A 72089-nucleotide genomic window follows, 5' to 3' on the forward strand; every position below is an offset into this window, starting at 1 on the left:
TTCCTCGCATGATGGCACCAAATGGGATGCCACCAGCACCGCCCTCCTCTCCCCTCCTTCATACAAAGCGGATCGCTTACACCCCCCTTACCCACTGTCCTCCTAGATATCTGAGGGAACCCTTATACCCGCTACACTCACCCCACCCATCCAATCACAGAACACAGTGACCTTTCCCCAACTTCACAAGGAAGCCTCAATCCGGCTGCCTAGCCTTTATACCACTCCACTCATAGACGTGGATCTCACATTAAACCTCCTGGTTCAAGCTTCCTGCATTGACCTCTATTGAAGTTATCCCCAAGCAAATGGAGAACATTTTTGTGCATACAGAACAAATTGGCGGATCACCCTCCATATTGGATCATACACCCATACCTACTGTAGATATCCCCAAGCAATTGGAGACCATGCACAATGACTCTACGGACGGATCGCCCTCCATAACTGATCATACGCGCACACCTACTACCTACTACCCAATTCAGTCTGGGCCACTCAACTGAATGAGTAAGCCACTGGTCCATCCCATCTCAAGGACGAAATGCATAACCTATAACTAAAGAACTTGTTATCTTACACAGAGCCACCAACGACACCGTGAATCAAAGCAGTCTCCAAATGAGAAACTCCATCCCCACGAAGGCTCACACCGAGAACACTAGTCAGTATAACCAAATCAACGTCCAACCTTGCAGTGTGTTATCTAGGAAACCTGAATCGATATTCCTATGTTATGCCCTTGTCCGGCTATAATCAATAATATCCATACAACGGCATAATAATCATATCCCTAATTCAGTCGTAGCGCATGCTGTCACATTAAGCAAGGCTACTTCTCCGGCCCCCTAGTAAGCACACCGAGTTCTCTAAACAAAACCAAGCCTCCAGCAACCTGGGAAATCCCCCTTGCTATTGTTTTGATTTTGTTCTAGAACTCCTGTAAAGCACTGTTAGAACGGCCAGTTCTTAGTGACATCTTTATTGACGTCTTATGTCCAACCTTACGTCAAACCCAGGCACCTTTCAGGTATAAATATACCAACGTTGCCTTAAGCAAACACACGGTGGTGAATCTGGAGCAGAGCAGCTATCTACTTCCGAAAGCCCAGCTGATGCGAGAGCCCACGGACGCTGCCCCTCCTCCTTGACGCGCTGAGAAAGACGCTGTCTTTTCTCCTGCCGAGAAATCCAGCTCCGGCGTTTCCAGCCTACCCTTGGGGGTTGCTGGGATATCGAGTCCTGAGAGAGAAATACCAGATCTCCTGCTTTCTATTACCCAGGTACGGAACTGACTAAACCCTTACAGAGAATTCTTGAGTCATATTCTTGGCAAAACAAACTTAACTTAAACTGCTACTTACTTACTCCCTCCCACGTATTAGGCTTAGGTCAGGTACACCGGGGTAGGCGTATTTAGAAGCACCAGTTGAGTACGATTAGTCAATGTATATATGTATGTATATATTTTATCTATTTTAAAGTATCATATGGCTAAGAAACCATATCAATGCTTTTACAGTATTATTTTATAATCCTCCTTTTACTGTACGCACTTTACTTTACCATGAGCATTACAATCGTGGCAATTCATTTCTCTTGTATGAGGAAGAAGACTGCTCAATAAATAACACCTTTTATTGAAAACACCCGTCTCTCTTTTCTCTGCATTCTGGTGAAACTAAGTACGCACATTTGGCTGAGTGAAATAGCTGTCTTTTGTTTTCACACGACTCTAGAGATACACTCTTATTCAGGGAGAGCAAAGTTGTCATGTTGTACAGTTGTCAGAAGCTAATCCCTTCTTGTCTATTCAGGGAGGTTAAATCTCCTCCTCGTTTATTCGAGAAAGTTTCTAGTGACCTCTGAGCTAGCTGGCAAACCTTAAGTCTAATATAGTCAGTAGAGACCTAGATAACCTCAGTCCTACGTCTACACTGCTGAATATATTATTCCAATGCGCAGAGCCTATTGGGAATATAGGAACTACACTACAAGGCGCCCAACGTTTGGCAAGGCGATAAATCTAACGCAAGACTTTAGAGTAACTCAGTCGTGCTTTTTCACACAGACCCTTTTTCCCGTAAATACTCCAAAAGACGTCTGGAGTGGGTAAAAAGTTAAAAATCCGCCGGAACTTAGTAGGAAGAGATTTCTATGTATAGTTTTTGGTTTAGTCAACGTTGAAGGATACTGTGTTCCAAAAATATTGTGCATCTCATCTTTGTTTCCTTGAAACTTGATCTGCAACAAAAACCTTTCTGTCAGTAAAAATGTCAGAAACTGAAGAAGAGAGGGAGACAGCTAGAATAGCAGCTCGTCTCCTAGAGGATGACAATAGTCTCCTGCAGTCCGACCCGGATGCTATACTCATTCCGGTCAACATAAGAAAAACCATAACTCTTAAACTTATAGAGAATGGACTAACATCGAGAGGTGGTATAGTCGTATTCGTAATTGAGGCACATGAATATAGGCAGACAGAGGTATTCTATTCATGGATAAACTTTCCAGCAGCAAACCCTGTCACACACGAATTCCACTATTACAAAATAGAGGAACCTTCGGAAGAATACACTCCTTTCAAGGAGGTAGAAATCCCATTAAAACACCAACACAATAATCACATCACCAGGCTCGGTCCACTAGGTAGACCAGGAGCAACATAGCCGGTTCTAGCCAGCTACACATCACATCCAGACATTGAAAAAATGTCAATACCAAAACTTTTAGCACAGCTAAAACAACTGATTAAAATTCATAGACAATTAGTCCAATATGTAATGCGGACTTCAACAGTCCAACCAGCTATTAACATTCCACAGCTGACCCCTCATCAGGGGAACACAAACAAAATTACACCACAGAACATACAATCATGTCTGGGTAAAGTACCAATAAAACGGGAACAAATTCCATTCTGGTTAGCACAAAAAATCACTCAAATAGAGGCAGTATTTCCGGATACTACCCCTACTGAGAAACACAGAATTCTGACTATCTGCCTTCCAATGGGGATCGCACCACATGTGGAGGACTTTGACACTTGGGGAACAGTCTTTGCTTCCATTTACACAAAAACACATGGTGTTCCGTCCATGGCGGTAATACCCGATGTGCTAAGACAGATTCAAAATGAATACAGTCCAGAACCTGCTCTAACTCTGGGTATGAAATTACTAAAAGACTTCAAGCAGGTCTCGGCTATATTATTAGCCAACATAAAAGGGGAAGCAGCATCTGTGGCGATCCGCCAGAAATTGAAAGAAACAGATATAGCAGAACAGCCATTTGAACTTGCCAGAATCATAGAAAAATCCTATGAAGAACTAGGAAGAGATAGTTTGGGTGGGAAACCCGTAAAACCCCAACTAACTGAAAATCCTGAAAAGATATTTATTAAAAATAATCTAAACACTCCAAAAAAGAGTTGGGATGGAAATAAACAATCCACTCCCATAGAAAAAAGATTCCAGTCCAGAGGAAGGTCTCCTCGGCGGAGAGATAGATCTCCGGACCAAGGACACAAGTCTCCCCAGAGGGAGCCCTCTGAGAAAAGATACAACCTTAGAAATAGGGATAATCTAAAGAAACCTGATAGATATCAAGATATTGATACACGTCCCTCTCGATCTTTTCAGACTTCCTCGCAGAAATCGGAAAGAAGAGGACGGTCAGAACAAAGGGAAGAGCACGTCAAGTCCAAAGACAAGGAACCTGCTCATCAAAGTAAAAAATTACAATTTCCAAAAAAGAAGGTAGCCAGCATTAAAATAGTCAAACATGCCGAGGATACTGAGGACACAGCTGAAAAACGGAGAGTGGGTCCAGACAGTTCTAGACAGCGCAGCAGAAGTGACCATAGCTCGCAAGATCCTGATGAATCATCTGGAGACAGTGGACACGAATGAATACATTCAAGTGGAAACTGCAGACAGCAGAGTTAGCAAACCTCATAAACTATACGAGATGACATTACGTATAGAGGGAGACAAGACTAGGAAAATAAGGGGTCTATTTTGGGATAACCTTTCCAAAGGCTATGACATCCTTTTAGCTGAAAAAGACTGGCCACCAGAGTTTGTCAGGGAGTGCCCTCATGGCGAAGAAATGATTATGCCTGCCTTCTCAAATCACATTCCAATTCATAAAAAATATACACTTGCAAGAAAGTGGGCAGTAGCCCAAGCTCCTGCCTTATATAAAAATCATGTAGGATGGGATGAGGACTCTCCTCCTCACAAAATCCAATTAAAATGTCAACCAACTGCACAAAGGCAGTACCCAATTAAACAAGAAGCTAAAAAACAGGTCAGGGAGATCTTAGATCAACTTGAATACCAGGGGGTGATTGAAACATGCACCTCACAAATGAACACTCCTTTGTTTCCTGTCTCCAAGCCAGATGATTCATATTGTCTAGTTTTGGACTACAGACACCTTAATTCATGTTGCAAGACATTTGCAGTACAAAACTCACACAGTGCAGCACTAATGAATAACATCGTGCGCAAAAAAATACAAAACAACATTAGACATCTCTAATGGATTCTTTTGTCAAAACATTGCACCGGAAAGCAGATATTTGACCGCTTTCTCAATAATGGGGTCGCAGGAAAATTTTTGTCAACTCCCACCGGGGTTCAAGAATAGCCCAGGATTATTCTCAGCAAGAGTAACAGAGTTACTACAAATGTATGATGATGAGGCATTATCTTATGTCGATGACATCTATCTAACAGATGATGACTTGGATACTCACTTGAAAAGAGTGAACACCATATACTTGGGTTTGCTGCAGAGGGTTACAAATTCAACTTTAAGAAGTCACGAATTGCCCATCTGACTGTCCTGTTTTTAGGATATGAATTATCAAGTGAAGGCAAAAGCCTAGCAGACAACTTCTTAGAAAAGTGTGCTGTACTCCAGGCACCAAAAACGCTGAGGAACTTACAATCAATACTAGGATTCCTGAATTTTGGAAGAACATACATTCTAAATTATGCAGAGAGGGTTAAACCTCTCTATGAATTAATAAAACCTGATTTTAAACCAATCAATTGGACTCAAAAACACACAGAAATTTTGAGATCATTGCAAACAGACATGTTAGCAAAAACAAAATTGCAAACTCGCGATAATACACGCAACCTTGTAATCCGAGTCATCCCAGGAAGATGCGGATTCACGTACCTGACCTCTTAATGAGGGAGAAAAGGTACCAATAGCATAAAAATCACACTTGTACTCACAAGCTGAAAAAACATTCAGTCTTGCGAAAAATGTTGTAAACGCGGTTCAAACAGCTGTAGCAAAAGAAAGAGCCCAGGCCCAAGGCAGACGGATTACTGTTTTAACAGAAGAATCAGCCTTCGAGGAACTAACAAGCCCATGTAATTTAACTACCGTGGCATTAGATCCAAAATGGATACAATGGGAAAATTCTCTTGCTACAGAAAAAGTGAAATACTATTTTGACCCGGAAATGAAAAAATTTAAATATCTAACATATGAAAAAGAATATCCTCTGCCTGACGACATTCTGCCCATACAACTTTACGTCTGCGTAATATACACAAACAGTTATGCAGAACCCTCAGTTTGGGGAAAACAAGCTTATAACGCTAGGTGCGAGGTTGTCAAATGCCGGTGGCGCGGACGTAAATTGATGCCACTAGTCACAATGTCACAATCTGTAAAAGACAATTCAGATCAACAAACTGAATTAATAGCTTTAAATATGGCGCTCGACATTGCAGATCGCGAATTCCCGACACTGATAGTGTGCGATTCGCATTCCTGCGTCAAATCATACAATGAAGACTTGCAGAAATGGGTTGAAAACGGTTACAAAGATGACACAGGTGCCACAATTAAGCAAAAATGGCTTTGGGAACAAGTAGTTCTTGTAAAGAAAGAACTACAAAAGACTCACGTGATACATACACTGAGTCATCAGTGTGATGGCGTTCAGGCTGCAGGGAACTCATTGGCTGAGACAGCCACAGTGGAAGCAACTAAACCGGCTTCCGTAGCCACAAAAAAGCGTTCAGAAAAATACATAGACGGGGAAACCATGCTGGCGGTAAAAACGTCTTTAAAAAGCGACTGTGCAGCATTACCCGTGAACTATCCACTCAAGTATACATACATAATCGATGCAAACTCCGTTCCTTTTGCTCGAATCCCTGGAGTGGGGGATAGAGTGATTCCAAACACAAACAGGAGAGTCTTGCTAATAGCAGACGCACACATGGGTGAAGGTCTAGGGCACCGAAGGATCAAGGAATCTGACAGAATTACAATCAGAATACTGGTGGCCGGGAATGAGCGTGGATAATCACAAATTTGCAAAAAATTGTGAAAACTGCAACAGAGATCGCTGTGGCGAACCGGCCGATGTAGTGCCAGAACACCTAATAGAAAGCATAAGGCTATCAATACGCATGATTAAACAGGAAACTTGCGTCCCTATGTATATTATTTAAGACTAGATTCACTTAAAATGTGGCCCCTGCGGTCGGCTGATGCCAGAACTGTTATAAAAGATTTGCGAGTCTATATCGGCACATACGCAATTGGCATGCTACATTCTGATCATGGTCCTGCTTTTAGCTCTCGAGCTTATAAGGAGGCCATGACCAGCATGGGCATTGCATTGCGGTATTCTTGTCACCTCCATCCTGAGGGAAACGGGATTGTGGAAAGAAAAAAAACGAGACATAAAGCAATCTATAACGGCAAGGGTATTAGGTACGGGTACTGGGGGGGTCCAACATTTAACAAGTGTCCATCGTAGTCTTAACAATCTGCCAAGAAATTCTCTAAAAGGTTTCAGTCCGTATGAACTATTGTTCGGGACTAGAATGCATATTCAGGACTTCGATAGTCAGACTTCAGTGGTAGAAGAAAAATGCTTTGATATCAAAGATCGTTTGGCTATTTTACAGGACTTAAATGAAACAAGAAAAGACCTGAGCAACGTAAAGCTAAAACAGCAGCCAACAGCCACTGAAGAGAAACCACCTGTCCCAGCAAGGCCTGTCTGTATTCCAAAGATTGGGTATCTGGTCAGAGAGAAGATCGCGGTGAAGAAGGAATTTGGGCCTTCTTACAGAAAAGCAGTACCTGTCTTAGCTGTCAACGGAACAAGATCAGTTGTACTAACGCCCCTTGCTGGTCAAAAGGAGAACCGAGTTGTATCCATCGACCTGGTAAAACCACAATCATGTGGCCAATAATAAGTAGTAGGCCCAGTGGACTCCCAAGATGTAGCAGAAGACCAAATCTTGCTACAATCCAAGAGGTTCAAACTGAGAGACTAATCACATTTGATAAAGCTGCAGTGATTAAAAAAGGACTATGCAATAATGCCATGGAACTTGTGCCTCTTGAAGCCCAAATTGAAACAGTTCATCAAGAAACACCTGTCTACAACGATGTAGCCACAGACTATGCTAATGAAACAAAGAAAATTCCAAAAGCAAATAATAATCCGGAAGCAATTCCAACAATTGATAGAACTGCATCTGGCTACTTCATCAACTTCGATGACTTTTCTGAGGATCCAAGCGAGCCTGAAGAACAGCCAACAATAAAATCTTTTAAAGACAAAGCAAAAGAACTATTACATGAACTCAAAGAAACCTATCTGATTTCTCCATGGATTGAATTTTGGATTGTGTTAGGTGTACTTTTCCTCCTGCTTTGGCTCATCATGGTTCTTTGTTTGGGAAAATTCATTGAGGGAAAATATAGTACAATGGACACAGCAAGTCAGAACATCAACTTGGTCCTAAAGCCACACAAGTCATCTCACATCGAGAAAAGAGAACTATCATCCGTGAATGTCACAGCCAATCCAATACCCGGTGGGGTAGCTTGGGACAAAACAGATTACGATATTTATGGCCCGGTCGAACTCTTGAAGTATCCACACCAGTTCAAAATTTCATTGAGTGACTTTGTAAAACCGAGCACATTCTCTGATGATTGGGACTTTGAAAGTATTAATGATATGATGTCAGGTTTAGTATTGTCAGCAAAATTTACAGAACATGATTACTTGCAGGGTTCATCTAATTATGACGAATTGTACTGCTACAACCACTTTGCGCATCACTATTTGCATAAAACTGCTCAACCTAGAAATGTTTTAAATTATAATCAATGGGAACATTGTGCAACTCCACCAAAAGGTAGTTCTAAAACATTTTATGAGAAATTCCCATACTTCTCAGGGTTTAACACAAGTGAAGCAGAAACCTTTTATTTCAAAATGTTAAATAAGACAGGAATGAAAACAATGCTGACAAACACTAAATTAATCTATTCAGAAGCATTTTATGAAAAAATGACTACATTTGGTTTTGATTTTTGGAAAAACAGTATTGAAACAAAAACCATCTGGGGTACCAAAGATTGGCAGGTCCAAGGTATAGAATCATTATTTAGAGCCTGCATGATCCCAGAACAAATTATATTCTTGAATGAAACCATTCAACAGACAACCTGTCTTGGCCTAGCCAAAATTACAGACTTGAACAAACCGTCTATTCCAAAGCCAACACCTGACAGTAATAACACTACAGATGTTGAGATAGACGCATCCCATATTTTTAACCAAAACAGAACACATCCTGATTGGAAGAAATGGTTGATCTGGCCCACAGACACAAATAACTGTCAAGATAGATTCCTGAACAAAAAACAGGGGTTCAAATTGACCAGGCCAGACCCTAGATACTCCCAGAGACAACATCCAGGGATAGTAACAACATACAGTGTAGGAAAACTCTGCCTTGAATGGCTACAGAAATCCACACTGGCAGAAATTAAGCAACACTTGACTTTACTTAAAGACGGTGCTGACTTGCGTGATTTCATAATTGGACCACGCAAACAGCGTCAAAAACGTTTCATAGCGCCAAGTATATATGCAGCTTACAATGAAGCTTGGAAAATATTGCAAATTGAAACAGCAGAAAAAATACGAGAAATTGACCGTATTAATTTGGAAAAATCACTTTCTGTTGTGGACAATGGGTTAATGACTCTGTCTTCCAGAATATATTTACTGGACAGCATTGTATCATCTGCTATAGATATAATAGAACAGGACTTGTTAATGTTACAACATGGTCAGTCCCAATTACGTTCTATTGTACAGCTTGGCTGGACGTTTCAAAATCTGCGTTCAGGCTACGTGCCTTGGCGTTTAATCAACACAACGTCATTATTCTCTATCTTTCACCTTACTGATACACAAATCAGCTTGGCACAGAAAGGAGCAGAGTATACAATTCTGAGCATTGAAAAACTTGAGAGATTACCATTGACAATGTCAGAACGACCTGTCATTGAATGGATAATACACAGAATAATAACTATTCCGATAACAACTTTCAAATTTAAATTCTGTCAAGAATATATACCAGCAGGCCAGTATGAAAGGTTGGGTAAAGGGTACATTAAGTCATCATGGAAATTACCTTACACACACATGTTATAGTGAAAAGGAACAGAATGTATTTCTTAGTGGTAATAATTGTAAAAGATCACTAAGCGGTATACTTCTGTGTCAAGGTATTAACCTGCATGGGGCCTGTGAGGGGACTTCAAATAACCTTTCATGTCACCAGCATGGCACACCTGCAACTCGTATAGAGCCATTCTTTAGACGGCTTTCTAACGGGAGCTATATTCTAATAGTGGACCACAGATGTTGTGGCATGGTGCCAGGAAAAGCTTATCTCGTGAGCGTTAGTTCCATGGTCACTTTCTGTATGCAAGTATTGTTTCCAAACAGCACTCCAGACAGGGAGGAAAACATTTGGCCATTTTTGAATATCCCTTCTATTCGAATTGATACTTTAAGCAGAATAAAGTCTGTCCTTTTGCAGACAACTGTGCCCTTGACGTCATCAAAAGAAACGTATGATCTGCAAGTTGCAAGGACAACGGCAGAGATACATAGCCTTTTATCAGCAAATTGCCCCCTATATTTCGCAGAAATGTTGAGCCAAATCCTAAATATGTCCGATATTGGAGGTATCCCGCATGTATTTAAGACAATTGTTTCGGGACTGTTAACACCCTTCACAACAGTTCTGGGCATTTTTCCTAATTTTGTCCATTCTGTCTTTGGTGGCCTACCACTCCTGTTGGGACTCGTAGCAGGCATTTTATTTTTGATTCTCCTGCTTCGTTATGGCAAGCCAAAACGCAGACAAGACTCCAGCAACAATGGAAGAAACGATCCTAGCTATACGCTATCAGGACCGCATAACTAAAGTCCTTGGATTAGCCCGGCTAAGAGATCTGAATATGACCTGGTTTCTTTCATTCAGACCCATCTGGCAGAATTGTATCTTACCTGTGCTTCGATGTATGCTATGCGGAGAAGAATGCGTGTTGGACGTCTGTCTTACACTACAATCAGAAGTACCATTGGATACAGATACTTTGCTAAGTCCTGTAACGGCTCATGCATCGTGTTGTCCCCAGCGGTTACCCATCCTGATGACGGCATTCGTTGAGACTTCACCACTGCGATTAAAGGGTAGTGAAGTGCGAGATGAGAGCAACATCACCCAGGTACGAACTTCATGCTCATGACTGCACAGTTGCGGCATTTTCCAACTTGGTCGAACTTTCACCTGAAGCGGTAAACTGCTTTTTTGAAAGTCTGTCTGAAATGATGTTTTCCCCCCGAACAAAAAGAATAACTTTTACGCAAACTAGTACACAGCATTCCCTGAACTCTGAATTCGGCCTTCGGCTTTGATAAACAAAAGCTACTGAACATATTTGGAACTATATTTTTTTTTCTCTCTCTTGAAAGCAATTTTTTTTTTTCCCCGATTCCGAAATATTTACCTTTTTCTTGGCACATGTACTCTGCTTGAAGTAGAACTATTCTTAGAGAACAGAGCTTCTATTTTAGGAACTCTAAAAGACAATATATCACGTCAACCTATGCACATTTACAGCGACTGTATTATATGTGATGGAATGGTCTCGACCCTTTTTTCTGTATTAAGAGCCATTTCATGTGTAAATTTCGCAAATCATTCATGCTGATATATATATATGCATCCTTTTTTAATGAATGATTACACTGCTTGAAACACGTACAGTACCTATAATCATTTTCATGTATTTCGCATACACCATTTCAAATGCAAAAATGTATTTTGGGGTGGGTTGGTATACACGTGCACCTTTTATGTTTACTATTGCTTAAGTTTTAGTAATGATGGACATTAATTCGTGGAGTGGGTGTAGTGTGTTATCTAGGAAACCTGAATCGATATTCCTATTTTATGCCCTTGTCCGGCTATAATCAATAATATCCATACAACGGCATAATAATCATATCCCTAATTCAGTCGTAGCACATGCTGTCACATTAAGCAAGGCTACTTCTCCGGCCCCCTAGTAAGCACACCGAGTTCTCTAAACAAAACCAAGCCTCCAGCAACCTGGGAAATCCCCCTTGCTATTGTTTTGATTTCGTCCTAGAACTTCTGTAAAGCACTGTAAGAACGGCCAGTTCTTAGTGACATCTTTATTGACGTCTTATGTCCAACCTTACGTCAAACCCAGGCACCTTTCAGGTATAAATATACCAACGTTGCCTTAAGCAAACACACGGTGGTGAATCTGGAGCAGAGCACCTATCTACTTCTGAAAGCCCAGCTGATGCGAGAGCCCACGGATGCTGCCCCTCCTTCTTGACGCGTTGAGAAAGACGCTGTCTTTTCTCCTGCCGAGAAATCCAGCTGTGGCGTTTCCAGCCTACCCTTGCGGGTTGCTGGGATATCGAGTCCTGAGAGAGAGATACCAGACCTCCTGCTTTCTATTACCCAGGTACGGAACTGACTAAACCCTTAAAGAGAATTCTTGAGTCAGATTCTTGGCAAAACAAACTTAACTTAAACTGCTACTTACTTACTCCCTCCGGCGTATTAGGCTTAGGTCAGGTACACCGGGGTAGGCGTATTTAGAAGCACCAGTTGAGTGCGATTAGTCAATGTATATATGTATGTATATATTTTATCTATTTTAAAGTATCATATGGCTAAGAAACCATATCAATGCTTTTACAGTATTATTTTATAATCCTCCTTTTACTGTACGCACTTTACTTTACCATGAGCATTACAATCGTGGCAATTCATTTCTCTTGTATGAGGAAGAAGACTGCTCAATAAATAACACCTTTTATTGAAAACGCCCGTCTCTCTTTTCTCTGCATTCTGGTGAAACTAAGTACGCACATTTGGCTGAGTGAAATAGCTGTCTTTTGTTTTCACACAACTCTAGAGATACACTCTTATTCAGGGAGAGCAAAGTTGTCATGTTGTGCGGTTGTCAGAAGCTAATCCCTTCTTGTCTATCCAGGGAGGTTAAACTCCTCCTCGTTTATTCGAGAAAATTTCTAGTGACCCTTGAGCTAGCTGGCAAACCTTAAGTCTAATATAGTCAGTAGAGACCTAGATAACCTCAGTCCTATGTCTACACTGCTGAATATATTATTCCAATGCGCAGAGCCTATTGGGAATATAGGAACTACACTACAACCTATTAGACACATATCCAAGTTCACATTCCCCAAAAACACTAATCCGGGTTATTTACCCTCCCCTTCGTGGCCTAGGAGGTCAAGCGATGAACTATCAGATAGAGACATAGACGACCTCCTCACATCCTATGCCCGGAATACTGACAACAGTAAGTCCCAATGTGACACTATTCAAACCATTGTAACCAATCCCCTCAGAGAACCGACTCTCAACAACAGATATGTAAATAGAGATAACCTCACAAATATCAACTTAGAACAGATTACCTTAAACCACTCTATTAACAAGTTGAAGTGGGGGCTCATTAATTTCAAATCTGCTAGCAAACAGGCTACTGATATATTCAATCTCATTTTAGAGAATGATTTAGACATTATGGTCCTCACATAAACTTGGTTAAATATCTCCTCCTCACCCATCCTCAACATACTGGTTCCTCCTTCCCATGACCTAATCCGACTAGATAGAATCGGGAAACTAGGGGGAGGGGTAGCCTGCATTTATCGTAACTCAATATCAGTCAAGCAAGCGGACTCCATCGGGCTATCCTCCTGTGATTACCTATGCATTATTATCTCTGATGTTAAGCGCATCGCCAACAAGCTACACATAATCTACCACCCCTCAGGTGATAACTTGACCTGTATTGATGAGATAATGGAGATCATGGCATCCAATGCCAACTCACAAGTTCCTCATATTTTCTTGGGTGACTTTAACCTCCGTTGGAATAACGCAAACGATCATATTCTAGGCTGTCTTAAAGAGTTTCTGTCAGAACAGGAGCTATCTCAATTCTGTGACAGCCCAACTCATAACAAGGAAGAGACATTGGACCTCATCATTGCAAAATCAAACATCGTCCTACTAGAATCCATCACCCCATGCGATTGGTCTGATCATTATTGCATCATCTTCTCCATCAATATCGAAGTTACTCCAAAAAGGGGCCAAACCTCAAAAACAAGGCAATGGAAAACCAACTTACAAAATATCAACCCCATCACCTTGGTAAACCGTTGCAACTCCGCTCTGACCCTTAAGACGGGCATAACTGATGTACATGACTTCACAACCTTCTAAAATGCCTCGTTACTCGAAATCCTGGACTTTACAGTGCCCCTCCATGAAAAAAAAGTCACCTCTAAGATTTCCAAACCTTGGTTCAATGAGGGCCTGAACTCAGAGCGTAGACATCTAAGAGTTGTAGAGCGTCTATGGAAATCGGCTCCTACCACTGAAAACCTTGAGCACCTGAGAAGGTAAAGGAATTCTCACAATAGGAAGATTCTTAAGGCAAAGGCAGACTTTTTCAGAACTCAGCTGAACCAAGCTATCAACCGGCCAAAAAAACTCTTTGAAATCGTCAAGCATCAATCATGCAATACAACTAACTCTAAGGAATTAAATGACCTGGCCACACCTTCCTGTGATGTGCTTGCCATTTTTTTCCACGAAAAGACTCAGACCATCGAGCTAGACATACAATCCAAGATGGCGCTCCCGCAAACTATGGTCCAAGATTCTAAAAGTGGCGCTCTATTCAAAGTACATTTTAATAATCCAGGCGAAGTCACAAAAAACAATGACTCATGGCACACCTTCTTGCCAATCTGTCAACAAATTATCAACAACACTCTTCAAACAATCAACCCCTCCAATCATTTATCTGACCCCCCTGCCTCCTGCCCTGTTCAAAATTCTAAAAACATCTATCCTACCACTATGGGCTAAAATTGTAAAGGCCTCCCTGTGTCAAGGTGTCAATCCGGACTACCTTAAAATAGGGCAGGTCACACCTATACTAAAGAAAGCTGACGCTACTCCATCTGATCTAAACAACTACCGTCCTATAACCAACATCCCCACTTTGGCGAAACTATTGGAGAAATGTGTACAAATTCAATTATGCAACTTCATTGAGAATTACAACCTCTTAGACAGTCATTAATCGGTCTCCTGCCAAGGACACAGCACAGAATCTGCACTCACACACATTATGGATGACATACTAAAAATGCTTGACTGCAATGAATCATGCCTACTGATACTTCTTGATCTGTCCTCCGCCTTTGATACGGTCAAGCATGACAACCTTCTGTCCCTATTGGAACGAAGGATAGGCCTTTCGGGCACAGTGTTGCAATGGTTCTCCTCCTTCCTAAATAACAGAACTCAAAGAATCAAGATGAAAAATTCACTCTTGCAACCCTCTATGGTAACCCTTGGTGTTCCTCAGGGATCTGCCCTATCACCCATACTTTTTAACCTCCTAATGGAGCCTTTGGCGAACGCACTGAACTCAGCGAACAATCTATATCACCTGTACGTGACACCCAGCTGAATCTGAAAATCACCTCGCCAGAAGACTTCATTGCCCTCAACACTATTCTACTGAACACGCACGATATTCCAGCAGAACCGGTTACCCATGGGCACGCAAAAGGAGGGATTGCTATCCTCCTATCTGAAGACTATCATTGGGATCAGGAGATTTTTCCAACACATTCTAAGAACTTTCAATGTTTAAAAATCAAAATAGGGACTGATAAGACCAGAAGCTTGACCAAAATGCTTATCTGTAACATTTATATTTCCCCGGGAGCAAAAATGGGCGCATTATTGATAACTATATTCGAGGATATTGAAAAGGTGGTGGAAGAACAGAATTTCCCACTGATGTGCCTTACAGGAGACCCATAATGGGCAAATCTCTAATGATTTATTAGAAACATGGGATCCAGGTGAAAAAGATGAGGCCCAGGCAATACCCATTCCTCAATTTCCCTCAGGATTTAAATCAAATAAGAGAGGAGAAATCATTTTAGCATCACTCGCTACTCTCAACGGAGTACTTCTAAATGGCAATATAGAAGGTGACATCCCAGCTTCCTTTACAAGAAAGGGAGGATTCAGTGCATCAATCCTTGATTACATGATCTGCTGTCCAGGCCTCTTTGGATTAGCCCTTCAACTTAATATAAAGTTCGAGAAAGGAAGTGACCACGCTATTCTTCAATTAACAACAGGTATAACACTGAAACGAACAACTTCAGTACATATAATGGAACTGCATAAAACAGCTCTGATAAATCCAGTCCAAGGTCGGTTAGCGTGGAACCCTAAAACCTTTGAAAAAATCACCCAAACAAGTGAGAACTCATATTTACTTTCAATTAACCACAACATAAACCCAATATTATATTTTGAGGCAGTGGCCAAGAATCTTGTTCAACTACTACAGAAAAGTGGAAAAAGAAGAATGATAAAAACACAAGGCAACAAAAGATCGACGTCAGATCCCAAGGCAAGGGAATTAAACAAATTAATTAGGGCACAATTCCTGTATTTCTCTGACACCAGAAAACAGGAAATCAATAAACTAAAAAACTATCGCAGAAGACAAAAATTAAAAGAAAAACAAATCTTACAGGATAAAAAATGGATAGACCTACAGATAGCAGCAAAAAGACAGGATAAACGCACATATTGGACTATAATAGCACAAGAAACAGGAACAAAAAAATGTTAAAATCAAACCCTGTCCCACCTTCAGACTGAGAAACATATATAACTAATTTATACAAAGTAAACCAAGCCTTCAACTGCGACACAGTAATGCAAGTCGATATATGACAGAACAAAGTCACAAACATTGAGCCACTAACACCATCCTTAGTAGAATACTACATAAAAAAGGCAAGAAGCTCGGCTACAATGGGTCCAGATCAAATTCCGATAATGGTCCTAAAGAACAACTCAAAAGAGTGGAGTACGTTTTTAACATGCATGTATAACCACATAATCAGTACAGGGAAAACTCCAAAGTCCTGGAAGGGAAGCATAGTAATCCCAATTCATAAGAAAGGTTCTAGACTGCTCCCCGGCAACTACCGACAGATAGCTCTCCTAGATGCAACCGGGAAGATTTTTGCTGCTGCACTTCTAGATCATCTAAAAGAATGGGCATTCTCAACCGGCTCCATTCCACTCTACCAAGCAGGATTCAGATCCAAACACTCAGTCATAGATAATATTGCAGTACTCCAAACAATACTAGAAAAATATGTGATAAAAAAATCGCAGGTAGTATATGCAGTATTTGTAGACTTTACCACAGCCTTCGACAAGGTTGATCGAGTCAAACTTTGGAACAAACTCCAGAAAATGGGAATACCACAACATCTTCTCCATTTAATAACATCATTGCACTCTGGGACTTGGTGCCAAGTTCAAATGGGGAGGGAGGAGGGTCTAACCTCCCCATTTCCAACTCCAAATGGCCTGCGACAGGGGTGTCTTTTAGCCCCCCTATGCCGATGATGTAGTAATCTTGGACCTGACTCCATTTGGCCTCCAACGAAACCTCACGGCACTCACCAGATATACAGATGAAAACTATTTAATCCCAAACAAAAATTCTACTATTCACAGGAACGAAGACTCATTGCAAATATAACTGGTTACTAGGAGGTAAACCATTGGAAATTGTTAAAGAATATATATATCTTGGGAGAACATTTACTCAGACTTTGCGCAACCAGCCTCATCTGCAAAAAATGGGTCATAAAGCAGATGCCCATACAGGGACCCTCCAAAGACTTTACTCATCCACTGGTCGAAGACAATTCTCCTCCTTGCTCCAGGTTTATAATGCAAAAATTCTAGCAGTTTTATCATTCGCAATAGAACATATCTCAACAAAAGAATGGTCTCAAATAGATATTAAAGAAGGGAAAATCCTGCGGAAGTTAATCAGGATGCCGCAAGCAGTTCCGGTTCAAGCTCTCAGGCTAGAACTATCGTTAGTCAGTTCCTATGCCAGAGGGATCATAAACATAATTAGATGGGCATATAACCTGGTTGTTGCCGATCCAGGAAGACTTAGAGCACTGTTAGAAATAGAGTCACTAGAGCAAGACTATCCAAAGTATATATTTGGAAAAAACCTAAGTAATGCTTTTAAATTAACATCAGTCTCCCTAGAAATGTTAAAATCTTGGACACCAGTCCAGCTGAAACTCTGCTTGAAGCACCTAACACCAAGGCTAAGTATGGAACTTGATATTCAACACTGCTCCAGGCTCCCAATGTACAAACAGTACGTGGACACAATAGTTTTTTAAAAAACGCAATCATATATCTTTTTTGATCTAAATCATGGAGTAAGGCGAACTATTCTTCAGGTACGGCTAGGAATATTACCGCTAAAATCATTCACTTTTAAGTGGTCATCAAATCAAGGAGGGACAAATCTCTGTGACTTATACAAAGGTGGGGTGCAAGATCTAGAACATGTTCTGTTTGTATGTCCAAGCGAGATCCTTGTAGCAGCCAGGAACAGATACATTACCCCGATCAAAACAAAATGTAATATAAATTCGGTCCAGATGTTGATTTCCTTCTCCAATGGTCCACCCAAGGAATTTGTGTGTATTAACATGTATAACTTTTTAAAGTCTTTTTAAAATTATATTAATGTGATAATTTTTTTAGTAACATTTTTAATTTTTATCGTGTATAAATTTGTTCTCGTAAGAGAACTGAATCAAATAAATTATTTAATTGAATACTGAACACGCAAAGCTGGCTCACTAACAACCACTTCATGCTGAATACTAAAAAAATGGAATTCATTCTCATCTCACCACCGAGCCACACACCACAGCTAGACCTATGGTTAAAACACCTAACCTCCTTTGACTGTGTCCCCCTCATCATTGACTCAGCAAAATCCCTAGAACTCACCATAGAAACATCTGAATATGCAGTCGCACATCTCTATTGCCACCAAGGGAGCTAATCACAAGTTGAGTATATTAAGGACACTCAAACCCTTCCTCCCTCAGGCTGATCTGTAAATGGCAGTACAAGCCCTAGTGCTACCAAGATTAGACTACGGAAGCATCACCCTCTGTGGTCTCCCTAAATACAAGCTGGCTCCGCTGAGAGCAGCACTGAATGCTGCGGCTAGACTGATATCAGGAAGCAAAATAAATAGTTATATCTCCCCAACCTTGAAAGCCTTGAATTGGTTGTCTTACGAGGCAAGAATACACCTTAAAGTTGCATGCATGACACACAAAGCAATTCACAACAAAACGCTCAGTTACTTGGCTCTAAAGCTGGAAAGGTCTGGAGGCTGCAGACAACTACGAAGTATGAGCACTTTCCTTCTGAAACCTCAATCCTTCCATAAGAAGAGAACTGGTTGTAAAGCTTTCTCAGGGATTGCACCAAAGATTTGGAACTCCTTACCTCCAGTAGTGCATGGAATCACTTCCCTTACCCCATTCAAAAAAGAAGAAAAAATACTACTAATGAACAAATTCATGTCCTAAGTTTCAATTCTAGGGTGTCACTGAGTCATCCTTATGATCCGAATACCATTGCCTATCTCAGAAGGACTGGACAAGACTATTTTATCTAAGAGTACTATCACAGCCCCTATTGCATAATACCTGTATGTAGTGTAAAGCTTAGTTGTTGTGGGTCCCCCTTGGTTATCTATACGCTCTATATCCATTGTGAATAGATCGAGGTTATAATATGTATGTTTGCTAGCACAATCACCTAATGTTCATTATCTGTCTATTGTACAACGTCCTGCAGATTCACGGTCCTCTATGTTTGTTATTCATATATTTTATATTTCTTTTGTACAAATTGACACATTTGAATGCGTGTACACCACCTCAACCATTTATGTTCTTATACTGTAAAGCACTCTGATACCCTCGTGGATCACTTTCGCGCTATATAAAACTTTTTAAATAAATACATTTGTAACTGAGTTATTTCCTCTTCCCCAAGGAAGTTGTATATGTATTTAACAAAGGGTGTTCAGAAATCATGGTTAGGTCATTGTCAGAAGACCACCACACCATCGTGTGTAGCCAATGAAAATGTTTGTAGAAAGTAGAAAGTGTAACGATTGAGTCAAGGAAAGGAAGTTGCAATGTATAAAGACCTTCATGGGAAAGTGATCATTGGCTTGTTCTCAAGACTTCTGGGGACTTTTCCTGCGTTTGTGGAGTGCTTCATGCTGTACTGATTCCTGATACTCTGGCTGGCAAATCCTGCTGAACCATTGAACTTTCCAGAGACTTTGCACATCATCGGCTGATGGTGTTGCCTCCGCTATTCCTAACAGCCGGGGAATAGATTTCCTACTAATCTTCGATGAGCATTAGAATTTCTATTCTTAGGTGAAGTATTTTCACTACTGTTGTTCACATGTTTTCTCTCTGTCCCCTATTCTTGATGATCTGATATCGTGATTTGATTGTTATGTGATTTTGTGATACTCTGTAACATTTGCAAACTGAGTAATGTTGTTTTATTTGGATTTTTGTGATTGACCCTTCATTATTCTGAATAACAAAGAGTTAATCAAAAGAAAGGTGTTTGTCTTTATTTATGAGATAGAGTAATATTGCCTAATAATTGATTATGTTGTTTAGCGTATTTCCTTCATTCTAGGTCCCCATGGGGAAATAGCATTTCCATGGTTTCAAAAGCACAGTCCCTTTTAACTTTACCAAAGATCCGTCGGAGGACCTTTGTTACAGTTATCAGAGAAATAATGTCTTATGGGCCCGACGTTATAGATATGTTATTGTAGTTATTATAGTGTATGGTGTGGATGGTAAGTGATGTTATTATTTCCCACCCTCTTCTACTACATCGCGATTAAGCTTGTTTTTTACCTTTTAATCGTCGAATCACTAATGTTACACATGTTTGCCCTGCGAAATTGCTCAAGGGAACTTTAGTGGTTCTATAATTTTTTTATTGTGATATCACTTTTTAAAAGATTGTAAAGATTTCAAGTAATCATTCAATAAAACTTTTAGTACTACTGTAGAAAATGTTGCATTCTGCCAAAAGCAAAAAGTGATGAGGTGAATTCTGTTAAACTTTGCATGAAGCTAGACATTTATTCCTAGTGGTGCCTATGCTTGTTTTATGGTAAATAGATTGAGTAGCATATGGGAAATTTACATTCCAAAAAATTGTTGGGTTGGCTTCAAAGGGTTAAGGAAAGAAGGACTTTTATAGACCTTGACCCTTAATTTAGTTGTAAGTTTGGGTTTGCAGTGACTATGTAAATCCCCCAAAATAAAAAATAATATGTAATTGGATGAGGGAAAATACCTTTCATTTGCGCAATAGCCAGTGGTGTAAACCAAGAGGTGTGACTGGCCACAATAGAAAATCTATGTTGCAGACACTACTAGTCACTGTGAAGCTGTGGCCTGAGAAATGAATAAAATCAAATGGGTTATCAGGGTGCAGTGTGTGCATCCTCTGACCCATAATCCCATGTTGGGCTAGAGGTACACTAGCTCTCCCACACATAAATATTGCAGAGCCAGAGGCAGTTTAGATATACATATGGGAGTGCCACTCCATTTCAATCCCCAACCTTCTCTTTTCCCCCCAAACTAATATCCCTCAGTCTCTTCCTGCTCCTGCCTCTACATGTTACCTCCTCTTTATATCAATAAATGAGAACATGTAGTGAATCTGTGTTGTGCTTTACTGCAGAACCATCTGAAAGTCAAAGTTTGGACAGATATCAGTTTTTAGCTGCTGAGCTATTGATAATAAATGAAACATAGGTTTTAGAATTGAAAGTTCTCTTTTTGATTATTAGACACTCTTGTCTGTCTTGTGAGAAGTTAGCCTGGCATATGATGTCCACTATTCTAGTGGGCACCTTGCAACAGTCTAATCGACCCTTATTGATGGTGGTTGTAAAGTCAACCTTATAGACAAGCTATCCTAGTAGTAGCATGGACCAGCAGTCATAGGCTAAGACTTCAGAGAGCATGTGAAGCAAGCTGTTTTACCAATTATAATCCCTTGAATACCAAATGAAAGGACACCACACAAGGTATATATCACATATATATGTATGTATTCTAAACACAACACCTCTGCACTCTTTATGAGGTCAGAGGTCAAAGTACAGCACCAGTTACTCAATTAGCATACGATAAGTTGCACAAATACAGTTATGCCCTAGGGGCCTCACAAACCATATACTAAAGAAGTGGTATAAGAACCATGTGAGAGTTAGACAGCAGGCCTAGGGCCTGTAGAATCGCTGGGGCTACACTAAACAACCTAAGGTTAGGAAGTAGGAGGCCCACGGGAGACGCATGCAGTGTCTAAACACAGTCGCGAGTTACCATTGACTTATAATGAGAAATGAAGAAGTTACAAAGTTACTGTTTTAGGACACTTCCGGATGGACTATGATAAAACTCCTTTAGACTAGGACACTTCGAGCACCGGAGTACTCGTGTACAGGGAAGCCGGCTGCATAGGTGTCTTTTTGTGTTGGGTTACGTCGTCGTTTTCTATGGACATCTGGAAAGAAGTGCTTCAGGCGACCAGAGGAAAAGTGTCGGGGTGGATCCAAGGGTGGATTGGTGATGTGAAGAACCTGAAAGCAGAGGAGACAGAGTCTGGGTCACTAGCCAGTGACCAAGAAAGAACCAGGAAGGGACCAGGCGATGTCGCGTGCTTGAAGGTGAAGAAGGTGAGCTTGTCTCTTCAGCCACGAGGTTCAGGAGGCATCGATGATGACCAGGCACTAGATTCGAGCTGGCCCACAGTGGATCTAGTTGACTGCGGTGTCGGTATCCAAATTGGACCCAACAAGCCTTGGCAACCGCAACCCATGCAGGATGTCAAGATTGGCTCTGTTGCAGACCAGAAAAGTCTGTGGCACTTCTCCTTAAACGGAAAGCTGGAGCAAGCTTGGAGCAACCAGGAAAGCAGTTTAGTTTAAAAGAAAAGTCTTCAGGAGGCTCACTAGTCAACGGGCAAGGAACCAGGCAGACCGTCAAGCTGAAACGCAAGAGCAGGCCCCACGCAGCACTCGTGGAGTGTGGAGAGCTGAGCTTCAGTGCGTAGATTCATTAGTCTTAACTCTACAACGGCACACCTCGAACATATATAGGGGTATATTAGCGATAATGGGCTTGCTAATATCGCTGTTTTAGGGGCAGTTTCCTGCTGCTAAAACAGCGATAATTTTAACGAGGTTCTTGCTAATATGCCCCATTGTTCGTAAAAGTACATACATACGGAGTTAACAATCGGAAAATCTACACTTCATTATACTTAACTTAATATACTTACCTTCATAATATTGTGGTAATATATTTTCTGAACACCATATTTTATCAGGGTGATGTATAAAATTCCATATTATGTTAGACATTCGCACAGGCTCACATCTTTTATCTTTCTTTCTCACTCACTCACGTTTTACTGCTTTTTCCCTGTCACACTTTTTTTAAAGCTTTCCTCAAGTTATTTGTCTTGCTTTTCGCCTCTATGTGTATGTCTGTCTGTCTCTCTGTATCTCTTTGACCCACTCTTATCTCTCAAACTAAGACTTTCATTATAAGTGGCCCCTTCAAATTCCAGTGTATGCAGTAACTCATGGATAACGTTATTCTGAGTTTTGCAGCAAACACTTTACCACCACAGCTTTCTCCCAGGTAAGTTGCAGCAGCTGACAGTTACTAGATGAAAAAAAGGCCCGGTTTTATGCTGATGTGTATCGGAACATGTAGACTTAGAGGTAAGCAACCAAATCCACATTATCTCCCAATCTGAAGGTAAAATTTGGGCTAAGTGACGTTAACCACCTAGACAAATTCCAATTATCATAGACTCAGATGTGGGATGAGGTGATTACTGGAGTTCTGAGTTCTGGAGGCTGGGCCCAGTGAGTGCCGACTCAGAAGTCAGGAGCGAGTCTGCTTCAGTGCTTAAGGGAGTTCAGCTAGGGTCTATCTACTGACTACACTCCTGAATATCTGTCTGCAATTTTATCAAATTACATCAAATCAATCAGTATTTGCATAGCGCAGTACTAACATCCCTAAGAGCATCTGGGCGCTGAGGTAGAAATCAGCTGTAGTAGAAATCTCCAGCTGATTTGCTTTGTAAGCTCATCTGATCAATGGATACATTTACAGCCAGAGGCTGCCTTTACCAAATAGAAGAAAGGAGCACAAAACCTTGTAAGGAAACTGGCGAGCAGGATAATCACAAAAGGAGCTGCATGTTTTTTAAACGTTTTGTCTCTCACTTCCAATGAATTCATATTGATTGGAGTTTCTCAACAAGATAAAGAGGGACGACATCAAGATGTAAGAAAGAAAGGTGTGAGAAAACGGTTAGTTGGATGATGAAAGGAGTGATACAAGATGTAACATTTGTAAGGTGGTGAATTAGAAGCAATTGAGAGGGAGAAGGAGTAAGAGGATAGTGTGACAGAGAGAAGATGAGAAATGAGGGTGAAAGAGGAGAGCATGTGAGATAGAGGAAGCGAGTATATTGCTAAACGGCTGGAGCGGTCAACCTCAAAGCTGGAGAACAGGGTTTGAGTCTTAGCAGGGACGCTCAACATCCAGTGATTCTGGGTAAGTCACTTAATCTCCCTGTACCTCACAAAAAATAAATGTTTCTGTCTGTATCACAGCTGGTGCTCATGTAAGGTGCTCTGATACCTTCGGGTCTAGTTTGCGCTATATAAACCTCCTAGAAAACAAAAAAAAGAAAGACGAAGGAGAGAGTTGAAGGAGCATGTTTATTAGAAGGGGAAGGAGGGCAAATGGTAGGGAATGGGACTAGGTGAAAGGTGTGAGAAAGAGAATGGTATATGTGATAGCTGGGTTCCATGACAAGGGATTACTGAATGGATGCCTAAGGTACCATGAACAAGTGAACATCTTCTCGTCTCAACAAGCAGCAAATGCAGTGCTAGAAACATAAGTATAGGGGATACCTTACACCAACCTCTAAAATGGATGTGGTTTGCATAATATGACAGGTGGTTACACACCGGCAGTCCCTCCTCTAGAAGTGGCATCACTTCTGTCCCATGTGACCCGCTATTGATGTCACCGGTGACCCTTAAACTGGAAGTTCCTCTTCTGGAAATAAAGTCTTGAAGACGTCACTTCCGGCTCATGTGACCAGGTAGTGATGTCACCTGTGACCCCCAATCCTGAAGTCCCTCCTCCAGGAATGAAGTCATTGAAATGTCACTTCCTGGCTCATGTGACCTCCTGAGCTTGAAGGCCTTCTTAACAGGAAGTGACGCTGCTCATGACCACTTACACTGGAATCATTCATGAATCCTGACCCAAAAGTCCCACCCAGGAAATTATACTTTCTATAAGGTTTCATCAGGAAGGTCTACGCTGAAGTGGCAATCCCCCGTGGCTCATGTGACAAGGAAGTGACATTGTGGAAAGTGTTTCTTTTATTTTTTTAGCTTAGGGTAGATATATAAGGAGGCCGTGAGACAGTCCCAGCTAAAGCCTGTGCTACGCCGCCCACAAGAGCGATGTGCACCATGAAGAGATATAGTTACTACGACAAAAATATGCCTTCTGCTAGAGGTCTGAATACTATTGAAAATTAAAACAATCAATTGATGCCGCCATCTCCGAAGGGGGAGTTAGAGATCAAAGCCATTACGTCACAGGGTTGGAGGAAGAGCTTTGTTAGTGGTTATCAAACCTTAAATTGCATGATGCGCCACAGGTAATATATTCCATTAAGTAGGACTATTGCAGCGCTACCTCAGACATCGAAACCCATCTGAAAACAGCTTTGTTGATAAGTAAATTGTGGAAGAATCTATAAATGTTCCTGATTCATCAGTATATGAAGATATGGGATTTTTGGATGATATGGCTACTGATGCTGCTGGTGCCCAGAGCCAAAGCCCCAACCCTGAAGAAGGTTAATCAACGTTGGACGTCCATGACTATCTGGAGTGAAGAGGGGTCTTTGAAAAGCAGAATGATCTGAAGTGAGTGAAATATCTTCACTTGTGTTGTTAAACTGTTTGCACATACATATTTAATAGGAACTAGTAGATTGTCTTTCTTTCTATTTCAACTGTAGAAAGCCTCTGCGAATATCGGCGATGATGAGGGTCCACAGCGGGCAGTTACAACTGTTAATTGTTACTCTTTATGCTGTTCAAAACAGCATGAAAGTTTAATTACCCTAAGCAACGAGATGTGTAAGAACTTTGCATATTCTGATGATATTGGTGATTTTGAAAAGGTAGCCCACGGCGTACCCCTCAATTACATTTGGTGGGTTAAGGGTTTTGCAGCCACTGTTGTAAATACCTGTTTAAAGTGAGACTTTTATATTTGCTGTTATGGACATAAAATGAAAGATCTTCAACAGGACTCCTACGACTGTCTAAAAGCCTTAACATGTCAAGAAATATTTGGCGTATATATGTTTTTTGTTCCTCAAAAAATGTACATATTGTTAAGGCTGTTGTATAATTTGATAAAGAAAAATGTGCATGCTGATATGATGAATTGTTCGTCAAAAAGATTCAGAGAGATTCAAGCCACATGTAACCTTGGCAGACAACTTGAGTGGATACAAGGCCAATGTTCAGTTTTTGTTAGGAGATAGATTGAAAGGGCTATAGAAAAACTCATTTTATTTTACAAATAGATATCTGGAAGGTTTTTAACCCCTAAGAGACTGTTTCAAAATCTTTTTATGGCTACATATCGCTTTTACTTACGATTATATACTCACCTTTTAAGGCAAATTTCAGAACGACCATCCGCAATCTGACTGTTAAATAAGAACTAAATACACATGCACAGCAAAAAGGCTATACCTGCTGCTTAAAGAAAGACTAGTAGATGTACAATCCGCAAGTTTGACATATTTGAAGTTTTATGTTCAATCTGAAGGTCCACAGTGTAATAGTCTCAGATCCCTTGCCAGCTTATGCATACACACATGGTTACCTACAATGGACCAACATTGGCATTTATACAAGTATCATATGAATGGATTGACTTCACCACTGAAAGTCAAAGTGCAAGTTGGCTTAGAAAATGTAATTGTGGGTTAGTTCAATAATAAAGGTTATGTACTTTTTGGCAATAATATGTATCAACTAATGAATGCAACAAGTTTACATGTATACAAAGCTTTAGGGGTGTAGAAAGAGACAACCTATTTTATAATTTTATAACCCGAAAATTAGCAAATATGGTGACTTTACGTCAGTGTATCTATGAACAATACAGTTATAAATACACAATATGTTTTTCTCTGAATACAAACTAATATGTATGGTGACAGATAGTATATTAAAGCAGCCCCATTATCTGCAAGTTGAAATATCTAAAATGTAAACTATGGGTTTCTAATGATTTTTTAAAAGTAAAATGACCTTACACACAACAAGTGTCATTCATTGTATGGCTTACACCTGTGAGTAACATGACTGATGCTCTGCTGAGGAAGCTTTGTTATAATAAAAAAGGGGTTGGAAGTTTCGGTATTGCTGAAGCTTTGATAAGAAGGGTCGGGCTGAAAAAGAGCCTGTTGCCAGAACTGTGGTGAAGCAGTGATTATCTGGGCAAGATACATATTCTCTACATAAACCTGTTTGGAAGTGAATTAGGAGCAGACTGAGATAGTTGTGGAGACAATGGACTATCAATGGCAGGCTGATCTAATTTGCCTTCTGAAATTTGCTAAACATAATAATGGTGCACAATATATATTCACTGTCAAAAATGTACTATCCAAGTGTGACTGTGAGGAGGCACTAAAAGACAAGACTAGTCCAAGTGTTACTGCAGCTTTTAAGGCCATATTTACCAAAGGTCGAACTCCTCAAAAACAGATGCTGTTTTTTTTTGTTTGTTTTTGTTTACATTTGTTTTATTTGTTTACGTGCAAAGCAATTAATAAGTCAATACAATCCCTGATGTAGCACCAACATTCAGCCACCATCAGTTCTGTGAGTAATTTCTAACCCCCTAAATGACACCAAAACAAAAATTACCCCCCAAACCCCCTCCCACCCTATCCCCCCACCCTTGGAGGCCCATAAACCCTTATGTCCCTATAAACCCTGACCTACTGTATTCCCTAGGGTCCCCTCTGTTAGATCAAGGTTGGGGGTCAGTCAGGTGCAGCAATTTTAGATATCTGGGGCCAGTGAGTTCTGTGAATTCCTGTGAAAGGAGGGAAATAAATGGCCACCAAACTTCCCTAAAGGAGTCATCTTGTAGTTTAAGTGTCAATGTAAGCCTCTCCATCCCCAGGAGATGCAAGATACGGTGGAGCCACCCTAGTCTAGTTGGGATTCTATCAGTCCTCCAGAGGGCCAAGATCGTTTGGTGAGTTGCCCTAAGTGCCAGTGCCATGTGTCTACCTCTCCTAGATTTGAGGGGGTATGTCAGCAGGTTACGAAGGCTCAGCACCACTTAAGCAGGGAACCTGGGTAGTTAAGTGTCGAAGTAGTGGTCAATCTTTGTCAGAATCTTATCTCAAAATTGGGTCAGTTTAGGGCACTCCCTTAAAATATGCAGAAGTGTCTCAAGGGTGTTGTTACATCTCAAGCACTTTTCTTTCCGCTCCGGATTTCCTCTATGGAGGCGAACTGGCGTCAAATACCAGTAAGTGGTAGTCTTTGTCTTTCTTTTCTATGCTGGATGTATTGGAGTCTGTGGGACTACTACGTTAAAAAATGCCTCACCATTTTTGAAGGGATAGCTCAAGGAACCTGATATATGCTGCTTGAAAGTATCGTACAATACATGGGATACCCAATCCCCCTCCCGCAGGTGACTGCCAAGTGAGCTTGCGGGGCATACGGGTCCACCAGCCCACCTATGTGTAATTTTAGAGAGCTTTTTGCAGGGTCTGAAGGATACCAGATGGGGGCCACAATGGGAGCGCCATGAAGGTGTCCAAGGTCCTGGTAAGGACTGACATCTTTAATGCCTTGATCCTTCCAAGCCATGACTGGGAGAAAGTTTGCCATCTCTTCAGATCGGTCTGTACCCTGTTAACCATGGTGCAGCACTTTACTTCCATCACTTCCTGGATGGCCGTTGTCAAGTTGATCCCTAGGTATAATATGTTCCACTCCCAACAATAGGATTATTTTTTGAACAAGCCTTTTCAGAGATTATTAAAACATCACACAATTTGTCATTTTAACTCACACAGAGTGAAATTAGAAGTAATAGATTGTTTCAATAACACTTTAACATCTAAGATATGGAGTTTTTTCACAGCATACCACAAATTCTGCTACACGGATGCATTATAATCAATTGCACATTTTTAATGCTAGTTACAATCGGACTATCAAGACTACACCTGATTCTGTAATACCCCAGAATGCTTTAGCAGTTTGGATGATTGTTTACAGCGACCGATTCATGGCTCGGGTAAAAAAGCCCCTTCTAAAAGAAGGAAATCACGTTAGAGTGTCTAAACTGACAGATGCATTTTCGAAAGGTTATCAACAAACTTTAATTGAGGAAACATTTATAGTGGAGAAAGTTGAGCTTACAGAAGACGTTAATATTTGTCACTTATGAGATTATGAACAGTGAAGTTGTTTACAATCAGAAGTTACAAATTTGTCATGGAGGATCTGTGCAGGGTCTACAGGATTGAAATGGTGTTAAAATGGATAGGTAAAGGTTCAAAGAGGCAAGCTTTTGTCAAATGGCAGCGGTGTACAGAGAAATTTAACAGATGGGATTAGGTTAGATCCCTAAAGGACATAAGAACTAAAGGCTCTTAAAGAAAAACAAATATGGAAACTTCGTCACTTTATATTACCGTACAATCAAATAGTCCACCAAACATGTTTCTCAACTTCAGAATTCTAAATTTACAGTGAAACTGGTTATACCAATAGATTAAAAAGGTGATTGGGAAGTCACCCTCACATAAATCCAGTTTTCCTGTACCCGGAATACCTTTACTAAATCTGAGGCTAAGTTTACCATTAAGCTGCATCAAGCAGTAGAGGTTATTATGCCAGATGTCTTTACGGTTATTGTCCAAGTGTCACAGCGGTGGTCGAAGCCATCAACAAAACGCTAGCTAACATTGACGTATTCTGATATTCAGCTGTTTTAAGATAGCGTTGGAAAAACATTTTATTAGGATGCCGCCCCCCTTGAGAATTTATTTGTACCGGCAAGTTAAGTAGAGTTTTAGGAACAGTACAACATGTGTACAGTTCTGACCCATTAGATTCATCATGTTCAGCTATTAATGGGGGTTTCTACACTCAGCGATATACAGCGATATTATAGAGCTGCAAGGAGTAGGTGATAGCTCCTCCCCTTTGCTAAGATGTCTGCAGGTCAAGAGTGGGAATTACCTATATTCATTATTTCAAGCCTGACTACCTAGCGATTTCCAAGAACCATTTCGACACAGCCAGTTTTGATACTTGATGGTTAGCCACAGGGAGTGGCCTTTAAATATGGGAAAGTGATTATGAAGCTTAATTTAAGACTGCAACGTGATAGTGATAATTGAAAAGAAATAAACATGGCGTTCATGAAAAAATATGGAGACCCTTCCCTAGATAGGGAATATTACCATAATCAGGCAGGATATGGAGGTCCCTCTTTCTTTCAAGGTGAGCCTGGTAAGTATGGCACTGGACGATGAGGCTTTTTTCAAAGCTTGTTTAGAAGAACTAAGCTTGTCTTAAGAAAAGGGTTTGAAATAGCCCAATTCCATGTTAAAGCAGCAGATTCAAACATTGCTCATGATGTAGTGGGCTTAGTTACATCAGCTGTTGCTGAGCGTATGAACAAACAGCACCAAGAAGGAGCCGGACTTCTCTCAAGGCGTAAGACTGGTATTAACCCCTTCGCTGCGGGGGCTATTTCGCCGCAGCGCTAAGGGGCGGGGGGCTGCGCGGTGCTCCGGCGCTTGTGACGGAGCCGCTCCATCACGGCCCTCGGGTGACTGTGCTTGTGATGGAGCGGTTCCGTCACGGCCCGCCGCTCTTCAGAACGCTCAGCGCAGGTGTGGAATTCGCGCCGCGCAGCCGCGGCGAGCGGGCCGTGACGGAACCGCTCCGTCACCAGCACAGCCCACCCGAGGGGCATGACGGAGCGGTTCCGTCACAAGCGTGGGAGGGGTTAAAAGGAAGCGAAAAGCATCAAGCTGAAGGCGTCCAACACTGCCCCCAAAAAAAGGAAGCACTCTTCAAAAGTCCCTCAAAAAGAAGAAGATCTGCAAGTCGGAAAAGGTATTTCAAGACCAGGAAAACCACTGTGCGTGTAGAAAAAAATTAAACTTAAAAAGCAGTAGCAATGGCCTTTGTGCACTGTGCCTCTGGAGAATGTACCAAGTCGAAGTTCAACTTTTTCTTACTCAAGCTCAAACAGACCAGCATTGAAAGCAATTTTTTCATGGAAGTCTCACTCGTAGTGGCTTTAACACCTGTTATGTTATGTTATGTTATGGCCGTACTTTTAGAGCGCACGGCGCTTTGGCAAAGAGACCTGAAACCTAAAAACACAGAGGTAACAGCACCACAGTCGCAGTGATTACGCGGAAAAGAGCATGGTCTTCAGCTCTTTCCTATAGAGGCCTTTGTATCTGGATCTTCAGATATGCATATGAAACTCAGCAATACTATTTTACACCTCATTTGCAAAATCACAATAGCTGATTGAGCCAATAGTGAAGGGGATGCCGAAGTTGCAACAATTTCTTAGCCCATTGATGTCATTTGAGATGTCATCAGTGATGTCATCAGTGATGTCACTGACCATGTCATGAATGATGTAATATGTGACATCATCAGCAGTGGATTGCGGGTGCGCGATATATAGTTAGTGCAACTAACTATATATGGAATTTCAATGGTTTTGTGTGAGTAAAATAAGGTTTTTTAAATGCTAATTCCTAACTATATATGGTCTATAACCTATGGTTTTTTCAGTGAATTTTCAAGGTTTTGTAAATGCTAATTCCTAACTATATATGGTCTATAACCTATGGTTTTTTCAGTGAATTTCAATGGTTTTTTAATAGCAAATATCATAAGCTGTCGAATGTCAAGTACGTGGTAAGTGAAAACATTTTCGTGTTTATGCACACTGATCTGCTTTGAATGGTGCCCCCCCCCCTCATTTCTATTAGGAGTACTCTCTCTTTGCACATAGTGAAGGGTAGTTAACGCAGGCCTTTGCCCCGTTGTAATACGTCGTGCCTGCTTCTCTCTCCATTTGATTGATTGTTATCCAAGTATTTACTGTTTTAGAATTGGTTCTCTTTGGTTCATTCTCTATTTACAAACAAACACAGAGTCGCAATACTCTGTTTAGTCTTTGCAGATAACGAAAAATCGTGTAAAAAAAAAAGAAAAGGAATCGAGCAAAATCAGTAGGCCACTAATGGGATCTCTTTTTGACCTCGCTAAAATAGAAACATTAGGAACAACCCCTCATGACAAATACAAAACTAGTGAAATGAACTGAACTCCACACAATGATGGCTGCAAAACAGCTCGGCTCCGCCACCCACCCCGCCCAAAATAACGATAAAGAGCGGCTGCCATGATTGGTTGCGGAATGGCCACGACGGAGCTACGAAATGGTGCTGCTCTCATGCTAACCCCAGCTTCAGTCTGAAACATCCAGAAACACTGTAGACTACCAATTCGATCAGTTCCGGTAGCGCCCCAATGTAACCCGGTAGAGAAGAACTAGCCCTCCCCTCTTTGACTAATGGTTCTTGTTGCCTGTCCCTTCTGTTGTCATTTAACAGAACTATTTAGCCTGCTGAAAGGGGTTGTGTTCCGACCGCTGGTTGGTGGAGACATTTTGACTATATTCTGGACCTGCGTTGTCGCGTAATGCGTCATATGACGCGCCGCGTTAGCGCATCCGGAAGTCATCCGGGGCGCGCAGCGCGTAACGTAAGCATAACAAGTCATGTGACTTGTTAATAAAACTTTTCATTGGTTCATTTTACTTTTCTTATTCTAATGATGAAAGGCTTGGTCATATGACCTAAAATTTACGCTTTTTATTACTTCCGAACATTATTTTTTCTTAAATATATGTTATAATGTTCCAGGCTAATGTACTTTCCCGGAAAATTTACAACTGTCCTGCAAGTAAAATATATTCTTTTTTTGAGAAAAAGAGCGTTTCTTCGTCCCATGACGGAGCCGTTGAGCAAAAGAGGGTCGACCTGCTGTCTTAGTCGCCGATACGCCTGAATATGAGATTCTTATCGATCACTTTATGTTGCAGGAATAGAAAACACAACAGCCCTTGACCATTTATCTTTACTGCGTTCCTTCGTATTATACCTTTTACCCTTCATGTAATTGGTCTGCTTTATTTCACTTGCCTTTTAATGATTCTAAAACAGTGACTATTATTAAAAACTTTACCAATGTATATACTACTACCATGTTTTCTTTTAAAAACCTTTATTGTGAAAATTTCATTATACAAATACGAGCCTATAACCACGTGGGCCGGCCACGGAGCAAACTGTAATCGTATATGATGAGTAGACATTTACACTGTAGAGGAACGTAACGGGCGGGCCATTAGGTTGCAAGAACTAAGGTGTCTAACAGTTACGGAATCGGTGGACGTACATTTTATAATTAAAATACGACAGGGCCAGTTACAATAAAATTATCTAGATATACATTTGCGGGCAAGTACCATGGGTGACGTTAATTCGAACTTTCAATAGTACAGTAATCAATAACACATCAGAACTTAATATCAATAGGGATGTCGAAATATTCAATCAATTCTCGTCCCCGCCCGCCATGTGCTTCAAAACTGCATACGTATCTCGTGATTTCAAGGTTCTGCAACCAGTACACAACAAGGAGTTACGAGTCCCATTTATTCCGGCGCCATTTAGGGCGAGGACGGGCAGGTCCAGGATATAGTCAAAATGTCTCTACCAACCATCGACTATGATGATGTTCATATGCTGTATTTATTAGAGTAACACTCATCTGTCCACATGAAATTAATTTGCCACAATCTAAACATGTCATTTTAATCTTTCCAAAGTTCTTCTAAATATTTGGGACCGTTTCCCTTGCCTCTGATGCTGTCAGTGCCACTTCTTTGATGAATGTACTAGCAGGTCAGGGGTTCTCCTCCAAATCTCTCTTTTATGCAGCACTATAATTAATTGGTGCCACCTCTCCATATGACGATGCATGGTATAGTTACCATAACTATATTTTTTTTCGATTCCTCTGGAGAGTTCATCGTGGCAGATGAAGCGTGTAACGTACCGGGCATTTACCTTTTTTTGCATGTACAGGAAAGGAAAAAAAAAACGAGCGTCCGAGTTCTAAGGTGTCCCAGGGCCATTTTAGTGGACCAGGCCCAAATCCAAAGAACAGGCCGCCATTTTGAGAGTCCTGTTGCAGCCGCCTGTCGCTGTAGCATCAAGAGCAGCCGAAACTCAGCTGAATGAAACGGTAAAGGGGCGCCCCACTACAGCAGACGAGCCTCCACCTAGGAAGGCCCGTTCACGCCGCCCCCCCCCCCCTTCGGGCACCCCACGCCGTTATTCGGAGCAGTATTGTAGGATGGCCACACCAGTGCGGCAACTTGCTAGACATCACCTCGGTGGTAACCGAATCTCAGCGCCTTTTGGTGTCTTCTCTTCAGAAAATATTGTTGCGCTGCCATTGGCCCCATTCGCACATCGGTCCGCTACTGACGCCATCTCACAGGCTAATGGGGCGCCCCACTCCGAGTTTCAGCATTGTAGGATGACCACACCAGTACAGCAACTTGCTAGACACCACCTCGGTGCCATCCGGATTTTGGCATCTCAACGCCTAGTGGTGTCTTCTATTCGGAAAATATTGTTGCGCTGCCTTTGGACCCATTCGCACATCGGTCCGCTACTGACGCCATCTCACAGGCCAACGGGGCGCCCCACGCCGACTTTCAACATTGTAGGATGGCCACACCAGTGCACCTTACTAGACACCACCTCGGTGCCATCCGGATCTTGGCGCGTTGTGCTGCCTTCGGCCTATTCGCACATCGGTCCGCTACTGACGCCATTTTCAGCATTGTAGGATGACCACACCAGTACAGCAACTTGCTAGACATCACCTCGGTGCCATCCGGATCTCGGCGCCCCACTGCAGATGAAGTGCCTCTCAACTATGAAACCACCACGGTGACATCCGGATCTTGGCGCGTTGTGCTGCCTTCGGCCTATTCGCACATCGGTCCGCTACTGACGCCATCTCACAGGCTAATGGGGCGCCCCACGCCGAGTTTCAGCATTGTAGGATGACCACACCAGTACAGCAACTTGCTAGACATCACCTCGGTGCCATCCGGATCTCGGCGCCCCACTGCAGATGAAGTGCCTCTCAACTATGAAACCACCACGGTGACATCCGGATCTTGCTGCCTTGTGCTGGTTCCGGCCTATTCACACATCGGTCCGCTACTGACGCCATCTCACAGGCTAATGGGGCGCCCCACGCCGAGTTTCAGCATTGTAGGATGACCACACCAGTACAGCAACTTCCTAGACATCACCTCGGTGCCATCCGGATCTCGGCGCCCCACTGCAGATGAAGTGCCTCTCAACTATGAAACCACCACGGTGACATCCGGATCTTGGCGCCTTGTGCTGGTTCCGGCCTATTCACACATCGGTCCGCTACTGATGCCATCTCACAGGCTAATGGGGCGCCCCACGCCGAGTTTCAGCATTGTAGGATGACCACACCAGTACAGCAACTTGCTAGACATCACCTCGGTGCCATCCGGATCTTGGCATCTCAACGCCTAGTGGTATCTTCCATACAGAAAATATTGTTGCGCTGCCTTTGGCCCCATTCGCACATCGGTCCGCAACTGACACCATCTCACAGGCCAACAGGGCGCCCCACGCCGACTTTTACCATTGTAGGATGGCCACACCAGTACAGCAACTTGCTAGACATCACCTCGGTGCCATCCGGATCTTGGCATCACAGCGCCTTGTGGTGTCAGTCAGAAAATATTGTTGCGCTGCCTTTGGCCCCATTCGCACATCAGTCCGCTACTGACACCATCTCACAGGCCAACAGGGCGCCCCACGCCGACTTTTACCATTGTAGGATGGCCACACCAGTGCCACAACTTGCTAGACACCACCTCGGTGCCATCCGGATCTTGGCATCTCAGCGCCTTGTGGTGTCTTCTATTCCGAAAATATTGTTGCGCTGCCTTTGGCCCCATTCGCACATCGGTCCGCTACTGACGCCATCTCACAGGCCAACAGGGCGCCCCACGCCGACTTTTACCATTGTAGGATGGCCACACCAGTGCCACAACTTGCTAGAAACCACCTCGGTGCCATCCGGATCTTGGCATCTCAGCGCCTTGTGGTGTCTTCTATTCAGAAAACATTGTTGCGCTGCCTTTGGCCCCATTCGCACATCGGTCCGCTACTGACGCCATCTCACAGGCCAACGGGGCGCCCCACGCCGACTTTCAACATTGTAGGATGGCCACACCAGTGCGGCAACTTACTAGACACCACCTCGGTGCCATCCGGATCTTGGCGCGTTGTGCTGCCTTCGGCCTATTCGCACATTGGTCCGCTACTGACGCCGCCTCACGTGCCAACGTATTTTCTCCGCATTTTATACCCTATGCCGCATAACAGGTCATGTGACTTGTTTATAAAACTTTTCATTGGTTCATTTTACTTTTGGTTTCCTAATGATGGAAGGCTTGATCATATGACCTAAAAACAACACTTTTCATTGGATGAAAACTTTTTTTTTTCCCAAACGATGAAAGCCCCACCTTGTTTCTGGATGTTTCAGACTGAAGCTGGCGTCAGCATGAGAGCACCACCATCTCGTAGCTCCGTCGTGGTCATTCCGCGAGCAATCATGGCAGCCGCTCCCCACCAGAAGCCTACAGGAGTCGGGGGCCCCCAAAACTTTTGATGAATCCTCAAGGCGGAGGGGACGCTTTCGAGAATGGGGTCCAAGACCTAGCAGACAAGCGTCCGATTTCCAAGGTGTCCCAGGGCCATTTCAGTGGACCAGGCCCAAAAAGGAAACAGCCTGCCGCCATTTTGAGAGTCCTGTGACAGCCGCCTATCGCTGCACCGCAAGAGTGGGCGCAACTCAGCTGAATTGCGGCTTTTGACACAGTGGACCAAAAACGGACGGAATGGCAACTGAAACGGTAAAGGGGCGCCCCACTACAACAGATGAGACTCCACCTGGAGAGGCCCGTTCACGCCGCCTCCCCCGGGGCGCCCCACGCCGTTATTCGGAGCAGCATTGTAGGATACCAAAACCAGTGCGGCAACTTACTGGACATCACCTTGGTGCCATCGTTCTGCTGCCTTGGAACTATTCGCACAACAGTTTGCTACTGATGACCCACCCCCCACGACGCCCCACGCCAGAAATCTGGACGTTGTGCTGCGTTGGGACTATTCGCACAGCCGACCGCTACTTCGTTGTTTTTCCCTAAAAATGTTTATATGTTATTACTGTTTTTGTTTTCTTGTATATATTTATAAGTTATTAAAGTTTTATAATCTTACTACTTTGTCGGAGTGCTATATATTTTTAATGTGACACATAATTGTAAAAACTTTGATGTACAAAGAGTCATCCCTGGAATCTTCCGCTTCAGGCTCGGTCCCCTCCCCAATCACAATACAGGATGGTTTTCAGATAATAGGAACGCGTCTGCTGTGACGGATCTCATCGAGTGTGGGCCTTGATCTACTATAACTCCTTTGAAGAGGGGTGATTCTTTACAGCTGGGGCCATAAACTACATCTGCAGGGCTAGCTGATACCCTAGGACCGGCCTGGACAATCGGACACAGAGGAAAAGGAGTGTCAGAGGGTGCGGTAGTGAATAGGGCGAAAGGGAGGTGTCGGGCGGGCACAGGGTGTGATTCTCAGGGAAGAGCAGCGCAGATGGGGGGAGATTTATTACCCATGCATAAGACAGAGAGCGGGGGTGACCACTGCCTGGGGGAGATGCTTGCGAGGGTGGGGAGCCATGCTAAGGATCGACAGCGTGCACAGAGTGGGTCTGGTCAAGGCATCTAAAATGACTGCCGTGCACGACAAAAGTGTGGCATTTGAAAAAAGACAAGATGGCGCAGACAATGTTTTTCAACACTTCCTGATTTCCTTCGAATCGAACGTTAACAGACGTTGGGGCATATTACCAAAGTTAAGCGATATTTATCCCTAACGATGCTTAGCAACGATTTTTTTACCGCTAAGCATCGTCAGAAATTATCGCAGATAAACCTTGCTATTATCAAGGTTTATCGCAAATACGATAAAAAACGACCGCAATGCATTAATATCTCTGAAAACTCAGCGATATTCATGCATTACCGAGCTAATGCTCTTAGCCATGTTATCCACCTCCCATTGGATAACATGGCTAAGAACTGCTCAGAGCAGGTGCTAGCTTTTGGAGATATTCGCGCTTATCGCGAATATTTCCAAAAGTTGATAATAGGAGATAGCGATGTTAGCGACTGTTTCCAGTCGCTAACATCTTGGCATGCCCACTTTGCATGTCATTAGTGATAAATATCACTCACATGCAAAGTGGGGCCCAAGATGGTCGCTATCTCCTACTAGCCGTCGCTAACTGGTGTTAGCAACAGCTAGGTAATACAGATATAATTTTATCTCCGCGAAGCGGAGCGCTGTTACAGATATATATCTTGTTTTTGAACGTTAATTTCTCAAAATCCACTGAAGCACATATATTGAGACCTAGCAAAGGCACATTGAGCTACCAGTCCCTACAATTTTGCCAAGTTTCGTGCAAATCCATTCAGCCGTTCGATTATTATTATTATTTTTTTTTTTGCCCCGCGGGGCCCTTTTAAAACCTCCACATCAAACCTAAGAGGTCGAGGAGGATCTACTATGCCCCCTTATGGTCATTTGCCCCTTTGCTTTGGCCTCCTCTTGTCTCTCGATCCTACCGAGAGACAAGATGGCGGCCGCTACGGACTGTTTGCAATGTTTACAGACGCCGGAGAACCAATCAGCTTCGCAAACCTCCGTTACGCGAAGCGGAGCGCTGTTACAGATATATATCTTTTTTTGAACGTTAATTTCTCAAAATCCACTGGAGCACATATATTGAGACCTAGCAAATGCACATCGGGCTACCAGTCCCTAATATTTTACCAAGTTTCGTGCAAATCCATTCAGCCGTTCGATTATTATTATTATATTTTTTTTTTGCCCCGCGGGGCCCTTTTAAAACCTCCACATCAAACCTAGGGGGTCAGCGAGGATCTACTATGCCCCCTTATGGTCATTTGCCCCTTCGCTTTGGCCTCCTCTTGTCTCTCGATCCTACCGAGAGACAAGATGGCGGCCGCTACGGACTGTTTGGAATGTTCACAGACGCCGGAGAACCAATCAGCTTCGCTTCACAAAGCTCCGTACCGCGAAAAGTCCGCGAACCGGAGCGCTGCCCGGTCCGCTGTTACAGATATATATCTTTTTTTTAACGTTAATTTCTCAAAATCCACTGAAGCACATATATTGAGACCTACAAAAGGCACATCGGGCTACCAGTCCCTACAATTTTGCCAAGTTTCGTGCAAATCCATTCAGCCGTTCGGGCTAAAAGTGAGGCCAACCGCCCTATGGAAAACTCAATGTTAAAAACACATTTTGGGACCCCCCTTTTTTCTCGGCCCCCCCTTGACAAACCCCCCCCCCCCAAATTTTCAGGGGCTGCTCGGAAACAAAATGTGCCATTTTCCTGAAAATTTCAGCCAATTCCGTCCACAAACGCCAAAGTTATTAGACATAGAATTTTCAAAAATCCCATAGAGAAAAAATCCTAACTATATATACCTACTGGCGACCGCCAGTAGGTAATATATATATATATATATATATATATATATATATATATATATATATATATATATATCACGCTCGTTTTCCCACCATCCATTCGAATAGGAAAAGGCACTCACAGGGCTTACTTCAACAAAATGGGTTTATTTTCAAAAAGTCCGTGGATCTCCAAATCAAGGTAGTGAATAACTCAATACATGTATCTCTCTTTCGCAAACCCACAGCGGGTAACTCAACCCTCCACGCTGCTAGCAATCATCCACCAGGCTTGGTGAGGAGCATCCCCTATGGGGAATTGCTCAGAATGAAGCGTAATAGTACAACGGAGGAATATTTTGAGAGGGCTGCTAGTGAAAGTATTGATAGATTCCTCAAAAGAGGTTACAACAGTAAATTTCTATCAGATACTCTTAACAGAGTGAGAAAATTAGCTAGGAAAAATATCCTAACTAATCAGAAAAAACAAGAAAAGGTTAAGGACAGTAATAACAGTTTCAGAATGATTACTACCTTTTCTGATAATGCCAACGATCTAAGAACTATATTGAAGCGCAATTGGCATATCCTAAAAACGGATAGTGTGATCGGGGGTGACATTCCACCTGGTCCCCTCATCACTTTTAGAAGGGCTCGATCAATCAAAGATGAATTGGTGCAGAGTCATTTGCAAGCAGAGAATACGAAATCTGGGACCCTAAGGGAGCTTAGGGGTTTCTATCCCTGCAGCAAATGCAAGGCTTGTGTAAACAGCAAACAAACACTGACTTATGAAGTAGCTGGATTACCTAGACCTAGACCTATTCCAAAATATCTCACATGTCAGACCCATTATGTGGTGTATTGCCTACAGTGCCCGTGTGGCCTTCGCTACATAGGCAGTACAATTAACTCTGTGAAACTAAGAATATTAGAACACATGAGGGCAATCGCTAAAGGTGATGTGAATTACCCGGTAGCGAGGCATTTTGTTGAGAAGCATAACAGCAATAGGGATCTATTGCGTTATTTTGGTCTTGATCAGGTACCAGCACAAATCAGAGGTGGAGACAGAGTCAGGAAGCTCAGAAGGCTGGAATCTAGGTACATAATTGATTTGGGAACAAAGACACCGAATGGACTCAACATGTGTCAGGAAATGTTGGTCCATTTAGGAGATTGAAAACAGAACATTAGCGTTGCACGTTTGTAGCTATAAAGTTGTTGTTTTTTTCACATGAATTGTATAATTACTGTAGTCCTACATAGGAGGGGTTAGCCGATACACGGCTTAATTATGATTCCGCCGCATAAACTTTGCCGATACACGGCATTATAATTGTGATCACGAGTTAATGATTGTTATGGGTATTAAGGAACTAACAATCATCAGAGATATTATTAACATGAATTTGAGTCACTGTTGAACAGTGATAAAGTTTGATTTTACAGTGTTAAGATGGCGGCCAAAAAACAATGTTTGAGTCCTTCCTTAACTTTGTTGACACATTGTGATCATGTGACATTTGTAACAACCAATAGCTTAAAAGAGAATGTTTCAATGGCGGCTTTTATGAAATACGAGACTAAGCCATAGGCAAAACGCGTCTTTTTCATGTTTTGTGTCCACGGACTTTTTGAAAACAAACCCATTTTGTTGCAGTAAGCCCTGTGAGTGCCTTTTCCTATTCGAATGGATGGCGGGAAAACGAGCGTGATATGTACGTGGCTGCAGCGCCGCGCTTAAGGCACCCGTTCTTCAAGTGCGCCGTGAGTGGGTGCAAGTGGAGCGAAAATATATATATATATATATATATATACTTATATTTATGGACATGAATAAAACATTTTTTAAAGTCTATCCATGTGGCAAACTCTAAAGAAATATTAAACAGACAACCATGTGTTCATTTTGAAAGGTTTCTTCTTGGTTCCAGAAGTTAAGCCATCATCAGGCCCCAGTGGTGCAATATGTGAAAAGAAAAGTGATGTGGGTGTGTATGAATGAGGCTGAAAAACAACAGGCATAGGACTCTTTGGGCTTGCAAATGGGTGATTGCCTGCATCGTTTTAAAAGTCTAAAATATCTCTGTTTGCAGCATTGCCTACAATGGAAGAAGGAATGGTCATTCTCTGCAATGGCCTTCATAAAAATTTCCCAGCTTTAGGAGTTTTCTGCTGTGTAAGAGTCTGGGGTTTTATGATGCCTCCGATTAAGTTGATGATGCTAGATCCTTCGACAGGTTGCCCTCTGTAGATAAACTCTCCTTCCTCATTCCATGAGGCAGTGTCTTTTTTTCTGGACGTTTTATTTAACAATATTTCAGTGTTTTTTTTCTGTGTTGCTTAATAGTTTATAAACCGATAGGTCTGAGGGTGGTGGGGGATCTTGAGTGGCTGATTGCTGTGGACTTTCCGAGACAGTAATACATAAAGTCAGTTTATTTTATTCCTCCAAGCTCTGTCGAAAGTAGTTTAAAAAGTTCTGAAGAACTGTTGAGCACAGCTTGGCTTTGTCGTGAGGTGTTAAATCTGTACGGTTTAGGATGATTTCATTTCACTATCCAGTCTCTGTATTTCATTTTTCCATGTGCCCCAGTTTTCATGTGCAGTGGCCCCCAAATGTCCATCTGATGTCTGGTTACCAAGTACATCCTATAGGTGTACTTCATCACTTTCCATTCAAAAGGCTGGTGATAAGAGTAATGGCTATACCCAACAAAGACCCTATAAATCCTCCAGAATGCTTCACCAATTTCTTATTAGAAACCAGGGCTGTATTTGTTACTAAGCTTTTAATAAGATGAAGCTTCTTCCATAGAGCTTTGAACTGATTATCTAATATTGGGACAATACCTTTTAGGGTGTTTAAAGCAATCGCCAAAATAGAAGCCACTAAATCATCAGAAGCGGCACAGAAACGGAAAAGGTAGCCTTTCTTTGCTGGGGGCTCACTCTGACTAAAGGTTTTACGAGGTCTAGATTTCTATATATACCTGCTGACATAGTAACATGTAGTACAGCGTTTAGATTATAAAATGTTAATAGGGATTCAATAGTGATACTTTTGATAGGGTTTGGACTTATTTTTGAGTGTGTGAGCCACCTGGAGATCAGGTGGAAAAAAATATCAATATGGAGTCTGTAGTAATATAGGGTTTGCTTTAAATCTACCTGTAAATTACCATGGGGTTTCTCTGTAGAATCTTTAAAAGCTTCCAAGAAAAATCTGGTCTTTCCGGGATACATTGTTTAGCTATAACTGGTATTTGTTGTTTATCTTTAGGGTTTTGACTAGCACTAGGTAACTCAATGTCTACTCCTACCCTTATAATCAAATTCTGCACTATATAACCAATGCTTCAGTTCGGTGGTGTGAATATTGAGTAACGACTTTCTCTATTTCTGGGCTATCACCAACTTCACTCATTACCTCATATATAATAACCACGCTTACTTGACTTGGAGGCAGTATATCATCAATATTATCATCGTTGAAAGTATCAGGTATTCCGTCAATACATCTTATGTACTGGAATGTATGTGCTAGCTCTAAATATTCATTCTGCCTGCATTAGTAAGGCAATACAATATTGGTTGGGGTGTGGCTTTAAACACTAGAGGCATTTTTTTCTAAAAGCTATAACTTTTACCACTATTTGAAGAACCTGCTAAAACACAGAAAAATTTATTCTGCAGTCTAATGTCCATTTTGTGGGTAAAGACAATTATGTCTGTCAGTACCCATAGAGCAGTGTTTTGTACTCTTCTTTCAGTGCCCATTTATCAAACACGGTGTGTAGGGTTTTATACAGGGGCCTGGCTGAAATTTGTCTTTGTTTTTTGGACCTGATATTACTAGGCTGTTCCACCACAATAGTTTTAATACATTTGTTTGTATTTCTTTCGTATAATTACTGACCAGATCCTTTAGGCTGTTAAAATGTATTTTGATGCTATTGTTAACATTGTGTAATGCCTTTCACTTTCATTCACACTACCTTTCTGGATGCCATGATTGCAATAGTTCTTAGGACCAGCTGACACAAATTCTATAACATGTACACCAGAAGATAACTTGCTTGTTAAATCTCCCAAGTAATCAACAAGTTGAGGGTCTTCATCGCCTGGTCTACTCACAAAAATCACATAGTCAGTATCATGGTACAAAAGATCTGTCCTGAAGTTGATCCAGCACCTTGTAAAGCTCTAAATTAGCATGAGCAGTTGTAAAACAAACCATAAAAATGTTTATACTGTTAGAAATAGTCAGGTATTCTTTGGTATATTTGCAACACAGAGAAGCAGTTTCGTCATCTATGAAGTTACAAATGGAGATGTCATTACACGAGTAGGCCTGTGCGGTGAACTCTGTTCTGTTTGCCAAGTTTGCAGAGTTTTCTGCACTCCGGGCTCGCAGAGCTCGTGGAGTGCAGAAAACTCCACTCCGCGTAGTGCAGCAGAGTTTTTACCCTGCTCGTGCTCGCGAACGGTAAGTTCACGAGCGTGAGCTGCCGAACGGGTAGAATTTCTACCCAAGTGGCAGGAAGACCAAGGCGAATGGCAGTTCCCACTGCACTCCGCCACTTGCGGAACTCTGCAGAGATTTGTTGTCAATTTGCGGAGTTCCGCGTAACGAAACTCCGAAAGCTATGCCTAGGCCTGAACACGAGCAAAAAAAGGTATTTATACAACTTATTTGGATCTATGACTATTTTAGTGTTTTGCAAGTTTGTCCACTGTGCGAATTTGCCCCTTAGAGAATTGAGACTGAGTTTCGCCTGGAGGCAAGAAGTAATCATAAATATATTGTTGCTTAATGGCATCATTGATACACCAGTCTGGAAATTCTGAATCATCCTGCTTGTCTTTGAGAAATAATTTAATATGCTCAGAAAAACGTTCAGTCATAGTCTGCTTTAAGTGCCATATCTCATGTACCCTTCCAATCTAGGAACCTTCCTCTAAGCCAATCTGTTCCTCTATGCTACACCGGGTACTTGTGATTGACCTTTCTTTGTCAGTGTGTCTACATTCATTGGTCTGTTTGTTTGAAGCTCATGTCCTGCAGAGGGGGAACGTTAGCTTTCCCCCAACTCTATGTGGGAGAACAGGAATATAAAACCTGTGGGGAATGTACACCTCACATTTTATCAAGCCGAAGTGTTCACTTTAAATTCTCGGTAAATGATGCAAGGGCGCCATAGTTGGTAAAGTTTCATTCTGTTCACATAAGGAGTTGTGAAATCATAATAGTGTATTTCTTCACTACCTACCAACTTTTTGTACAACGTAATAGTATTCGCTAGACAACCAAATAAAGCATCACAGGGCTTAGGCAAATCTGTGCTCTTAATAAAACACACAAATTTTTCATTTGATTTGACTATATCTAGCCACCCATACTCCCACAAGGATCTCAGAACATTACTGTGGTTCTCGATATATTATACCTTTAACATTTAAAGCGGGACAGCAGATCAAAGATGGTACCCAGCAGACTATTAAAATCATGTGATTTGTGGTAGTGGGGAAAACTGTGATAAAAAAACTGTTAAATTCAATAGCGGTTGGCATACCATTAACTACAGCATATCCATATATGAAATATCGAAATATCTTCCCACCTGATATTCAGCACCCATCAAAGCGTTCTGAATAAAGATGTTTTCATTTTCAGAGACATATATTAGCCTTTGAATTGACGGTGTAGAATATCTCCTCTGATTACCATTATACAAATCAGGCGCCACCAGCGCTGTGTTTTCAGGTTGTAAAAACATGTGGTTATTGATAGCCATACACATTGAAGCCAAAGTCACACATTCAAAAGGGTCTATGTACTCAATGCATTTCCCCATGTCAGCAGTGTTTGGCTGTAGAACCGTTTCTTGTTTTGTTACCTGTATGAAGCCTTCCTTACGATAAAATGATCTTCTTGGCAGTATGCTTTCAACTATGCCTGATAATCAAATGCCTTGTCAAGGTTTCCTGTGTACCATTTTAAAAAGGATTCTTTCTCATACAGCATCAAAAAGCCTAGACAATATTATTCAGGGGAAGTAATAGGTCCCCACATAGTTTTGGTTTGCTGAGGTGTTAAAAAAGTGGGGAATAACCATTAGGACGTAGAAAACTAAATGCTTTTGGCAAATTGTTGAGCTTCAGGGGTAAAAAAATTCAAGCAGTCGATTGACTTATTTTTAGTGGCACCACCATGAGCAGCAACAATTTGGAGCCTTGAGTGTTAAGTTTCACCTCCATTTTTTGGTAACTATCTGACGTAGGATGAAGAACGAGTCATAAGCTTTTTAGTTATGGGCTAGCATTGTATAACCCGTAAATTATTTTTGTAAGAACATGCTAAGAAAATCATCCATGCAGGATGGCCTGCAAACCCTCATTTTTCATTGCAAGTTAAATGGTGTGCAAAGATAACGGTGGGGATCATTATCATTTTTTAAATATTTGACCACCCTGTGAAGGAAAGTGGAAGGCCTTTGTTAAAATTTACTTTGCCCATTTCTTCCAGGTCATCCACTATCTGAACTTCCAAGTATCTGATTTCCTGCTTTTCCAAGGGTCTATTGCAATGGGTGTTCCATTCCGTTAGACCTTACCGAAATCCTCCAAAATACTTAAAATCATTGGCATTGATCTAGCAAAATCTCTTGTGTATATAATTAGATCATCAGCATATAAGACCCATCAATTATATTCAAATGTTATGATGTCCCAGTTAGCTCTGATTTTCTCGCTAAAGACTCAATTTATAAGTTTTAAAGCAGAGGCGATAACGGACAACCCTGACGAGTTCCTCTTCTAAAATGTATCTGGTAAGATTCCCATTCACCAAACTTTTTGCTACCGGGTTTAATACAGGGATCCGACAGCTCTTTAAAAAACCTCCCCTAACTCATTTTGTTTGATCACACATTGCAGGAAAAGCCAGCTTTCCCTATCAAAACCTTTGGCTGCTTCAAAAGTGAGCACCGCCAAGGAGATTTTATCTTTAGTAGCCAAATCTATTGTTCCAATAAGATCTTACATAGATTCACAGAGTTGCCTTCCTTTAACAAAACATTTTTGATCCTCGTGTATAAGTGGTTTGATCAACTTCTTCAATCGCTTAGCCAATATCTGTGTATGGATTTCTATAGTCATAATTCAATAAGGATATCGGCCTACAAGACTCACATTCCCTGGAATTCATGTTTGGTTTTAAGATTTTACTGATGACAGCCTTATCCCAAGAGCACGGTGAGTCCTGTCCTTTTATAAAGGCCTCATTCAATACTTTAGTTAAAATGGGAATCAACTCCGCTTTCAAAATAATATATAGCTCATTTGGAAGGCTTTCTGGGCCACCTGCCTTCCCTCTTTTTAATTTCTTGATTATGTTAGCTACCTCCTCCTCATTAATTTCAGTATTCAATTCTTCCTTTGACTTGGTTTTTACGACTGGAGTGGGAGTCCTACTAATCTAATTCTAATAATCTGTTCTTCTGTTTCAAATATAGCTTCTATGTACAACTTTTGGAAGAATTGCATAAAAACCTGCTCTATTTCCAACTCTTCTGTACATACTTTGCCTGTCTCTTCATTATGTATGCACTTAATGATGTTTCTGGTCTGCTCTACCATTGTTTTCCAAGCAAGTAACTTGCCATAACTTTCTCCACATTTATAATAAAACATTATTTGTGCTTCCTGTTTGTATTAAATATTTATCTCTAACTCATTTGTGACGTCCTTCCTTACTCTTTTTATCCGCCCCTCTACTCCCACTCAATCTTGAATACTATGTACTCAATCTATCTCGACCATAATACTCAGTATTTCAGATTCAAGATTTTTAATATTTTTTTAATCTTTATATTGATATGCAGCTAAACGAATTAATGTCCCCCTAATAGATGCATTGTATGTATTCCAAATGATGTGCAAAGGGGCAGAGCCTCTATTTAACAGGAAGAATTATTGTGTCCCTTGTCTCTACTATTTGGGAATCTAGTAGGAGCACTCAATTTACTGTCCACCTTCGAGATGATGGAATTGTATCAACTGCAAATTAATTGCAGAGTGGTCAGATAGGTGTTCTGGAACATGTTCTACTTTTTTAGTATTACTACCTATTTAATTGTCTGTATCAAAAATAAATTCTATAAGAATGCCCATAGTTCCCATTGTGAAAAGTAAACCTTTGCCCTTTATGGCCCTTCAGCCTCCAAATATCAACAAGGGCTATATCATTCATTATTAGCTTTACCATAGCTCTGGTTTTAGGTGAATTGACAGTGTTTCTTATGGTGGATTTATCTAAAACAGAGTCTATAAGCACTATAAAGTCTCCTCCTAAAATAATGGGGATTCGAGTCTCTAGCAGTTGGTTATTTAGATCTTGTAGAGGACATGATCTTCTATGTTTGGGCCATAATAACCTGCAAACGCATACCAAGAATCATACATTTTAGCTTTTACTATCAAACACATCCCTTTCTAATCTGTCATTGAATCCCCCAACAGAACTTTGGTGAATTTTTTAAACAAAATTTCTATCTTCTGAACAGAGCATGTCTGATTCGAACAAACCTATTGATCAACCCATTTTTGTTTTTTATGATATCCTCCCACTATGCTCTTAATAGATAAGTTCCCTGCAAAATTATAAACTCGTGCACAAGTTTTAAGTCCTACCAAATTCTTCTCCTCGTGCTCCTAACTTTCAGAATGTTAACATTTCAAGTTCACAGATTGAACGGTACTGAGGTTAACGACCCGTTCATGTTACCTCAAATGCATAGAGCTGAATTACTTTTATATGAGCTCCTTAACCAGCCTACATGTTTTATTTCCACGAATGAGGATTACATTTTATTTTTATTTCTCCAACATCCTCCCCACCCTGTGTTTGAACAATATATAAAAAAAACTGATGCAACCATGACCCTCTCTCCCCATCCTGGAGAACCCTCCCTTCAATCACTGGGTACATCTGTAGAATTTACCGTGTTTGAGCTTTCTTTCCCCAGGCTACATTTTAAACATTATTTCTGATGTGTTTTAATCACATGATTTTTAGTGTGGTGAGGAAACACATCTGTGCTGTGGCTCTCAGTGACCGGAGTGCTTGAATATATTTTCCTAGTTCCCACTGTCTGTCCTGTGTGGTCCTAGAAATATCTGATCTAATACAGAAGGACTATTCCCCTTTAGAATATCTACTCTCTTTAAGTACTTCCATGAGAATTTTCTCTTTGATTGAGTTAGTCCTGAAATTGATCAGCACTTTCCTTTGATTTTTTCTGTCTGCTTTTTTTTTTTAAAGGGGCACAATGAACTCTGTGAATATCTTCCTCCAGAACACTGGAATCTATATCAGAAATAAATCCCTTTATTAGGCTGGTCATAAAACTTTTATATTCCCCCCCTCCAGCCCTTCTGGAATGGCCAACACTCTGATCATATTTTTTTTTGCATTATTTTTGATTGTTTCAATTTTATCATGCAAATGATTCTCTCCAATTTTTAACTTTGGTATTTCTTCCTGATTAACATCCACCTCTCTATTAAGTTCTTATAATGAGGCTTCCATAATTGGCACTTGGTATATCAGAGCATTCATTTTGATTTCCAAAGCTTCACATCTCTTGTGAATCTTTTACAGATTTTTCTCTGAGGTTGCAAATTTCTGTCTCAGTTCCTCTATTAACATTACAGGAAGACTTTCTATGCTGGATTGTGTTTCCTTCTCATGGGGTAGTGGGTTGAACACTTGTGGGTGGTGAACTTGTGTATTCAATTCTTATTGAGTCAACACTTGGGGTCATTTACTCATTTCTAGTACCTCAGTGTTCCCTCCAGTTTCAGCCATTCTGTTACTGCAAACAGTTCTATTAATCTTAGCAAAACCTAAACTACCTATTTGAGGTAGGTTATGGGTCTGGTGAGAGTACCTTCTTTGCCTAAACTTTCGAATAAGGAGCATAAAGAGTGAAGAACTTTAATAGGGTCTGCAGCTCTACTGCTTTCCCCCCCAGACTCATTTTAGTAATTTAATTCTGCAGAGCGATTCCTGAACCTGCTTGTTGGAACTATTAGAGGACTCATGACAGAAACATTTTTGCTGCCGTATTCACTTCCCTTTGAATAGATACAAAAACTAGTTTCACTTGTGTAGAAATGGCGGAAGAAGTGGTTTCTGCCAAGAATTTCTTGGTTCTTAATGAGTATGTTACATTAAGGGGGCCACAGAAAAGCCTCTCAAAGCCTTCCAGATTCACCCCAGAACCAGATGAAACTTGTTTTTTTATCTAGTGTCCCTCCTTCGTTTGCAGGTGAATCAGAGGCTGCTAATGAATGTCTCCTTCCAGGTCCCCATTATTTTGCCGCAATCATGTACGTCCCCTTTGTTCGCTCTATTTCAAGAGTTTTGTTGGCGTACCTGCTCGCATCTCTCTACCTATCCCAATGATCCCTGGGATGCCCAGGAAGCAAATACACACTGAGGCTCTCCTATCCCAGCTGAGCCTCAATGTAACCTCTGCCCACACTCTGCCACCACAGCACCATTGGTCTCTCCCCTGTCCAGTTCTCACCTTGTTCCGAATCCCTTCCTCCACCATAGATCGCATACGGTGCAATACACGCTAGGAAACCCAGAAGACAGCAACTCCTGGTAAGTGTCAGGGGTAAGGAGGGACCTCCCAGAATACTATCTTGCTAGCACACATTCATTTCAATATACCATTTGCTTAGGGGTTAATGGCTCCAAACAGGCGCACTCAGCCACTGCTTATGACCTCACATAATCCATCATTCATGACATGGTCAGTGACATCACTGATAACATCACTGATGACATCTTAAATAACATCACTGATAACATCATCCAGTGAGTGTGAGTGTTTTCTCAAAGTTTATGAGTGTTACACATATATGTACCAAGGCACTTCAAAAGTTAAAATAGTATACTTTCTGTACTACTAATGAGTAATACTATTTGTAACATATATTATGTGAGTGGCTCTGTGACTGTGTGTATCCGTGTGTGAGTGGGTGTGTGATCACCTGTGTGGGTGTGTGAGTGGCTTTATGAGTGTATAGGTAGGTGTGAGAGCAGCTGTGTGAGTGGCTGGTAAGTGACTGTGTTGGCGAGAGAGTGGGCATGTCAGGGGCTGTATGGGTGAGTTAATTGTATGAGTAGTTTTATGGGTGAGTGAGTGGGTGTGTAGGTGACTATATGGGTAAGTGCGTGGCTATTTGAGTAAGTGTTTGGATATGTGAGTTGATATGTGAGTGGCTGTATTGTAGAGTTAGTGTCTGTGTGAATGGATGTATGAGTAAGTGAGCAGATGTGTGAGTGCTTACATGGATGTGTGAATGGATATGTAAGTGGTTGTGTGGGTATACGAGTGCTTGTATGAGTGAGTAAGTCACTGTGTTGAGAGGCTCTATGGGCAGCTGAGTAGGCATGTAAGTGGCTCTATGGTAGAATAAGTGTGTGTGTGTGAGTAGCTATATGAGTGAGTGTGTGGCTCTGTGAGTGGGTGTATGGGTACATGACTGGTTGTATGTGTAGCTGTATGGGTGATTGAGTGGTTGAGTGAGTGCCTGTATGAGTGAGTGGGTGGGTGTCTGAGTGACTCTGTGGATGATGAATGAGTGGTTGTGTGAATACTTGTATGGGTCTGTGAATGAGTATGTGAGTGGTTTTCGCACATTACGCGACTTGCTGAAATCAAGAACCTCGATTCATTTATAACTCTGTAATCCAATTGTACGTCTTACTAATTTCCTTTATTTTTACTATATACATGTATCTTAGTGATGCTTGCTTATGTGTTTTACTAACTTCGTAACCCTTGTCCTTAAAATGGCCGTCGCTTGGGAATTTACTACTGCGCATGCGTTAGTCACACTCACGTGACGTGACGTAGTCGCAGTTGTGGTGGGAAAATGTGCGCATGCGTATTAGCCACTAATATTATTATTATTATTATTATTCGGGTTTTATAAAGCGCAAACAACCCGGAGGCCTCGTAGCGCTGTGGCTGTCTGGAATACTCACATGGTGAAGCTTGCGCAGATGCTCTCGTGTTATTGTGTGTTGCACTAATCTATAATCGCATAGTATATTTTTACAGTGAGAAACCTAAAGTACCAAATCATGATATGTAGAAAATTCATTTATTTCTATGTTTTAATTTGTTTTCGCTTACTTTTCATGTACCGCGATAACTGGGGGGGTCTGAATGAGACGTGAACCATCTTGAAGGTCCCTAGTGCGCATGTCCAGTTTGCTCCTGATGGCATTGACCAAGTGCCAACTGAAGGTCCTTGCCAAGACGTGCCTGGGAAGATGCACCTTCACCCAGCTAGAAAACTGAAAATGTTCTGCATTTGTTACATTTGTATAAATCCTATTGTATTCTGTAAAATATGTCATGGGAACCCCAAATCTGCTAGGCGGTACCATAAGATGCAAAACTAAGCTTGAAGAAGTCGGTTCTGATTGGTGTGCTGACCTATCCTACTTGGGGACCAATCGAAATATGGGATTCTGACACTTCGCAACATTGGGGGGTGGTACACTGACCCGAAAACAGTATATCTAGCCTAGGTTCAGCTAGGGAAATTGTCCGACTTGTCTGAATAGCTGACCTGTCACTGACCCAACGCACTCAATAGGTGACTGAATACAGAGCGCTGCTGAGCACTCTGTCCGAATTTGACCTTAGACTTTAAAGGTTTTACTAAACCTTAAGTGCTGGCGGAGCACTTTTCTGGGGAGTTCGCTAACCCAATCGGGGTTCTGACTGATAGCTGCAGAGAGGGTGGAGCGCAGGCTTTGCTTCCAAACTGCGGGTGCTGGTCGTGTCCTGGTGGTCCCGTCCTGATCCTAATCTGGTTTTCCTGTCCTGTCCTGGGGTGTCCAATCTGCACCTGCTGTCCCATAGATGCCTGTCCTTCGTTGGGGTATTTCCTGTCCTTGACTGATCCGTGGCCAGGGTTGGTCTGCACACCTTTCTAGGTAAATATAGTGCGAAAATTCTTCCCTGCATCTTCTATTTTTCTGTCTTTGCTTTAATAAAGACATTCCTTTGCATATGTTAATTTTCCATGCTTTCCGCAACCTACTATAAAGTCATTCAGTATATTTTCCTTAGCATGTCCCTATGTTTCCCTACCTTTTAGAAACACATTCTCTCCATTCTGTTTATGAAACATAACTGTGGTATATAATACTTTCTCCTAAATCTGACTTCGCGTTAAGATACTAGAACTATAGCGTGTTCCAATTTTTCCCCCTCCTATAGATGTATAGGATTAACTTTCTTGTAGACTCATAAATGGTTGCCTTGACACTGTTCCTCTATGGCTATGTTTTTTTCGTTATCTTGATTATTGATTGCCTTCTAACTGTAAACTTGCTAATTTCCGAACCTGATTTCTAGATAAACTTTTAAAACTTCCCAGTTGTCTGTTATCATTTAATGTAGGAATAGAAATAAGTTGGGTTTTGTATTTTGCCTGCCTTTCTTTTACAGCTAGCTCCCTGATCCATTGTGGATCTTAGGTACCTGCAACGGTGGATTGGTAAGTCAGGTACAATAGAAATAAGTAGGTAGGAACCAGGGTTGCTGGTAGAAGAATCGGTAGGTCATCTGATTAATGTATAGGTTGTACTGAAATTTATGGGCCCGAAGACTATATGGTGAAATTATTGGTTAGGTGACCTACGATCCCTATCAGTAATTTTCTGGTAGCAGAGGTGATGGTTAGGGACTAGTTAAAGTTAGGAAGGACTAGTTAAGCTAGATAAGTTGGATGCTGCTAAAAAGTTTTTTTTGTGTTTATGCTGCTATGGAAGTAAAACAATTTGCATGAATTGATCACTCACGTAAAATGTTTGCTTTGAAAAATTATGAAATGTTTTAAATTGTTTTTCCTATTATTGTACTGATATATGTATTAACACATTTGTAAGTTAAGCGTTTCATGTTGTTGGGAATCCCCGGGGAATTGAATAGCGAGTGGTGAAAAGAATCCACTTGTTTTGAGGTCACTGACTCCAGGAAAGTTGGTGCAGGTTAGGCAGAACTGGAAGCACTAACTAGGGTTTTTTCTGAATGTATGTTTGAATAAATGATAGCTGCGAGATCACTGGCAAAACTTCTATCGTGATATAACCTAGTAAGGGTCACAGCGGAAGGAGTAGCAGATTCGTCGGGGCTTGAGTGATAGCAGAAGGGTTCGCTGGTAAAAACTTGGGCTTAGAATATATCCCGATAAGAAGTGGATGAGTCAAAAGAAGTAGCAGGTTCCCTAATGCTTGAGTGAAGGGTAGGCAGAAGAGATCTATCCGTAGTGTGTGAAAAGTAGACAGAAGGAGTTTACTTGCAGTAAAACAAATCTTTCCTGTCTAGACACTTGAGTACAGTGGCGAATGTGTATTAAATAACCAAGCACAAGCACTTTAGAGAGGAATTAAGTTTCCGTTACCTTGTGAAGGAGGGAGTCAGTCGCGAAGCAGCTCTGACGTCACTCCGTGCCACGCTGGGATTGGTAGACGCAGCGGGTGTGTAGCGGAGCTGGAATTGTAAAGGAGGGGTGAGTGCCGAAGCGTCAGACCCTGTCTCGCGAAAGGCCGTGCACACATTGGTCGAGATTATTTGAATGCGTGCACTTTATTGGTCGCACGAAAAATAAAAGACGCAATTGGATTGGAAGTGATTTGTAAACAAAGTCGCTCGCAGAAATCGTATGTGGCACTCGTATAGACCGCATACTAGACCTGATCCTCGATACTTAGGGTTTGAGAACGATCAGTGGAAAGGGCATAAAACCGACATTATGTACGGAAATAAGAGAAAAATATCCCTTGTAAATAAGGTGAAGAGTTATTTCAAAAAGGACAAACCGATTAAAACCAGAGAAGGTGTTGTCATTCCGCCACCTAATACTCCCGCATCTTTCATGATGTTTGATAAAGGGTACCACTCGTGTGTATGGTTAGAAAATTGGGCGGAATACACCAAGGATGACGGAATTTTGGCTTTTCTGTTAGAGGGTACATTCAATGGCAGAATTTTATTTAATTTGAGAACCCGAATGAATGATTTACATCCCAGACCTCGACTAACGCAGTACGAAGCACTAGAGGAATGGGAAATCGAAGCTTTTGAAAGGGATAAGCCCCGGATGGATAAAGGGTTAACTAAATTTTATCCGAAACTGAAGCAAGAGACCCGTGACAAAAAGATGAAACAGTGGAGACAGAATATGATTATGGAAGGACTGTTTCCAATGATGCCAGTGGGTGGTCGTCCTACAGGAGAGAAGAAAACAGAAAAATGTAAACACTGGGTGCCCATTGGAGAGTCGGATGATGAGTTGTTAGATGACATGTTTATGAGAAGTCCTCCTCCTTATAATGAAGGACACCGACCTTCTAGTGAAGGGGATAATTCTCGAAGACCTCCGCCCCAAGATGAGGCCAGATCCGCAAGTGTAGGAGGGAGTTGTCAAATACCTCCCTATACCGAGAGTTTAGGACCCATAGATGCAAGAGATATTTATCCTAGAATACCCGCTGGTGGAGAAACGAGATATACACGCGAAAGAGACTTTTTGCCCAGATCTCCCTACGAAGGTGAGGCAAGACCATCCAGTTCAGGAATGCCGTTCCTAAATATGAGGAAGAACTTTGCACCCAAGACCTAGTTATGGTGAAGGACCCAGAGAGACACATCCCACTGCCCCGAGTTGTGCTCCAACTTTAACCCCACAAGTATTACATGACAATTCAGTCGAAAGGATATTGGAGGACAGAGAACGAGAGGCACTAGCTAAGCAGAGAGCTGAAATCATTCAGAAGATTTCCCAGTTAAATGCAAGTCCTGAGTCCTTAACAATCCCGGTTACTATTGGACCAGTGGTTCCATTGTATGGGGACCGACAGGGAAGTCCAAGAACTCCAGTTATTACCCCAGTTGTAGCCCAACCGAGATCAGAGCCCTTAATTGTAGATGACTTAACAAGTGAGTGTGAGACTGAAGTCTCGCTAATGGATCTGCCCATTAGGGAAACAGGAAAAAGGATGCAGAAAAGACATAATCCTTTCAATACGAGGGAGATTCAAATGGAATCAGCTTCGGGTACTAAGAGCGTCACGGTAGTAACTCCTGAAGAAATTGAGAGATGGAGTCGAGAATTAGAAAAACAAACTCTTCAGTCGAAACCTCTAGATCTCTACAAACTGAGAGTAGAAATAGAAGAACTAATGGCAGGAAATGTAGGATTAGACCGATTAAATACCTACTCGGAAGAAGAGCTGTTGTTTATCTGCAAGAGCCTTACTCGAAATACCAGAGTACTCCATGAAAAACTAACTGACACTGCAGCTAGTATGGGAATAGATATCTCGAAATCAAAACCTTTGCAAAAACCGTACAGAGCAGATTTCTCAGACAAGGATCTGGAAAACCTGAACATGTCAGGAAAGAAGGCACAGGTCAAAGAGTTATTGACAGTATTACAGAAATGGGGAGATGTGGACAGATGGAAAGCCAGGTGGGCCAAAAAGAAAGAGGAGGCTAGATCCAAACAAGTGACTCCTCAGTTCGTTCTAAAAGAAGCTGATAAACCAGAACAGTTATGTCCTATGCGTGAAGTACCAAGTGGAAAATACGTTCCTGTTCCATGGTCCAGACAGGATATTGTGTCCTATACAAATGATTTCCCAAAATTACGAGAGAAGCCTGTGGACTGGTACAGGCAGGTGGAAAGGTTTGTAAAGGTACAGAAGTGCCTGTGGAAAGATTTGGATGGGTTCTTTGATATTGTAGTTCCTGTAGATCTATGGACCGAGTGTAAGATTGCCATAGCTTGGCCTAGTGAGGAATACACGAGGGATCCTAACACAGGAGCACCCTCTGATGAAGTAATGAAAAAATATGATCAGGTGATTTTACACCTAAAGCAAAAGGTGCCTGCGAAGGAAACTGATTGGACAAAGATAGATAGAACCACGCAGGAAAGAGATGAGACTGTGCACCCTTTTATGAAAGACTGTTACAGGTGTTTAAAACGTACAGCGGTATAGATAACATCGAGATGAAGGACATGACCCACTTCATTTACAGGTTTGTAAACGGTTTAAGACCAGAAATTTGCCAGTGGATCAAAGATAATAAAATCTGTTGGCAGTCCAAGAAAATAGATGAAGTCTTGGGATACGCAAAGTATTGCGAAGACGAGATGGCAGATAAACGAAAGGCTTTGAAGGAGAAGGTGATGTGGGCACAAGTAAAATTAGCCGAGCAGCAGGAAAAGCAATTAAGTAAAATGAATAAGAATACCCCAAATCAAGGAGCTGGGGGTGGAGGGAAGGCCAAGGTAAAAATGAGCAGAGAAGAAGCTAAAAAGAAATTTCCCTGCCACCAGTGTGGAGAAATCGGGCACTGGAGAGACGAGTGTCCATATTTACAGCATGATAATACCCAAACCCCTGATTTAACTCCACAGACGCAGAATGAAAAACCAAGAAAGACTCAGCATCAGGTAAAGGCAAGTCAATTGCCCCGAGCGCCAAAGCCAAATTATAAGGGAAAATCACCACAGGTTGATGACATAGAGATCTGGGGAGGCGATGAAAATAGAAATGCAGCAACTTCGCAGTTTTTGTTGAATGATACCTTTTTCTGTGACGATCAATACTGACGGGGCCTGAGAGGGGAGGATAAGGAGTGTGTTCTTGGCACCTCCTTGCCGGTAGACCAGTCAAGGCCATACATTGAAGGAAAGGTTGATGGAAATGATGTCACCTTTCTATTGGACACTGGTGCTACCCGTTCTACTGTGAGAACAGCGGACGTTCCAAACCTACCCCTCTCGGGAGAAGCAATCCAAGTAGTGGGTGTGTCTAATCAATTGATTAGTACCCCAGTTACAGAGCCCATGGAGATCACAATAGGGAATTTTAAAGAAATGCATAGATTTGTAGTGTGTGATACCAGTCCAGTAAACTTACTGGGACGTGATTTGTTGTGCAAAAAGAACTGCACCATCTTTTGCACACCAAAAGGCGTCGAAATACAGACCCCAGACGAGGATGGTATATATAAATTAATGTTAATCAGACCTGACTCAGAAATTAAACGAATGACTGTACAAGACTTGTCCGAAGAACTTCAAAAGAAAGTGAAATCAGAATTATGGGACTTTACTGGAAAGGATGTAGGATTGATGGCAAATGTAGACCCCATACAAATAGCTATGAAAGAAAATGCAGTTTACCCCAATACCAAGCCATATAAAATGAGTGCCGAAGTGAGAGCAGGAGTTGCGATTGAAATACAAAAATTGCTAGAAGCAGACATCATACAAGAAGTAATGAGTAGTCCGTGTAACTCACCCATAATTGGAATCAAGAAACCTAGTGGCAAGTACAGAGTAGTGCAGGACCTGAGAAAGGTAAACAAAATTGTGGTTCCTTGTTGTCCTATTGTCCCGAACCCAGCAGTGATCCTGTATCAGATTCCCTGGGATGCTGAGTGGTTCACTGTGATAGACCTATGTCATGCATTCTTTTCAATCCCATTGCATCCAGATAGCAAATTTCTTTTCTCATTTGCTTTCGACAGTCACGTGTATGTTTGGAATAGGGTCCCCCAAGGGTACACCGAAAGTCCCTCTATCTTTAATCAGATCCTGAAAAAGTGCCTCGAATCCTTAGTCTTACCTGGAAAGTCTGTGTTGGTGCAATATATAGATGACCTTTTGGTGGCATCTAAAAATCATAGAGATTGTGTGATTGACACCATTGCCTTGCTGAATCACCTAGGTGAAAAGGGACATAAAGTGGCCCCTGAAAAATTGCAATTCTGTTCAAAGTCAGTAAAATATCTGGGGCACCAGATAGAAAAAGGCATTAGAAAAGTCACTTCAGAGAGAGTCAGAATAATTCAAAAGATGCAGTTACCCTGTACTCAGAAAGAGATCAGAATGTTCCTTGGGGTTGTAGGTTACTGCAGGCAATGGATTGTGGGATTCGCAGTTCTGGCAAAGCCTTTGATAAAAATGACAAAGAAAGGAGCAAAGGACCCAGTTGAATGGGATGATGAAAGCTTAACAGCATTCACTAAATTACGAGACTGCCTGTGTACAGCCCCTGCTTTAGGGATGCCTGACTATTCTAAGGAGTTTGCACTGTTCTGTGACACACGTGACAACTGTGCATTGTCAGTTTTAACTCAGGAGCATGGTTTGACTAGACGTCCAGTGGCATATTTCTCTCCCACTTTGGATCCAGTAGCTGCTGGATTACCCAGATGTCTGAAAGCAGTAGCTGCAACCTGCACGAGTTTAGAACAGAGTGAATCCATTGTAATGGGACATCCTGTAACTGTGTATGTTCCACATGCAGTTGTGATTTTGTTGACCCGAACGAAAACTCAGTATCTCACCCCTAGTCGGCTGACTAAATACGAGAGGATTCTCGTGGGTGCTGCAAATGAAGTCATTACTAGGTGTAATATCCTGAATCCAGCCACCTTACTCCCTGACTCAATGGTTGTGGAAGACCAGGGAGAGAACGAGCATGATTGCATTGACCTGACAGAATTCAGTACTAAACCACGCCCAGACATTAAAGAAACTCCTTTGCCTGTTAAAGATGAAGAACTGTATGTAGATGGCTCATGTATACGACACGAACTAGTGGGCCTAAGTGCTGCCTGTGCTGTAGTAACGTTAAACAGCATTAAAGAAGCATCCTGTTTATATGGAATAAAGTCTGCACAAGTAGCCGAATTAATTGGGTTGATAAGAGCTTGCAAAATTTGGAAAAACAAAAGAATAACAGTATATACTGACAGTCAGTACTGTTATGGGGTTGTGCATGACTTTGGCCAGTTGTGGTTACAAAGGGAAATTTTTACTTCAACAGGTACTCCCATTAGAAATGGGAAAGTTGTACAAGATTTACTAGAGGCCATCCAGTTACCAAAAGAATTGGCAGTGGTCAAATGTGCTGCTCATAAAAAGGGCCTTGACCCTGTATCATTGGGAAATAATTTTGCTGATGAAGTGGGCAGACATTGTGCAATAAATCGCATGTCTGTAAACGTTAAACTGGAAGGACCTGGAAACAGCTGCCAACTTATGATGTTTGAAGAGGTGCCTACATGGGATGAGGTGAGAGATTGGCAGCATGCTGTGCCATCAGAAGAGAAAGAGAAGTGGAGGAAACTTGGTTGTCGACCAAGAAGTGAGGATGGTGTCATTGTGGGCCCAAATGGTATGCCTGTGTTGCCTAGGCATCTGCTTGCTTCTATGGCCAGACTGATACATGGAGAATCACACACTGGTAGGGATGCCATGGTTCTGGTTTTCCAACAAACATGGTACAATCCGAAGTTTAGGAAAGTAGCAGGATCACTCTGCCAGAGGTGCTTGACCTGTCAGCAGTTCAACGCTGGCAAAAGGACAGTAGTTGAATTGGGGAAAATTGGAAAATCAGGGGGTCCCTTTGTGAGGATACAAATTGACTTCATCACCATGCCTCATTGTGAGGGGAAAAGATATGCCCTTGTCATTGTCTGCCTGTTTTCAAAATGGGTGGAAGCCTACCCTACCAAACAGAGTGACGCCATAACAGTAGCCAAAATGTTACTACGAGAATTGATACCTAGGTTCGGGGTTCCAGTCACTATTGAATCAGATAGAGGAAAACATTTTCAGAATGAAGTAATCGATCAGCTCTGTAAAGCATTCGGAATCACACAAAAACTGCACTGTGCATATCGTCCAGAGGCTTCTGGAGTAGTAGAGCAAATAAACGGCACTATAAAATCGAGATTAGCAAAAATGTGTGATTCTACTGGCATGAACTGGATAAATGCCTTGCCTCTTGTTCTGATGGGACTCAGAAGTATTCCAGACCGAAAAACAGGCCTGAGTCCTCATGAAATCCTGATGGGAAGAGTGATGAGACAAGCATGGGTACCAGGATACAAACTGTTAAACATTTCTGATGATTTGGTACTTGAGTACTGCAAGTAACTGGGTGACCAAGTGTGTCCTATCTCTCGCCAGATTGGAGAAGACGCCTTCGCCAATCCAACGACTCCAGTCCACAAATTGGTCCCTGACGATTGGGTCAGAATAAAGAAACATACTCGTTCGAGTTGCCTTGCACCAAGGTGGGGAGAAAAACGCCAAATAATACTGGTGACCACGACAGAGGTGAAGTGTGCAGGCGTTCCCAAGTGGATCCATGCCAGCCATACACAGAAGGTGATTCCAGACGAGAAAAAGGGCGCTGAAGGTTGTCCAGCTGAGGGGTCTGCAGACGTTGGTCCTGAAGTAGCTGATGACGAACAACCGAGCACCAGTCAAGATAATTGGATAGCCTTAATCGACCTGACCGAGGACCCAATCAGAACAAGAGAGCGAACCCAAGAAGATAGAGAGTGGAATAGAGAGGAAAAGATAGGCACAGGCGAAGACCCTCAGATCATTGAGATTCATGTCAAATCTGAGGAAGAAGAGGAAGGTCAGACAGGGACAGAACAGGTGATTGATACACCTCCACAAACTCCTGAAACTGAAAAGGGACAGACTAGAGCTAGTACAAAAGTTTGAGCAGAAGAAAATCAAGAGATCGAAGTGCTTGAACAGGATCAGATAGAAATAGAAGAACGTGTTCAGGACTCAGAAATAGTGACATTCGAAAGCCAAAACAAAAATTCCCCTGAACCAGGCCAGCTTAGTAACCAGGCAGAAGAAATAGATACAAGACCTGGAACTAGTCAGACAGGAAGGGAAGAAAGAGAGACAGAAGTGCCACAAACAAATGAAAATAAAAGAGTATTAGAAGAAAGCCAAATCACAGTGCCAGCTAAAAGACTCAAGAAAAAGAAACATATTGAACCAGGATATATTAAGAAACTGAGACTGAGAATAAAAACAGTAGAAGAAAAACTTGCAGAAAGAAGGAAAAGTCTCCGTATTACCAATCAAGCTGGAGAAAGCTCCAAAAGACGGAGTGACCAAATAAAAAGACTGAACGAAAAATATCAAGATCCTGAATGGACATATCTAGTGTCAGAAGAATTCGAAGATCTTGATATTACTGACGAAAGTGACGAAGAACAGACAGCTGATTATTCTGCCGAGGAAGACGAACCAACCTGAAGTTGTGCAGTGTAAGCTACCTGTACAGAGTTACACAGAGGGGTTGAGAAATCTTCTTCTGAACGAAAATGTCTGATTCAAACGTGAATGGAAGGCCTAGACGCAGTTGTTGCAAAACATGCTGCAGAGTATGTATATGTAGCATAGCTATAGTGATAATAATTTGAATAGGACTAACAGTTTTCATTCCTTATATGGTGAGCAAAAATACCCTATATAAAAATTGACCCTACTCAGACTGTGACCACTGACACTGAAGAACTGACAACACGAAGTATAGAAAGACGTGAAAAGACACTCAGACAAACCAAACGAGACTTAGAAGCATCAGATGAGGAAGGACTACACTATCATGGAGTTAAAAACCAGACACAGTTAAATGTTTTCGCTAATCTTTTAGTGCACTATGTAGAAACTATGGAAATAGAAGACTGCTATGTCTGCATGAAGCTACCTACTTCTGTAGCTGAAGGCGTGACTTACCATCACCTACCTTTGACCTATGGAATTTCCTATAGCATTTTAGCTAGTTTATTTTACAAAAGAGGACCGTTACAGTACTATTATTCTAACTCAGACGTGATATTTTCTGAACTTCCCATACGTGGAAACTTGAATCCTGTACATACTAAAAGTGACGTTACACGTTATATGGGAGAGTACTTCCTGACTATAGGTACTATAGATTTGAATGAAGCACACAGAGATAACTTGACCTGTTCATTACATGAACAAGAAAAAATGTTTTTAAACATGGCAGAGAAAAGAAGGGAGAGTTTCCAAAGAAAGGCAAATGATAAGAGACAGAAAACTCCTAAATGGGCTGAAACCATGAAAAGCACCTCAAATGGTGGGAGTGGTCCTGCTTTGTTGCTGGATTTCGAAAGGAAAGGGAAACTCTGTCTTCATCGCGAGAAGACTAGTTATTATAATAACATTTTCATTGGTTCCAGTCAATGTGAACACAATTACAAGGTAATTGGAGGTTGGGGTTTCAAAAATGGGTCAGAACCTGTGTTTCCCGGAATCTATTATATATGTGGAAACAAGGCCTATTTCAAATTGCCGGATCACTGGTATGGAAGCTGCTACTTTGGCATTGTTTTCCCGAAAATATACCATGTGAAGGAAATTGCTGGAAGCAATGAAAACACTAATGGCTTAATGCGTAGTAAAAGAGAAAGCGTAGGTGAAATAATGGGTAGTATTTTTAGTGCACTGATACCTGGAGTGGGAGTGGTTCTGAACACACACAGAATTTGCAAATTATCCACTATAGTGGATGTGTTGTCTACTGACACAGCTCATGGATTCCTGCTGGTCAATACCGAAATGGTTGCGATCAGATCAATGGTTTTGCAGAACAGACTTGCGCTGGACACCTTATTAGCAAAAGAGGGCGGAGTCTGCCGGATGCTGAAGGCGCAACATTGTTGCACTTACATACCGGACAAAAGTGTACAGATCAAAAGATATGTGAAAAACATTACTAATTTGGAAAAGGAACTCAAACCACTGGAGGTTGACAGTGCCTGGAAGAGACTTGTCGATGGTCTCTCTAATGTAGGTCATTGTTTTGCTAATTTAGGTAGAAGTTTATTGTTCAAGGTACTGATGCCAATTGGAGTGATAGGTTTCATAATATTTCTCATATTTGTCTGCTGCAAATGTCGCAAACACACAAAGAAATACACTGTGAATAAGAGAGGTGTGAAACGGAGTGTGGATGAACTAGAATTGGAAGACTTGAATAATCAGATTTACAAAAGGGTGAAAAATTCTCACCCTAATAAAGATGTGAAAGAGAAATTGAATAGGATGTTGGAAGAAATTGAACTGCACAAAGTGTGAGAAAAGTTGGCATCTGGTTCCATTAAGTTGTGATGATAGTAAATATCATCAAAGAGGGGATTGATGAAGCAAGATTTCGCACATTACGCGACTTGCTGAAATCAAGAACCTCGATTCATTTATAACCCTGTAATCCAATTGTACGTCTTACTAATTTCCTTTATTTTTACTATATACATGTATCTTAGTGATGCTTGCTTATGTGTTTTACTAACTTCGTAACCCTTGTCCTTAAAATGGCCGTCGCTTGGGAATTTACTACTGCGCATGCGTTAGTCACACTCACGTGACGTGACGTAGTCGCAGTTGTGGTGGGAAAATGTGCGCATGCGTATTAGCCACTAATATGGCTGTCTGGAATACTCACATGGTGAAGCTTGCGCAGATGCTCTCGTGTTATTGTGTGTTGCACTAATCTATAATCGCATAGTATATTTTTACAGTGAGAAACCTAAAGTACCAAATCATGATATGTAGAAAATTCATTTATTTCTATGTTTTAATTTGTTTTCGCTTACTTTTCATGTACCGCGATAACTGGGGGGGTCTGAATGAGACGTGAACCATCTTGAAGGTCCCTAGTGCGCATGTCCAGTTTGCTGCTGATGGCATTGACCAAGTGCCAACTGAAGGTCCTTGCCAAGACGTGCCTGGGAAGATGCACCTTCACCCAGCTAGAAAACTGAAAATGTTCTGCATTTGTTACATTTGTATAAATCCTATTGTATTCTGTAAAATATGTCATGGGAACCCCAAATCTGCTAGGCGGTACCATAAGATGCAAAACTAAGTTTGAAGAAGTCTGTTCTGATTGGTGTGCTGACCTATCCTACTTGGGGACCAATCGAAATTTGGGATTCTGACACTTTGCAACATTGGGGGGTGGTACACTGACCCGAAAACAGTATATCTAGCCTAGGTTCAGCTAGGGAAATTGTCCGACTTGTCTGAATAGCTGACCTGTCACTGACCCAACGCACTCAATAGGTGACTGAATACAGAGCGCTGCGGAGCACTCTGTCCGAATTTGACCTTAGACTTTAAAGGTTTTACTAAACCTTAAGTGCTGGCGGAGCACTTTTCTGGGGAGTTCGCTAACCCAATCGGGGTTCTGACTGATAGCTGCAGAGAGGGTGGAGCGCAGGCGTTGCTTCCAAACTGCGGGTGCTGGTCGTGTCCTGGTGGTCCTGTCCTGATCCTAATCTGGTTTTCCTGTCCTGTCCTGGGGTGTCCAATCTGCACCTGCTGTCCCATAGATGCCTGTCCTTCCTTGGGGTATTTCCTGTCCTTGACTGATCCGTGGCCAGGGTTGGTCTGCACACCTTTCTAGGTAAATATAGTGCGAAAACTCTTCCCTGCATCTTCTATTTTTCTGTCTTTGCTTTAATAAAGACATTCCTTTGCATATGTTAATTTTCCATGCTTTCCGCAACCTACTATAAAGTCATTCAGTATATTTTCCTTAGCATGTCCCTATGATTCCCTACCTTTTAGAAACACATTCTCTCCATTCTGTTTATGAAACATAACTGTGGTATATAAAATTTCTCCTAAATCTGATTTCGCGTTAAGATACTAGAACTATAGCGTGTTCCAATTTTTCCCCCTCCCATAGATGTATAGGATTAACTTTCTTGTAGACTCATAAATGGTTGCCTTTACACTGTTCCTCTATGGCTATGTTTTTTTCGTTATCTTGATTATTGATTGCCTTCTAACTGTAAACTTGCTAATTTCCGAACCTGATTTCTAGATAAACTTTTAAAACTTCCCAGTTGTCTGTGATCATTTAATGTAGGAATAGAAATAAGTTGGGTTTTGTATTTTGCCTGCCTTTCTTTTACAGCTAGCTCCCTGATCCATTGTGGATCTTAGGTACCTGCAACGGTGGATTGGTAAGTCAGGTACAATAGAAATAAGTAGGTAGGAACCAGGGTTACTGGTAGAAGAATCGGTAGGTCATCTGATTAATGTATAGGTTGAACTGAAATTTATGGGCCCGAAGACTATATGGTGAAATTATTGGTTAGGTGACCTACGATCTCTATCACTTGTATGGGTCTGTGAATGAGTATGTGAGTGGTTGTGTGGGTGTGTGAATGGGTGTATGAGAGGTTGTATAGGGGTGTGAGTAGGTGTGTCCATGCTTCTATAGATGATGTCATCAGATGTTGTCAATGACCATGTCATGAGTGATGTAATATGTGAGATCATAAGCAGTGCACTGCCGGAGCATAAGGTATAGTTTGCTCAGGTATCTTTAACAGATGAATTTCACTGGTTTTGTACAAGTGAAATGTGAGCCTAACTATAACGTCTCTGTAACATTTGTTTTTTTCATTTAATTTCCAAGGTTTTATAAATTCAATTTCCTAACTATATCGTCCCATTAACCTTTGTTTTTTTCTAGAGCTAGGCATAAAATTACGCTCCACTCGCGGAGTTTGCAGAATTTGATTACTCTGTGATCTGCGGAGAACGCAGAGGTACTGATAAACTCTGCAAACCACAAAACAGAGAAGAATTTCTTTTACATTGGCTCGCTTGTCACATCATTTTGCTGAAGCAGGGAGCACAACAAGACTTTACTGCCACTCGCCAACAGACAGGCAACCAACCCTCAGCAGCCATGAGGAGCTCATCCCCTAACCAGTAGTGTGCTAGGAGGCTCCTTTGAAGAGTGCTTGAGAAAGGGGGCAGGGGCTCCTACAAGTTCTCAGTAGTCCGGCTGTGGGGGACTTACTTGGCACAACAACAGGGGTTCTTGCCCAATGATCCTCGGACGCCAAGGGTAGTTTGTCTCCCAACCAGTAGTATGCCAGGAGGCCCCTGTGCAGAGTGGTTGAGAAAGTGGGTGACAATGGCATCTCAGCAATCCAACTGCGGGGTACTTGCTTGTCCCCGCAACAATAGGGGGTTCTTGGCCCCAACGACCCTCAACAGCCAAGGGGAGTTCATCTGACAACCAGTAGTATGCTAGGAGGCCCCTGCGCAGAGTGGTTGAGAAAGTGGGCGGGCCACCGATGACATCTCAGCAATCTGGTTGTGAGGGACTAACTTATCGCAATGATAGGGTTTCTTGGCCTCCATCGGCCCTCAGCAGCCAAGGGGAGTTCATCCAGTTGTACAAAAGAAGGTCCTGTTGCTGAGAAAGGGGATGGAGCCTCTGATGACATCTCAGCAATCTGTGCCCTGGAGCCCCGGCCATTATCAAATGGGGGAGATGAACAGAGCGGCCCACCTCCCCAGGCCGATGTCCACCTCGGGGACCCTACTTCCAGGGCTCAACCTTTTATTTTTTTTTTATTTAATGGAGGAGGGGGGCCATATGGGCCTATCCCCAGGCTGATTTCGGCCCCTGGGACCCCATCCCCTGAGGCCACCATTACCAAATGGGGCAGGGGGCAAGCAGCCCACCTCCTGGGGCTGATTTAGGCCCGGGGACCCCATTGCCAGGGCACAGTCATTACCAAATCAGGTGGCCATATGGACCCCCTCCTTGGGCCGATTTCAGCCTCGGGACCACATCCTATGGGGCTTGGCCATTCCCAAATGGGAAAGGGGACCCCATCTCTCAGGGCCCAGCCATGGTTCTATTGGTTCTTGCTATGTCATCCATTCTGCACTGGGACCACTCCGGTCCCCATGGTCCCTGCTGGCTCCTTCCCTCCTGCGGGAGCCAACATTGCTTTCACACACAGGTCGCTGCTAAACATGCAGCTCCCTGTATGTAAAAGCAATATGTCTGTTTCTTTGTTCACTTGACAGCAGGCAGAGAAAACAAATGAATGTTCCGCTTCCAGCAAGCTAGAGCATTTTCATTGCCCTGGATTGGTGAAAGCAGAGTGCTTGCTGTGAATTGGCAGGAGCACTTTAAGCTCCTGCTAAGCCACAGCAAACAGTTGTTCCGGCAGGGACACACTCCGGGACATAGCAGGAGCCGGCCCTGGAAGGTGGCGGCTCCAGGGCCATCCATGGGTCCACGAGGGGGCTTCTCCCAGCCCTCCATTCTAGTGCAAAGCCCCAGGTAGGTGGAAATCCCTGGGCCGTTTGGAGGGTTGTGAGCCTGCCCTTAAGTTCAATGAATTGCCCCAGTGAGGTGGCGTCCCTGGGGCTGCAGGGGTGCCACATGAGGCCCCCTTATTAATTTTATGTTTAGCCCCAGGGAGGTGGCATTCCCCTAGGCGCAGGCGGCCCCAGTGGTCCAGCCTGCATACATATTTTATAACTGCCCCGAGGAGGAGGTGGTCCTCAGGGAAGCAGGGTGGGTGCGCAAGCCACCTGCATTCTTTTATTAAACATTTGCCCTGGAGGGCGGGGGTGCCGCATGGGCATACATAAAATTCAATGCCCTTGTGAGGTGGCGATCCCCGGGCATTCATAAGCTCTTGGAGTGAGGCCCTGTGCATCCTCTCCTATTTTTATATTTTGCCTCCGAGACATGGCCCAGCCAAGGGTTATTTGAAAGCTAGCGAGAGAGCATGTGCAGTTTTATTGAAGAAAAAAATCCTGCCAATTTGCATTTTCATGGCTAGATTTCTTTTGTAAATACTATTTTGTCCTGCTGGGGCCCCAAGGGGGCTCCAAGACCAAGGCTTGGGGGTCAGGGTAATCCTCACCCACCTCCTTTTCAGCTTGGATGTTAACACTTGAGATATTTTATTATGACTATTCCGTCACACTGGGCACAAAGCAGCACTTTAATCATGTACGAGGATGTTATTGACTGCAGTTTTAAATCTTTTATGTTAGTTTATTATGATGTTTTTATATCTGGAAGCTGGGCAAGATTATCTTACCCTTGCTTGTTATCTATTGACAATGTATACTTTGATGGTTTGGATCAAACCGAACAAAGTTTATGTTAAACAAATGAATGAACTAACTGTATTTTATTACAATTCTTAAAAACTTCTGAACAGATTTACACCCAATAACAAAAAGCACAATCTGTGTACCAAAAGCTAGCTTTCTGTCAAATTTGGTGTATTTCCGTCCAGCGGTTCCGGCTGCAGGCGCGTCTAAAGGTCCTATTGGAATTAACATGGGAAAAAATATTTTTTTTTCCCACCCCTTTTTCTCGGGTCCAGCTTGACGGATCACCCTGAAACTTTCTATACACACAACAAGATTCACAGGGACACTTTCTGGGGAAATTTCACAAAATGACATCAAAGATATAGGCAAGTCAAAAACGCTTTTCTTATGGAACAATGATTCTATCTAAAACTACCTACTGATTACCACCAGTAGGTTATATAAATATATACACAGATATAAAGATCATAATTACAACCTACGCAAAGGTAAAAATAATCTTACCATTAGGTACTTTTTTGTTTGGGAGTCAACCCTTCAATGGTATTGCAATTTTGAAATTGGTCTAGAATGTCAAACGAATCTACATCAGGAATAGTATCACATGGGCCTGCGATTTAGTCTGCAAAAAATAAAAATAAAAACCTTAATTAAGCAAAACCAACTTACTAATAAAAAGGCTGTAAAAGTCACCAATGGTATTTCATACTAGACCTTTTCTAATACTATAATTGGAGTGGCACTGAGTCTGGACAACTCTGACCGGAGGTGTAGAGGTCCCTTGAAACTCTCCCTTTTTTTCAAATTGCTTCATTTAAAGTGGCACATTTGCCTAGATGAAATACCTGAGCGCAAACTATTCGAATTATTTGTTTCCAATATACATCAACAAGGCGGTTTAAACTGCCTTTAAAATACTTTTAACAAAGTTACATGTCTGACTGTCTACCAGCCCCTCTGGTCTTCACATAACCCTGAGCCATGTCTGGCACTATGAACGTATTTGGAAACTTAGTAATATCCTTAGTAAAAAGCAGCATCAAAAGCTTAGGTGTAAAACGCCTGTAAAATTCAGCATCAAAACAGGTTTGTCTGCAAAAGTCCAGTTTGGTTGCACCATGCTAAAACAGTGTAAAATTCTAAAACCCTAAGAAGTTTTATTTTAATACGTTTGTAGCCACCCCTCACAATGACTTTTCTCCTCTCACAAACACATATTCATGAAGCACAACCCAGGAAGACACTTTAAAAATCCCAAAGGCAGAATATCTTTAGAGCAATATTATTTTAAAACTTTGCATTTGAAAGCAGAAGGTGTGACATGAGCTGTCAGGCCTCGGCTGGTTTTCAAGTGAAATCATGATGCATTTGGTTGGCTACAGTTGTAAAAGTAGGTTGTTTGCATCCTTAATTAAGTATAAACAAGGGCTACCCAGCGTGAACACATTAAATAAAACAAGTTGCTCATTGCAACATCCAAACAAAACATACAGTGGTGACTCTGTTTTTTACTGCACGAAACTAAAAGCCCAGAGAACATGTAATATACATTGGAATTCATATATTATTTATAAACAGCATTAATATTTATGATCAAATTCACAAACAAAACCATAGATTTTTTTGCATGTTTCATGTACTGAAATGCTACATTATGCAACATGATGCTTAATTGAAACACAATAGGCATCTAGCAACTCATAAGACAGTTTGTCATACAAAACACAAAATACATTAATACATACAGTTCACTAATAAAACAATCATCAAGTAACCTTGTATATAAGTGTACAGTTCATGACCAAGTGACATCTGTAATTAAATAAAACACATGTAAACAATGCACAATACTATACATATTCATGGCAAGTCAATGGTTGTTTATTCAACCAATATAGACAATAAAAGCACATTAATTAAACATGTCACCTAAAATCAAAACAAATACATAATACCCATAAAAAACAGTATACATTCATTTCCATTTTTACGTGAATAGGCAAAATCTTAAAAATATTTGTGCAAGTGAAGAAAAAAAATTAAAAAGAAATACAAAGTCACTAAAGACAATATAACGTTCCGGCAGAGAGACCTCATAAAGAGTAGTCTTCCAGAAATGGAGACTCACGTATAAGGATGTAAAGATGCCTCATTGCATTACCAAGAACAAATTCATTTCTTAACAATACAAATGCCACAGTTAAATATGTATAGCTAGTGACCCATGCACACAAAACCAATATGTGGCTCTCTATTCCTTGATAGCTTTCTCCTAAGTCTAAGGGCTCCTGAAAGAAAACTTTCAACAAGTACAATAATGCAGGCCTTACTTGTACAAATTAATTGTTTCTTACCAACAGAGTGATATAGTTGTGCCTCAGGGTACAGTAAAAATCACAAAGAAGTAAAAAGTGCATGATATGCAATGCCCCTCGAGAGTGATACAATCTTCTAGTACATATTGATTCAGGGTGTGGACAGGGGTTGACCAAATTCACAGGATGCACATTATAGGTGCCACTGAGATAAGGTTAGATTTGTAACCCGCTCCAAGCTCCTCATGAATCGTCAAAGAGGGCATGCTATTGGAAACAGCGAGAAGTCTGCTAAAACATTTGTTGTTAACCACCTGCAGTTCTCTTACATCTTTGTACCCCCACACATCACACCCATATGTACCATGGGAATACATTTTTCTTTAAAAACCTTTAGCGGGGCAGGCACGGGTTTAGCAACTGATCTCTTGGCAAAATCCATTGTGGCACCCACTGCCGTCGCCAAGATATTCTTTTTAAGGGTTCTTTGAGTAACCCATGATTCTATGTCATCAAACAACACCGCCAAATTTGGGAAAGTAGAGACTTTGGTAAGTTCTGCCCCCTTAGAGAAAAACCTGCTCCAATAGCCTAACGGCTGCCAATCGTCATGCTATGAAATTTATTAAAATTGGAAGAAAGGTCTAAAGAGTCCATACATTCAATAAAAGCATATAAAGGGGTTTGAAGACAAATAGCAGTCCATGCTAGCAATATTGTATTGTCAGGGTTTTCGTCTCGTGATCCAGTTGCCACGTTTTGTGCCGGACCGGCCCGCCAGAGTGTGAGAGGGAGAGAGAGCGGGTGGCGTGGACGCCATGTTGCTGCGTTGCTGTGCCTTTGGTTTGGTGCTATTGACTCCCCCCCTACCCTTGCCTCCTAACTGGGGGTCACTGGCGACCCTTGCTGTCTTGCCGTCTTGTCAGTGTTCGCCGGTAAGCTGGGGAACTGACCCCAGAGTGCGCTCAGGGCCGACAGTAACCGAGTGGAGCTGGAGTGGAGCGGAGCTGAGCTGAGAGGTGCAGTGAGCGCGATTGAGTGCGTTGGAGTGCAGCTGCCGCTGAGAGCAGTGGCGGGGGTGAGCCGCAGGACATCCAGGCTACAGGCTACAGCCCCTCGGGGGCCTGTACGACCACGCAATCACTGTCTTTCCTCCCTTCGCGCCGACCCCTTACGACCTCTGCCACCACCACTTAGCCGTGTCAGAACAGCCCCGGAGCCCTTAAGTCTTTAAGTTATCAAGTCTTTGGCTGTGGTTTCGTCTGGCTCCCTGTGTTTCCCGGTGAGACTTCCAAACCTTCGAAATTCCCACAAGGGCCTTACGAAGTGGGTAGGAGAGTGAGATCAAGAAGTAGATACTTTTAGAGCCCTTGGGTGTCTCTTGGAGCATACACAGCTATGAGGTCGGGCAGGAAAAGGGGTCAGCCCATGACTAAGTCTAAGGTCAAGCAAAACGGAAACATCAAACCAGCTTGTGTGAGTTTGGATACGTCTTCAGATGAAGCAAGGACTTGCAGTGATCCAGCTCTTGAGGCTGGAGTCCACTATCCTTATTTTCGTCAACCAAAATCACTTCAAAATTTCAACT

The sequence above is a fragment of the Lissotriton helveticus genome, chromosome 3_1 (assembly GCF_964261635.1).
Source record: "Lissotriton helveticus chromosome 3_1, aLisHel1.1, whole genome shotgun sequence".
Lineage (NCBI taxonomy): Eukaryota > Metazoa > Chordata > Amphibia > Caudata > Salamandridae > Lissotriton > Lissotriton helveticus.